Raw genomic sequence first — 71289 nt, forward strand, 5'->3', positions numbered from 1 at the left:
TGAGTTGGGAGGGACCCACAAAGATCATCGAGTTCAGCTCTGGCCCTGCAAAGAACCAACCCCAAGAGTCACACCCCATACCTGGGGGTATTGTTCAAACACTTCTTGAACTCTGTCAGGCTTGTGTGCTCTGTTGTGGTTAAGAGGGCTGTTATAGCAGCTGTACATGGTAAACCAGAAAGATATTTTCCTCTTACAAGGGGCTGTATGAGGCTGAGCATCCAAATGCTGAACAACATGAACATGCTGCTCATTTGGCACAGTACTGAGATATCCCACAAAGCTGGAGGGGACATGATCAGCTATAGAGTGGTTTTTTCCCTTCCCTTCCCTTCCCTTCCCTTCCCTTCCCTTCCCTTCCCTTCCCTTCCCTTCCCTTCCCTTCCCTTCCCTTCCCTTCCCTTCCCTTCCCTTCCCTTCCCTTCCCTTCCCTTCCCTTCCCTTCCCTTCCCTTCCCTTCCCTTCCCTTCCCTTCCCTTCCCTTCCCTTCCCTTCCCTTCCCTTCCCTTCCCTTCCCTTCCCTTCCCTTCCCTTCCCTTCCCTTCCCTTCCCTGTGGTGGAGAAGCTGATCTGATGAGCAGCAGCAGATCTTGCTGTCAAATAAAATTCATTTAAAAGTTTTTTTGCTATGTTCTGAGTGCAAGCACTGGCCAATTCCATGGTTTCAGAAAGAATTTATAGCATTTATGCCACTTTCAGTGTTCTCCAGGTGCCCTAAATGCTCATTTTAATAAGAAACAGCCCTGACACTCATTTTGGTTGGCAACTATTAACAGCTTATAAAGTAGCCCGAGGGCTTTAGTCAAGGCTGAGGTTTGTGCTGCAAAGCTGTGGGAAGCAGAGGAGTGTGGCTGCCTGCTGAATCACCTCTCCTCAGCACCTACCTCCTTCCTCTTTAAAAGTCTCAAAAAAACTTAATTACTTAATACCATGGGTTCTCCTTTCCTTTTTCCATTCAAACTCCAGATATTGAATAACCCCTTGGGCCAGCAAGTGTGCTTGCACTTTGCATCTGCTGTCTGTTTAATATTCACCCCAGCGCCGTGATGGGCAGGTGGAAGGTCCAAGATGCACGGCAGGAGCATCCTGCCTTAAAGCACCTGGAAACTTTGGCATCAGGTGAGCAGCTGAGGAGAGAAAAAAACATCACAGAGCTGCAGCTCCCAGGCAACTGTGAGAGAGGCTCCATATGCTCCAGTGCCCACTGAAAAAGCCATTTGGCAATGAGTCAAAATTATTCCTCCCCCTCCTCAAAGGCAGCTCTCCACTCAAACTGTGAAAATACGTGACCACGGGCTCTGCTTTTTCCCTCTAAAGTCTGCCTGACAGCAGCACAGGCAGCTTGTGGGGCAGGATATCAGGCTGTTAGCAGATCTAGAAGGTGATCACATTAATTTTCACCATGGTCTATGTGACACGGGCTCTTTGTGGTTGGAAACAGCCCTGTTTGGTGCAGCTGTGCCATGCCAGGGAGATGGTGCAGAGGCAGCACCCTCACCAATGTGTGAAGGGTTTCCTGATAGCCAGAGCTCCAGAGTAGCACCACTGGGGAGCAGTGAAAAGGTGGGACATGTGATAGAACTTAGAAAGCTGAGCTGACTGGGCATGGTTTAAGCTTTGGGACTGCCCAGTCAAGACTGCCCACTTCACTTGTCTTGTGAAGAACCAGGAGATCCAAACATTGAATCAGGCAAGAAGAAGCAGATTTGGGGAATTTGGCATCTTGAGCCCAGAGATAAGGAGGTTTTCTCCACCTTTGAAAGGCTGCCCTCCTCTGTACCAACTGAGGCTGGTGAGACCTATGCTTAACCACGATTTGGGGATGGAAAGGCACGAGGAAGAAGCACTGACCTAAGGCTGCAGCACTGAACTGATGAAAAATGGAATGTTTCAGTCCAACACTTGCACAGACTAAGGACCTGGTGAGCAGCAGGCCTCTGCAGCTACCAGCAGGAAGGGACTGAATTGGGCAGAGTGGATATCTCAGCCACGTGGACTTTGTGTCCTCTCCCAGGAGGGCAGTCAGGGCTGGGGAACTTCTTTTTCCTGCAATTAGCACTGCAGTGGAAGGTTTCTTTACCCCTCTCTTCCTGCAGAGATGACCAGATCCATGGTAGTGGCTGCCTGGCCAGGTTTGGTCTCACCAGAAGCAGGGCAGGTTTCAAGATATTACCAAAAGGGCAAAAGACTGAGAATTTAGATCATAAACTAATAATAGAAACACTTAATATAGCTCAAGACAATGTATCTCTGGCTTTCAGTTGCATGCAAGCACAATTGTGGATGCAATCAACTGCTGCCCTAATCATAAAAGAAGGGGTGAAGGTATCTTTCTGACTGAAGTCTGGAAGGCTATTTGTGATAACGCTAAAGATTCTGGAACAAAACTCCAATCCTAGAAGCAGGATTAGGAACTGTTTTGTTGGGAATAGCTCCAACAGAAAACCAAGGAGAGGGAATAGCTCGTTTTATCTTTCCCCATCCTCATTCCTGTCAGAGAGCATGGGTGGGGCAGTGTCAGCTCCGAGGATGACCCTGAAGCTGCACCCAGCCCTGTTTGGTCCCATCCACCAGCAGCACTGGGGCTTCAGCATCACCAAAGCTGCTGTTCCCACTGCTGAAATGGAGAGAGAACAACAACAGTGCACTGGGGGATCTGGGGAAAGGGCCCATCTGCCTTGCTTTTGAGGATGATTACAGACAGTATTTGACTTGGCTAGCATGGGAAATGACACAGGATGGCAATGCTCAGGCTGACTGCCTGGCAGTGGCAAGGAGGAGGGAGGAGCAAAACAGATGAGGAACTGAAACTGCAGCCTCTCCTCTGGACAGAACCCATGCATGGGCAAGAAATAAGCCTGCTTGTTCCTGAAATGCCGAAAAGTGCCACTTTTATTTATATTCAGCTCCTGATGTGCCCCATCACAGCCTTGTCTCTCCTCCTGCAGCCAGGGCCCCATCCCACTGCTCCTGGACACGTGCCTTTCCCTCACACCAGGCTGAAATGCTCCCAACCAGTTTTCATCCTCACTTCTCAGTAGAAGTGACTTTATTGTCTGTGTTTACACCTTTCCCAGTCCATAAGTCATTAGCAAGTATTGGACAGTTTGAACCTCACATTGTTTTCTTCAGTTTTTAATGGAGGCATTGAATGTTGTCAGGTCAGATTCATTACTGAGTGAATACTTTATATCACCATCAGCAATGAACCATGAGCTGCAATCAAAAACATCAATGTGATTTATTTTAATTATATTTATTTCTTGTAATTTTTTATTCACTGAGTCCTTTATCAACTCTTCCACTTTTTTTGCCAAGGATCAATTTCAAGCTGTAAATCAGTAACAGCATTTGTCTTAGAAATAATTGGCTCTTCAAATTTGCCTTTTTAAAATACTGGCACAGCTCCAGCTCTCTTCCAGCCTTCTGCAACTTCCTCAGCACCTCGATGTAACTAAAAATAATGAGGATTTAAAGATCTCTTTGGCCATGTCTCAGATTTGATGAAATGCTGGAAATGTTATCATTTTCATGCCAGGCTGTTTTGCAGTGGGGATGCTAATTTTGTCCTGGATGTTTCACCCCACTGTTCTTACATGGATCATTCATGGTGCCTGTACCATGTTCACCACGACTTTGCTGGAGTACCAGTGATGGTAAAATAAGGTGTCCAAGAGTAAAACACAATGAACAAAGCAGCTCAAACCACTGCCTTGCAAAAATCACTTTGACACTTTGTCAGTTGCACCTCACCACTGAGATCACTGGAATGAATAGTCATTAATTACCTTTGTCAGGTGAAATTTCTTTAATTACCTGCAAATTTACTTTCAGGAAACTCCCACTTTCAGCTGCTGCTGACAGTCCAAAGGACACAACTCCTAGCAGTAATTTTTATCAAAAGCCCTGGAAAATTACCAGGGGATGAAGTCATGTGTGGCTCACCTCTGGCTGTGTTGGGTGCACATCCAGGAGTCACCTGCCTGCAGTGAAAACACAGCCCAACAGCTGGGGTGGAGGAGGAAGGTAGTTAGCCAACCTGTCAAGTAATCCACAGGCATTCTTCAATGACCTTTTCTTTCTTCTCTAAAAAGTAATAGAAACCCAGAGCAGACTGCCTAGAGAGCTGCTGCCCCTTGAGCCCTGACACCACGTGCTCAGCATTGTGAGGAGACGCTCAGCAGCAGCTGGAATTCAGCACAGGCTGCCCTCGCTGCCGGGCTCCTGTACAGATGTTCATTGGATTGCCAGGGCATTGAGAGGCAACTAAATTAATTGTAAGTGGGAGCAGGTTAGTTAAATCTATTCTGGAAGTATTATATAGCAATTAAATTGCGTACAAAACTCAATAATAATGGGTAATAACGTTCTTCCTAGGAATTAAATAGAAGCTCAAATTATAACACCGCTCGGCATTCAAACCAGAGTGTTCCACCCTCCTGGTACATGATAAACATTTAGTAATTAATTCTCCCAAAGCCTCGGTGAGGCAGATCTCTTCACACCACTGATTCTGTGTATAAATGAGAACAAGAAGGTACAAGATGCCTGCTTTGAAGCTGTGGTTGCCTATGTCTTCAAACATGATTTGCATCTCTGGGAGCCCACTCAGCATCTGTGTTTGAATAATGAGAGGTTTGTGAAAAGCCTTGGAGCCTGGCTCAGATGTCCAGGTCTCTCTGTGCCACTTCCCTGTGCTGAGATCATTGTGGCATGTTTCAGTATGATTCTGTAGTGCAACCTCCTGAATAATGATATTTTCCCTGCCTGGTCATATTGCATTGCAGGAATGATCTTCAGAAGAAAAGCCCACAGTGTTAGGTCCCAAGTATGATCTGCAGGAATTGGCCAATACAAAAGCTGCTCATTCTGTCAAGATTTAAAAGAACAAATCTCACAACCAACTGGAAGATTTTTTTTTTGCAGAAAATGATTGTATGAGAGGTGGCCTGTCAAATAAATGTGAGTGTAATTTACACCAGAGTGGTGGAATACTCATGCCTACAGGCAAATTAGAATTATCTAGTGTCCCTTTAAAATTATCTCCTCTCTCCCTGTTACTGTTTAAGGCACAGCATGAATAAACAGAGGGTGTAATAGAAGGGAGCTTCACCCCAGCACCAAACTGCAACAAAAGTAGGGAATTTCCCACTGATTTCAGTTTAACTTTTGTCTGCTTGCAGTGGACATTAATTTGAGTTTGCAGCTGATTCCACAAGCCTGCACAACGACCTCACACAACAGATACAAGAGAATCTGCAGTACTTATCAAAGAGCAAATAAAAAATGGCATGGACAAGCTGGGACTGACTTGGGGTTGTGCAGACGTGGTGTTAGGTGTGAAAATGGGGAATGAAGGTCTAACTTCTCTGGTACTCCATGCTTTAAAGTGTTACTTTGGGGGCCTAAGAAATAGTTTCCTAGTTTCAGGCACCACCAAGCTTAGCTGAAATTCTGGCTTGAACAAGGAAGCATTTTTTCCAAGTCATTTTTGGCTGAACAACTCTTGGCACAACAAAAGCAGCAATTCCCAAATGGAACAACTCAGCATCAGTGATGGACTGTCCAGAGAAAGCAGCATATCCTTCATATACTCAGTAAAAAAAAGCAGCTCAAGAGTTTATTACAACTTTTGATACATCAGAGATGTCACCAATAATATTTTAAAATATGTAACAAAGAAAGAAAATGCTCTTTACTAGTTGTAAAAATTGGCCCATGGTTAAGGGGGCAGGTCAGAGCCTCTTTCACAGGAGTTAGAAAATTACTCCCATCCCACCCATCTTCTCCTTGAATTAATTAACATTAAAACTATGCTTTTATGAGACAAGACATGCAACATAAAAATCTGATTCACTTGAAATCACTGAAAAATTGTCCATTGCCTTCAATGAGGGCAGGGTTTTACCCAATATTTCTAACAGACTTTTATAAGATGGTGTTAAGGAAGATCTCAAGGGTTATCCTATAAAAGGCAGGGTCAACCATGTCCATGTCAGTGCTGATGGATGTTTGTCTAACTGGTCCTGAAAGGGCTGCAACACTTTAATAGCACCTTGACCTCTGCTTCCATTTGCACCTGTCCAGAGACACCAAAAGAAACAGGGCTTTTACTGCCAACTCCACCAGGATTTTTGATTGGTGTAAAGGATCAGTGACAATTTTAACATCTGATGTCTGACGATCTACTACAGATAGAAATTAATACTACCCAGTCCCAGGGAGCTTTTCCATCATTTATTGACATCTTTCCCTTCTATCTCTTCATGAGATATCTGACATGAAATCAGGTCGTTCTGATTTCCATCTTGCATTTTTTTCCACCATTTTAGTTGTGGTCTGATTTCAGTGGTTGTCCCAGAACTAACTTAAAACGAATGCTTTCTGTTATCTGCAGACCTCTCAGTCTTTCAGCAGTGCAGTATAAAGTGTGTAACTCTAATTCTAGGAGGGAAATGCCAACTACTGTAATTAAGTTGGCAATATGGAAAGGCAGAGAGGCAACGGAGCAGTAACAATGCAGGATGCAATGCAGTATGGAGCCTTAGAGGGGCAGGAAGAGAAGGACAGGTGGTAAAAAAAGGAAATATTCAAGTCTGGTCCTTGCAGAACAGAAGCTCAATGGTTTGATTATGCTCCCAGAAAGAAATATCACCTGTCATTTAATGTCCTTTGCCTGCATCCCAATGCTCATGGAAACAAAGTGGAGTTTTTGCTTCAGTTTCAAGTTCTGGATTGCACTCAAATAGTAAAACACAGCTCCTCATTAAAAGGCAACTCTAAATGCACACCTTGCACCCCCTGAAACTACAGGAAATATGCCCACAGGTGCTCAAAATACATCTATGTTTTAAAATGGGAAACAACAGGCACGAAGATTAACATTTACAGCTGGTATTTCTGAACATAAAGGTCTGAGGCAGATGCTCACACATCGCAGTCGGGGAATGAGAGGTGAATTTCCCATGCATTCTCTCTCATTTCGGGGTGCACCATGCATTAAGCTTTCACAATAAGTTTTCTTTTTAAAATAACAAAACTGCTACATAGAATCCCATAGCAAACAGATACAATTTGCTGTTCCCAAAGTAGGTGAGAAAAATCTTGGTACTTGCAGTCTGCACTTTACCATTATCAAGGGTTTTAATCCCCAAAAAACAAACACTTTGCAGTCTTTACCAGTGAAAGACAAGACAATCCATGTTTTCAGCCAAGCCATAAAAAATGTACTCTCATCTGTAATCACGAAACCTTCTGATGTTATAGGGTCCCAGCCTTGCACATGGGACAAATTTGGTTAATGCTGGGAGATACCAGCAGTGGCCAAACCAAAGTTTCTTTGCCAGTGGACTCCTCTGCACCTTTGGTGCCACCAAAGAGAACATCACTGGGGAGGCAGGAGGAACACAGCAGGGCACTGGAGAGAGGATGCCAGGCTGCTGGTAGGAGAAGCCCTTACATGCTACTTGCAGGAAAAATAGCAGCTAAGAGGCTGGGATGGAGAGGCTGCCTAGGGACTGGGACTGTTTCTGGGACATACCACCCATGGCAACGCATTTTGAGCATCACCTCAGCATCTGTGGCTTTGAACTTCCTCAGGAATTTGATCAGAATCACTGACACTTGAAATCAGCTTCCTGGAGCAGCAGGAAAGCTTTTGCTGCTCACTGCTGCCTAAAGAATAGGTTCCTGAAGGCATTGTTGTAGTTTTTGTTGAAAGCAGTGTAGATGAGAGGATTAAAAAAGGAATTTGAATAGCCCAGCCATAGAAAAATGCTCTTCCAAATGGGTGGGATGTCACACGAGCAGAGTGGGTTGATGAGCTCTGTGATGAAGAAGGGGATCCAGCAGAGCACGAAGACCCCGATCAGGATGCCCACCATGAGGGCAGCTTTCTTTTCCTTCTGCTCTCTCCACGAGTCTCCGTCCGTCTGGAACGTAACAGTGGCGTGACGGACAGTGAAGACCATCTGTGGCTGCTGGGCAGCTTCCTTTGCCTGCCAAACACAAACACAAGTTGCACCATATGTACCCCAGCCAGGTGATCCCACACAGCAGGTACAGAGCCCCACAACGACCAGGGGAAACACAGGCCATCCACCTCACACCCTAACTGAGGGCAGGGTGGCTGTATAACCTCTTCTGGGGTCTGTTTTAAGTGAGATTAGAAATTAGAGAGAGTACTGAGGGTACATGAGGTTGCTCTCACAGCAGCACAATCAGATTACTTCCCCGCTTACAGTCTGATCAGCAGAACAGGCACACACCCACATGCCGTGCACAGAAGTCTGCTTACTTTCTCTAAACCCACTGAGTTGAGGAGTTCTTGGTAGGAGAGGGAAGAAAATTAGCACACATTTGCTTCCTCCCTGCAAGAAATCTTTACAGTGCAGAGTCACCGTACCCGGGATGAACTGACACGATGCAGTCATGATTAGGAAAGATTTCCAAGGACATTCTGCACATGTGTTTTCTGTCTGAGTAAATTCACAGTGTCCCCAAAGCCACAGCTGGTTGCCAGGGTATCGTCCCCAGCAGACACAGCAGCCCATCCATCCACTGTCCCCTTGCCTCCCCTGGGGAGGGACGGTGACACCTTTTTCATGCCAGCGAGCACTGATTCAGCATTCCATGGGGGGACATCTGTGAGTCACCGCTCGCCCACGTGGAGCTCAGACTCGCGGTATGTCCCAAAGTTGCTTTAGCTACACCTTGAGCGCTCTCACCTGGGGGCTCGGAAGGAGCCAGCGGGGCTGGGTTTGCAGTCAGCCTTCCCTTGGAAGCCACCAGGATCCACAGGGCTTTGGTGGATCACTGCTCACTTGCACACTTTTGGTTTAAAGTTTCCCCCACTTCTACAAAGGCTTGCCTGCTGCCAGCGCTTGACCCGAGCAAACCCGACAACCGAGCTGACCTACCTCCAGCGCTTCTGGTGTAATGGGGGTGATGGAGTTGCTCTTGCGAGACCCGATTCGAAACCTGGCAGCCTTGTAGATCTTCCAGTACACAAAGAGCACCACACACAGGGGCAAGTAGAAGGCCCCAAAGGTGGAGAAGATGGTGTAGGAAGGCTCCCGGCTGACTTGGCACTCTTCACTGTCCTCTGAATAAGTCTCTCCCCAGCCAAAGAGCAGTGGGGCCAGAGAGATGAAGGCAGAGAGTGCCCAGGTGAGAGCGATCATGATGTTGGAGATGCGGCGCCGGGCGCGCAGCGTGTACTCCAGGTGGCGGGTGATGGACCAGTAGCGGTCCAGGGCGATGGCCGTGACGTTCCAGATGCTGGCCGTGCAGCACAGCACGTCGAAGGAGATCCACACCTGGCACAGTGACCGGCCCAGCCGCCACCGCCGCCCCGACAGCTCATGCACCAGGCTGAGGGGCATGACGAGGGCTGCCACCATCACGTCAGAGGCGGCCATGGAGGCCACCAGGTTGTGCGGCACCCGGTGGAAACTGCGCACCCGGAGGATGGTGGCCAGGACCAGCCCGTTCCAGAGGAACGTGGCCACCACCAGCATGGCCAACAGGGTGAGGACCAACACGCTGAAGACAGAGAGATGGGCCTGGCCGCCCTCGGGGCCGGCGGAGGACCCGCTCCTATTGCCGCTGTCCGGCGTCGTATCGGCGAAGCAGCTGAGGTTGAGCGGGCGCTCCATGCCGGGGTTGCGGGGCTCCGGGCTGCTCCGGGCTCTGCGGGCGCGGCGGCGGCGGGAGGCGCTGCGCTGCCCGCGCCAGGAACGGGGGAAGCGCCGCCCTACCGCGGGCGCGGGGGGTCCCCGGCCGCCCCGAGCGTCGCCGGGCGCGGGGGCTCCCGGCTGGCGGCCGCCGGGGGCTTCATCCCCGGCGGGAAGAGCCCTGCGTCAGCCGCGGCTGACGGCAGCCCCCGGCCCGCCCCGGCGGCGAGAGGCGGCGGCTCCGCGGGCGCGGGGGATGCGCGGCTGGAGCGGCGGCTGCGGGGCGGCGCGGAGCGGCCGGAGCGGGGCGGCGCTGGCGGAGCGGCCGGAGCGGGGCGGAGGAGCGGCGGCCCCTGCGGAGGAGCCGCGCCGCGGGCTGGCGGGGCCGGGGCGGGCAGGTGAGTCCCCGCCGTGCGCGGGTGCGGGAGCGGCCGCGGAGGGAGAGGTGCTGCTTAGTCATGTCCGTGCGCGGGTCGGAACCGGCGCCGGGCCGAGCGGGAGGGCAGAGCCGGCGGCCCCTGCCCCAGCCGGCTGTCCCTGCCCGCTGCGTGCCGCCCCTGCCCCTCCCCGGCCCGCTGCCCGCTGTCCTTGCCCTGCCCGCTGCCCGCACCGTGCAGGAATCAGCCCCGGCTTTGTCTCGGGATGCCTTCGCCCCCTCGGGGCGTATTCGGTGCCAGCCGCAGAAAGTTAGCATCCCTGTGAAATCCTCCCTGGGCTCCTCTAAAAATGTGTTGGTGAGGCGCCACGGGAATTTCCTTGCTCCCAGACAGGCTGCAGTCTACAGCCAGGAAACCTGTTAGTAACCGTGGTTATTCTGTGTAGGGGCAATGTGGCAGGGGATTATTTCTTTGAGAACTTCTGCTCTGGCATTTCCTAACTTGTTGGCAATTGTCGGGCCTTTTATTAGAAATAATCATTCACTTAACTGCTCTTATTAACTGTCTATTTAATAACATTAGCCATTAATGAAATGCTTCAGCATTTCCCCTGGTTTTTAGCACACTAATTGGGATGAGCAGGGGGATTCTGGGCTTCATAGCAGAAGTCAGAATCTAACCCCATCGAGCAGGATTCGCTGTGCCCCAGCTCATGCCAGGGATGCCAGCCAGCTCCAGCCCACAAGCCATGGATGGCATCCAGGCAGGGCTGAGCTGGTGCTGGCACCCTGCTTCTCCAGACAGTCCTGGGACAACAGATCCAAAGGGTTTTTGGGTCAGACATGAGGTGAGAAGCCAGCAGGCGCTAACGTGGGGCTCACAGTTTGCATCTCTCGGGGGAGAAGGAAGGAAGGAGGGGAGGGCATCTATGTTAAGATCATGCAACAATGACATTTGCTGGTGAACTGCAGTTTGAGAGAGTTGGGGAGAAGACACAAACAGAGGTGTTCAGGGAGTACCCCATGCTTTCCATGCTGATGGTATACAGAGAGTAAAGCCAAACTGGAGGTGCTTCCTCCTGCCTCTCCTGAATCTCTGTGGAATTTTTAATGAAAACAGCAAGTAACAAGAACAAAGGGTAATGAACAAGATGTTTTCCATCGCTGCTGCTTGTTCCTCCGTGCTACCAAGGGAAATGCAAAGCAGCGTACCCAAAGCAGGTCCAGGACCTTGTTCTGGTGGGATGGGATCTTCCCTGTATGAATTCATTCAGTGCTGTGCTGCTCATTCTCAGAACCAGGCATCCTACTGTAGTACTGGAACAAATGTAGCCTTAGAGACTATATCATCCTTTTGGAAATAAACTGCCATCTTTTGGGGGGAGAAATTATTATTTTATCTTTTATGCATAAGTATACTGACAATTTTGGAATGAGTAGGTTTTTTACTTACAACTCAAAGGATAAATGGGGTTTGCAGCCTTTCATAAAGCCTCTTGATTTAAAATTCCTGGTTTGTAAGGTGCAAAACATCCTTGACTGTCATTATATTGATCAAAACACTTAGCAGCTCCAAGGTTGAGAGCTTTTGGTTGCGTGGGCTCTTCCTAGAAAAACCTATGACCCAGAATTAGTAGAATCACAACCACAAGTTATAAAATATTTGCTCCTGAAAATAGATTATTATTTTTTGTTTCAGGAACAAATAGAAAAAAAAATACATTTAAAGGGAAATGAAAATAAAATGTATTAAATCTAAAAAAGGAAAACTAGATTATGCTCTCATGAAACAATCATTAATACTTTCATTATCTTACTCGACTTTAAAAAATATATATTGGCAGATGCTGGAGCTGAATGGGTCAGTTGAGAAGTAAAGGGAAATAAAGAATGTAGACAAATATAAATATTCATGTAAATACGTGTATATATGTGTGTATATATATATTTATGTAAATGGAAATGCAAGGGTCTGCACCTGGGATAGAACAGACCTATACAAGAGTAGAGGTTGGAGATTTACTGGCCAGACAGCCTTATTGAGAGGAGGACCTGATAAATCTTTGGACACATCCTGGAGCACGAGCATCCTGGCCTATATGAGAAAGACTGTGTCCATTAGGTTTGGGGTTATAACTTTTTCCCTCTAGCCAACAAACCTTTGAATTTTATTCCAGTTTGAGGTTCCTCACAGGGGGAATTCAGTCAAAGGTAATCAAGGTGATGAGCAGACTCGCGTGTGATGCGTAAAGACAGGAAGAACTGAGTTTGTCACGCCTGAAAAGAGAAGTTTAAAGAGAAAATCTTACTGCTGTGTCCAGTTACCTCAGGGATGGGCGTAGAAAGGGTAAAAGCAATCTCTCCTTAGAGGTGTACAGCAATTGGATGGGATGAGTGAGAATCACAGTGTAAGGTGCTGGCTTGGGGGTGTTGGTGATGAGGAGCTCACCATGAGCTGCCAACGTGCACTGGCAGCCCAGAACCCCACCTGTGTCCTGGGCTGCACCACAGGCAGCGTGCCCAGCAGCTGGAGGGAGGGAATCCTGTCCCTCTGCTCCAGCTGTGTGGGACCCTCCCAAATTCAGTGCTGCATCCAGCTCTGGGTCCCCCAACATAAGAAGGACATGGAGCTGTTGGAGGAGTCCAGAGATCATCATGAAGATGATCCAGGCACTGGAGCACCTCTGCTATGAAGAGAGGCTGAGAGAGTTAGAGTTGTTCAGCCTAGAGAAGAGAAAGCTCTGGGGAGACCATATAGCACCTTGCAGTACCTAAAGGGACAGACAATAGAGCTGGAGACAGACTTTTTAAAAGGGCATGGAATGATAGAACAAGAGGTAAGAGAACTAGGATGGTGGAGGGTAGGTTTAGATTAGATCAGACTAGCATTAAATTGTAAGAAATTCTTTCGTGTGAGGGTGGTAAGACATTGGAACAGGTTGCTCAGAGAAGTTGTGGATGCCTCATCCCTGAAAGTGTTCAAGGATGGGTTGGATAGGGCTCTGGTCTAGTGAGAAGTGTCCCTGCCCATGGTAGAGTGGTTGGAACTAGATGAAGTCTCAGGTTCCTTTCTGCCTAAACCATTCTATGATTCTACATTCCAATTAGAAATGAAGAAATAAATATTCACCTTGAGAGTGGTCTGAAATCAGTTAAAGTGGCTGTGAAATCTCTATCCTTAGTGATGTCCAATATTCAGCTGGACATCACTGTGAATGACCTGGTCTGACTTTGAAGGTATCCCCTCTTCAGTGGGGATCTCCAGAGATCCCTTCCAACCTGCACCATTCCACAATTTTGATTCTGCATTTTTTAGATGCGTTGGCTGAATTCACTGCACTGGATTCTGGAGGTGACTAAATATTGTTATTTTTCAGGACAAAATGCTGTTTACTTTACACAGATTAGTAAGATCATGAATTTTCTCACAACTGTTGATATTTAGCAAGCAGAAGGCTGAGCTCTTTAGTGAGTGGATAATACTTGAGGAATGATCACATCTGTGAAAGTCTCTGAGGAAAAGATCCATGTTACAAGGTCAGGATTATCTCACATCTTTGCTGATAGAGCCAGAGGAATTAAAAGTGACAGGACTTCCCTGGGTTTAGCAGCATCCCCTCCAATAAAGACATTAAATAATGCTTGCTATTAAATGCCATTTACTGGAGGTACCTACCAATTCTAGATATGTATCTGATGGTTGGAGGTTAGGAGGGAATTCACAATGTCATCAGTGCCACTGCCTAAATGCACATCCAAGCATTATCTACTCCTGGGAAAAGGGTGAATGTATTTATGTTGCTAATCTCTATGGAGATTTTTTGAACTTTTGCCCTTATAACTGGCAGAAAAGGGAGAGGAGAAGGCTCAGGAGGAGTTTTTGCTGGGCATGCTCAATGAATCAATGAGAATTTCAGTCTCCAGGGTAGGTGGAGCTGCTAGGTTATACAAGGACTAAAGGAACACATACTGTCACTGTGTATACACACCACTACTGAAAGCTGTGCTCAGTTGGCAGCCAGACTGCTCAGTAAGTTTGCATCCTGTCACAGCAATTTCTAAACCTCAGGTGCTCATCACTTGAATTTCATTTAACTTTCAACCAGCCTCACTCCAGCTTCACAACACATCCAACCATGCTTTTTGAACACACTTGCAGACCACCCATCCTCTCCAATTGCAAAGTGGTCAAACATGACCACAGTGAAAATGCACAGACTGTGAGGTTGTTCTCATACCCTCAGAGCCCGTCCTCAGTTCTGATGTCACTCTAGTCTTCTGAAACCAAGGCCATAGAATCAGAGAATGGTTTGGGTTGGAAGGGACATTAAAGATCATCTAGTTCCAACCAAGGCAACCAAGATTCAAAGCATCAAAGCTCAGGCTACAGGCTTGGATCCTGATGCTTCACAGCTTGGATCCTGATGCTTCATAGCTCCTGTAAGCATTTCCACAGTCAGTCAGCTGGCTGCTCTGGGTAGCTCTCTCTCAGGTTTCTGGTTAATAATCACATATTCACTGGAGCTTGGAGTTGGGGTTTTCTCACATGCCAGCCAAGGGCCACAGTCAGAGTCAGCCTTTCTCTCCCAGTAACGTGTAATTACCTACTTCAAAGTGGAACAACTCTCTGACTGAGAAGCAGAGATTAATCCTGTTGTGTGTTACGAGGAGACTCAGTAGGATTGTGGGAGTACCTTGGAGCAAGAAGAAGAGGGACCTGAGTGCCCCACACCCCCACAGTGTCCCACTGAGCGACCTTTTAACCAAATTGGGTTCTCTTGGTTTGGATGCTTATGAAGAACTTTGAAAATACTTCCTGTCTTAGGAAAGAAATTTAAACAAGTTGAAATCCTGTTGCCTTTTATTTGTATGACGAGAAAACAATTCCTTAGGCAAGTTTAACCCAGTTTAGGGCATGCAAGCTTTCCTTTAGGAAGGCACCAACTGAATGACTGTCACCCCATGAAGCCACTTGCTCCCCTCCCAAATGGGGAGGAGAACTGGAAAAAAAAAAAGTGGACCTCATGGATTGAAATAAGAACAGTTTAATAATTGAAATAATAATAATGACACTACTGCTGGTACAAATTTAAAAAAAAAAAAAAAGAAAAAAGAGGAAGAGGGGAGTGAAACCCAAGAGACATACAGGATGCTCAACACAATTGCTCAACACCTGCTGATGGATGCCCAGCCCATCCCTGAGCAGCAATCAGTGCCCTCAGGCAAGTCCCTCCAGTTTATATACTGGGCACAATGTTCTGTGGTGGGGAATATCCCTCTGGCCAGTTGGGGCCAGCTGTCCTGGCTGTGCTCCTTCCCAGCTCCTTGTGCACTTGTTTAATGGCAGAGCACGGGAAGCTGAAAAGTCCTTGACTTAGGGTAAGCACTGCTTAGCAACAACTAAAACATCTGTGTTACCAACATTATTCTCATCCTAAATTCAAAACACAGCCCTGTACCAGCTACTAAAAAGAAAATTACTGTGTCGAGTCAAAACCAGGACAACGATTTCACTGACATAACTAAGGTGTTGTTTAATTCTGCAACAGGAACAAAGAACAAGAACAAAAACTATTCAACAGAGCAGCCTCTTGCCTTGCCTAGAGCATTGTCCTCTCTTATGTAAAGTCAGTGGTGTCTCAGTGCTTGTGTGTTTTGAATGTGGCCGTAATTCCTTTGGCCTAAAAGCAGGATGGACTCTGGTACCTTGCACTGCTGTGTATGTCTCAGTAAATGTACTGCCAGGAGTGCTTAGCTGTCTTCTGCCCAACATCAATCAACTCCTGCTGGAATTAAACCTTTTGTTCTTGCATAGTGAAAAACATGTTCATGGTCAGAGGGCCAGCTGGAACGTAACTTAATAAAGTCTGAGGGCAACTCCCGCATCATTCACTGCCGCAGTTAAAGTTCCATTCTGGGTAAAGAAATTAAATGTAAATAATTTTATCTCTTCTTTCATACCTTAAGGGGCAACATTAATCATCTGTGTAATTTTAGGAGAGTCAGCAGAGTTATGCTAGGCATCATATTGGCTTTTAGTCAAAGGTGCTCTGCAGTGAGCAGTTGTGACAGTAATGCAATAACTTGGAGCCTCCCTCGGGGGTCCTGCCCTCATACAGCATCTGCAGTTTTCATTTATTACTCTGGTGGTACCAAATACTTCACAGATACATACACCACACCTGTGATCTCTGTTACCCATGGTCAGTCCCTGAGAAGTAAATCTCTCTGTTGACTCTGGTGGACTTGGTGTCTACAGGTGGCTTACAAATCACAACAGAAAAATATCCATATTTCTGATTTAAAAAAAAAAAGGTTTCAAAATATGAAAATATATTATGCTTCTGGGAGTACAGGGTATCCTGCAGTTCTGTGAATCATCTAGAATAGCAGGGCCATAGAAAAATAAGAAACTGTGTGTGGGAAGACTAGGTAAATCTAACTTAATATATGAGCTTTGGCAATCAAAGCTGTCAATGCAAGCTGTCAGGACTCTGCCAGGGAAACAGATGGCACGATGACAGCAAATGGATGGGTCTCTAAAACTCAATTACCATTTCAGTTCAGACCCTTTTTCTGTATGCCAAGTTGTGGAAGAGGTTTGTTTATCTTGAGCTGTATGCATGGTGACAGATAATTTCCATAGGTGTGAAGCTATAGGGAAGGCTGATATAGTGTGAGGCTGAACATGAGTTTTGCTGTTGTGTGGTGTTTTCCAGGTTACCTTTCTGCTGCCTTGCAGGGGGCAGATTTCTGAGCCTTTATTTACATAAATCCATCCGTAGTCTGGAAATGTTCATTCGAGGTAAAAGGCAAAACATTTTAGGATCCATTTACCAGATTAAGAACAGAAATCACTCTCAACTGTTTTCTAAGCCAGAAGTTCTTCCACTTTTTTTCATATACCTGCTTTCATCCCCGTTACATTCCCTTTGACTCCTTGTCAGTGTTTTTCCATGCCCACTGGGCAACCCACTTATATTGGCTGGAATACCTTATTTCCAAACCTCTGCTCACCTTAACATTCAGGACTAGTTTTGTTATAGTAACTAGTTGGTAATAGGTGCAAAAATTAAACCATTTATGCCATCCTCAAGGGAAGTCTTTTCTCTTCTTCCACTCCAACAGCCTGATTTCCTTACAGGCCTTTGGTTGCTGCCTTCTTCCCTGGAGATCCCTGAACAGCCACATCCCTACCTGCCAGAGGAAGTGCTGGCACAGTTGTACACTTTTCTCAGCTAGGGTACCCACTGAGTGTCTCAGATTCATATTCACATTATGCTTCCTTCCAGCTCTGGAATATTCCCTCTATTTATTCAGTGTGGCTGGATGTTTCCCTGCCGCAGCCTGCCCAAGTCATGCAGGTCAGCAGAATGGGTCTTAATTTAAGTAAGGTAAATTCCCAGTATTTCCAAGCCATACAACATGGCATGTCATTATAGAAAAATTGAAAGCTGTGGAATTTTGCTTATTTATATTTCATACCTGTGTTGCTGTGTGAGTGAGAGGTTCATACAAATGAGAAACTATTTACAAGTTAGAAAAAGTTAAATGGTCAGTTGTGACCACACACTTTCTGTCTGCAGCTAAAATGAGTCTGCTCCCATGTCTTTACAGATATCTCCTGCAGGCTGATAAAGGGCTTGCCCCTGGATCATGGGCATGAGAACAAACTTTTCCAGCTATTTGAACAAAGACAGCCATTTTAATGGTCCCCAAACATAATTTCTTTTGTAGAATTTGACAGTATCATGTTAGAAATATCTTGTTTTGGTCCCTTCTATGACAGCAAGTACCTGATCAAGCAGTCTACTTACTACTGCTATAAAATTTGCTGAACCCATGGGATGGAAGTGCTTGTATAAATGTGTCTGAATATCTCTCTGTTTTTCACAAGGTTTTTTATTAGCAGCATCATTATTTTTAACAACTAATATTCACTGCTATAACAACAAAATGTTGCCAGACCTTTCTAAATTGTCTAGCACTGCATTTTATTAAAAAGAGCAGGTTTTTTTCTGGCTGCTGATCTGTGAGTTAAGGTTGGTAGATTGTAGCTCAGAGGTGGTGGCCCAGTGCTGTGTGAGCTGCAGCATCTCCCTGTGTTTCATGCTTAGCTCCCGCTTTGGAGACATGATCTGTGACACTGGGAACACACTCACGCAAGAGATGGTGATAGGAAAACCTATCCAGCAAGAGGGGCTGAGGCCAGCATCTCTGAGTCACCCTGGGGTCCAGATGTGTGCCCACCCCTGCCTTGTCACACGGTGAAGCCACCAGGCTTGGGGGGAGCTGCTGGCATCTGTCACCAGTGAGTTTCTCCTTTCCATTCAGAGCCATCCCCTCCCTTTCCTCAGCTGCCTCCAGCTAGATGCAATGGATGATGAAATTCTTGTCCCTGCAGAGGCTGACCTGAGGCAAGAGACCTGCTTGGACTTGGTCAGCTGGTGGCTCCTGTAAGCTCATCTTTTGCAGTTAATTTTTCCACTTCTTCTCTGGTTATTTTCTGCTTTCAGATTTTGACAGAAGTTTTTTCCTGATTTTATCAAGATTTTGGTGTAAATTTAGTAAAAAGTCTTCCATGTTCACACTACTGAATTATTCAAGGTCTGATATGCGCATACTTAATGGGGTGTCTTCATTAAAGTCATCTGCAGAGAAGGTGGCTTATGCAGTTAAATTCTGAATCTCATTTTGGAAATAAAGAAATCACTGGTTAAAAGGACTTCTCATTTGACCTGATACAACTTCAGAACTTTCTGGGCAGACTCTCAGTGTCCTTCCTCCTCTCCACATTTCAGCATGTTGATTGTATGCTTCTGTCTCTCTGTTCTCCTCTGTTTTCCTGAGCACTAGAGTAGTTAATATAGGCAGCTTTTACTACATCCCCACTAGCAACTGACTTGGCTAGGGTTATAAATGCAACTGCATAACCACAACCAAAAATTCAATAGAATAAAACCCCAAACCCTACTAACATTTTCACATTTTAAAGCCTTCCATCCATCATTCACACATATGACATCTCCTGTCCCTTGCTTTGACTCCTGGCAGTATTCTCAGTCTTGCAGAGCTGCCCACACAGACATGTGCTTCCTGTCCCTCCAGTTTTGGCATCACTCCAGCCAGTCTGGCTGTGGGTGCTCAGTCCTTCTCCTGCCACCATCCCTTCTGCAGTACAGCCACGTCTTGATGGGAGGCTGCAAGTGCAGTCCTGGGCTTGACGCGTTGTGAGGAAGTTGCACAAGGACAAATGATCTCTCCACAGTGCCTGTTCTTCATTTCAAGGACATTTTCTGTTTTTATGACAGCTGTGACTGTAAGGAACCATAAATCCTGATGTCTTGTCCCAGGTAGTCCCTCCTGCCCAGTGAGAGGCCTGCCCCATTAAAGATCACATTATAGGCTCAGATTAATGACAAGTGTTACAAAATAGCACCACAGTCATGGAGAACCACAGCAGGTTCCTAAGGGTGCATCTTGCAAACAATTACCAATAAACAAGCAGCTGGACTGTTCTGCACAGGTGAGTTTGCTGTTCAGGCTGAGGCTGTGCAAACAGAGTTAGCCATCCGTATGCCTAGCATTTATTATAAAAATTTATGGTAGCTGCTTTCTGTGAATGTCAGTGAAAGAGGGGAGGAAATAGATTTTCTGAAGCAATCTATGGCTCTAGATGAATCTCTCCCATTCATTTCAAGAAGAGTTATTACTCTGAAATGTAATAAGAATTTTGTCTATATTAAACTGAGATGTCTAAAATGTAGATATCTAAATCCTATGGATTGCTAAGTAAATCTCAGAAAGACATCCCTATCTGAAACAAGCTTTAGTTTTTTAATCTGAATAATAATACTCCTCTACTATCTTTTATATCCTTTATAATTTCAAGTCAAGAGAGACATGCTTTTGCTCTACAAAAGCAAGACCATTCTCCAAGGTATTTTCAGTAAGCAATCAAGGCAGCCCTTTATGAGAAATTACCCTCCACAAATTTAGATAAATAGTAAATTATGACATATATCCTTCTGTTCTTGTTGGCTTAAAATGCAAAGGGGGTCAGACCCACCTCTCTGCATGTCTCCCTTTCTTTGCACTGAGCCAGAGCAGGGATCTGCACACAGAACCAGAGAGGGTATGTAACCTTCTGATATTTACCAAGTGGATTATTTATGACTGCGTGAGTTGGCTCCCTGCACGCAGGAGAATCACGTGGTAGCTGGCCCCTTCTGGGGAGAGCAGATCTTCTCGTGCCCTGTGTTGGACCTAACTATTTGCATTGATTAGCTCCCACTTTGATGCTGTTATCATTTCATCATTATGAGCACTGTGTGAATCATAAATTAGGAACATGTACTATAAAGCACAGGATGTGCAGGGCACTACAGTTTGATGGTGGGCATGTCACGCTTTGGAATGTGGATCCTTTTTTAGCTGGACTTATTTCAGGAACCCATCCTCATTCATGACTGTTTCATTTCAAGTATGTGCTTTAATCCCGTCCAAATGAGCAGGGTTTGAGGATATGCTTAAAGCCAAGAATGGGATTTTGAAGTACCCCTGACTCAGAGGCAAAGCATGGGAAAATTGTCACAAAAGTTTACAGCAAAAATATTAGCCTGTAGAGAAACTATAGGGGAGTCCCCTCCCATTTAGGAAAAAAGTGTAGAAACGTATCCAGTTCTCTGAATGTAGACAACACTAAGGAAAATACTATACTACACATTTAAAATGAATTAAATCAATTGACAGTTATCCAGCCACAGAGAAAAATAATGTAATTGTAACTGAGCAGCAAAATGGTTCTGCCTAATAGTTAAACATCAGCGAGCTTCACTGTGTCTAATAAAATGCAGATCTCATTATCTGTTTGTTATGTGCATCAAGAGATAACTGTTCAGGTTGAAAAGTATAAAATTTTGATTTAATTCAGTGACATTTTGGATACAAGAGGGTCAGGTTGGTCTTATAAAAAATAACAGCTCGGGGCATATGGAAAGGAGTGTAATTGCAGATAAGGCTCTAGCAAGATGAGTGGAAAATGTAATAAGAGTTCAAGGATACATTAAACAAATGCACCCTGGCCCTCACACAGTGATCAGCTACGTGTGCCATAAGGCAAGCAGCAAATGTAATTGACTCCCTGAAGGAAGATCATTACAGCTGTGGTGCTTGCTGCCTCACGCCACGATTTCTTCTTCCATTTGCAACACTGAGAATTCAGATGTGGGAAGTCCTGGGATCCTGAGGCTGCTCTAAATTATGAAGGGAACGGAGCCAGCTCTAAATAAACCCAGAGACCTTTTCAGTGGCTCCTTCAAAGATTAAGCAGGTATCTGTGAGTATCTGCCACAGTGTCAAAGATTAAAAATGACCAACATTGACATGAATGTGGCAGAAACCTCAGTGATGAAGGAGGAGGATGGTCCTTTGAGGAGGAGGATGACCCTTTAAGCAAAGAGAAGTAACAAGTTGGGCTGTAATAGGCCAAAATAAAAAGAAATCACTTCTTTGTAGCCTGGTCTCTTCTTGAAGGGGTTCAATGTGATGGTACTTAAGTAACAAAGGTCTCATTTCATAATGTTTCCTGCATGGCATACTCAATCTGTAATTAATTGAGGTGGCTCCGAGGTCCTGTTAAGATTGATCAGTTAAGAGCAGCAGTGGATTCATCTTTGGATGTCTTCAGATTAGTACTCAATATTACCTTAGCTCAGAGAAGGAGTATTTGGGGTGAAATTTAAGGGCAAATGATAAGAAAAACTGACTGGAAGACCCGCTGGTTTCTTCTGGCCTCAAGGCTGTTATAAGAATGCTGTCAGAACACATTTTTCAAGAATGTCAATGTAAGTTCTTCATTTCATTTGAAAATATGTGAGAAATAGAAATCAGGTTTGTTCTGCAGAAAGTGGGAGTTCAATCCAGCAGCAATAACTAGTTGTCTGCATAGTGCAGTCACATCCATGTCTAAACACTGAGAGCTTCCCAAAGCTGCAGCCACAAACGTGTGACAAACACATTCAGCTTCTCTGTACCACATCACAGGCAGATAACTCTGTCTACCCGTGTCTGCATTTAAGAATGTGCAGGCACCTGTTTTTCAGCCACCCTGAAAATGCTGCTCTAAGCTTCAGCATTTGGGAAGGACTTAAAGCAGAAACGTGCTCCCAGGCTGGAGCTGCTTTTAGGGACAATGGAATCATCAATTCTGCTCCCAGGGCTCCACGAGGAAGGTTAATTTAAGTGGCCTTCAGGCCTTACACTCGGTAAACTGGAGGAATTGTGAGGATGATGCAGTTGCTGTGAAAACATGTCAGCAATGAAATATTTGTCAGTGGGTTTTAGCATTAAGACCCCACGGCTACATCTGAATTTCCCTGGTGGCACAGGTGGGCTTGTGTGGCTGCTGCCCCCATCTCTGCTCCAGAACAGGAACCCTGAGTCACCTCCTGCTCTGAGCCAGCACTGGTTAACTGAATCAGGAGAACCTGTGGAAAACCAGCCACTTTTAATGAGTGTTCCCAGAAAGATCAGCACAGTCACCCCCGAGACACTGGAGCTTCTGTGTGAGCGCAGTGATGCATCCTCAGGCAAGTGTCTTCTGTCCATTCCTTTTTCTGCATGAGTAAAGGAAATATTTAGCTATCTCGACATCACAAAGAAAGAGAGTGATGTGATGTCAATGCGTGTGTCAATGTTTTATCAGCACAAATTTAGGGTTTTCACTCTACTCAAAAGCACAAAGCCATCAATGAATACTGGAGATCATCTCAGAGCAGTACCCAGGATCACTCTTCATGCTGTTCTGTAATATGCTCTGCAATGCTGCCAACTTTAGTTGTCTTTTTCTGCATTTATGCATCAATAGTGTAAAAAAAATTCAAGTATTAGTGTTGTTTGAATAACATAAAAAGGATTTGGCACAAATAATGCCAAATTTGCTCATTTCTAGAAAAACTCATTTTGGTTGCTTCGTGTTTCATTAGCTTTTTTTCAAGCCTGCATGAATGAAAGCCCAGGCTCAAAGGGAAATTTGCATTCTCTATTGTTTTGCTGATACTAATTTACCCCAAAGGAAAGCCTGTAAATGATGTAAATCTTGACAAGCTACAAAGAAGGGCCACAGGGATAATTACCCACCATATTTCACATTTTTTCTCAAACTCAGAAAATACACAGAAATTGGTAGGTACCTTAGTTGGAACAGAAGCAAGGATTTCTCTTGAGGTGCAAAGAATGGAGTCCATAAATTACAGTATCATATTTATTTGTGGCAAATCATTTGTTCTTTCCCAGAGCATTGGGAAGACTTGCATTCCTCTTTCCTGGTGCAATACAATCAGGTCCAAAACTCATTAAGAAAGTGTTATAACGTTTTATATATGTATATATATAAGTAAGTATGTATGTATATGTAATTTATATAGAGGTGGTTATTGGCAGTGTGATAGAAAGAATTTATTTGTAAAGTTGAATGAGCCTTTCACATTCCTTAGCAGGTAACACAAAGGAGCATATCCCCTATTTCACCACGGTGCCTCACTTCTGTCAAAAAATATCCTTACATTAAGATGTGCTAATCAGAACATTTCCCCCCTTGCTCCTTTATGCACAGTTAGAGTAAAGGTAGAATTTGCTACTTGGCACTTGCAAAAAAAAAAAAAATTGCAACTATTACATTGAAAAAGAAAACTGTCAAGCAAATGACAAGGGATTCTCAGTGCCGTTCTGGAATTAGAAGAGAATGGAAAATGAAACTACCAGTTCCAAGGGAGCCTTTTAGGATTCAGTGTTGCTGTACATATAATAAGAAAGTTTTTAATTATAAATCATATTTGCCATTGCAAGCAGTCCCAGTGAAGGAAAGAGGAAAAATGCATAGACAGCTCAAGCCAAAACAGAGCCCTCTGTGTACCTGTTTTGCACATTTTAATTCAGATTAAAAAGCAGATCTTATCCAACATTAAGAAATGGGAATGGAGATAACGCAGGCAGCATGCCTTTTGGGATTTTCAACAACTTTCCAGGCACACTGAAACTAACACCAGCTTCTGTAAAACACTGAGTACTTTGTGAATATATATTTTGTTGGAAAAGTAACATCTAGAGAGCCAGCTGCTACCAAACAAGTATGTATTATTAACAAAGGACTCAGAAAGCCTTCTGCTCACTGGAGTAAAACAAATATACAATTTAATCTAAGCTCTGAATTTAATTAACTACAAGATAAAAAAATAAAGCTGTTGTTTTTTCACAAGCAATTATGCCTAAATATGACATTGTAGGTGCATATGAATTTTTGATATAATCATTTGTGCACACAAATAAGGCATTTATGTAAGCAAAGACTAATTGTCTGCACAAACCTTGTCAGCTTGGTGGGCTTTCACCTCGTGCAAGCAACAAAATACAAAATTTAGATCGCAGTTGTCACAATAGGACACGAAATGAGTGACACGAACTGTGTCCAGTTCCAGGACAAAAGAAGAATGTTTATTTTCTGACTCAATATATATATAAGTATTTTCACCAAGACCATGGACTGGAGGATGAGGTTACCACCTCTCCAACTCCATTGGTCAAACCAGAAGTTCATCAAATTGTTCCCTCCTCAAGAGAAGAATGAAAAACATACTTGTATTAATATATATAATATATATAATATATATGATACATAATACATAATATTTTATCTATAATATATATTAAATAATACATAATAAATAATATATAATAATAAAAATAAAAATAAAATATAATAAATTAATATATATTATATATTATATATTATATATTATATATTATATGTCATATGTTATACATGTTATATATTATAACACATATATTATATATTATAACACATATATATTTTATATATATTATAACACTCATGTGAGAAATAATTCAGAAACAATGAAAACATCAGAAAGCTGAAAAAATCAGGGCGACACAGTTCTTCTGGAAACATGCTCATGAAGTTCTGTGTACAGAGCTCTCGTAGTTCAGAGATCAGAGGAGTGTTTCCAGCACAGGTAATGCACTGCTCACATCTCTGTGGACTCTGGTGATGACACACACGTGTACATGGCCACTGTCACATCAGCTCAGAGCTTTTCATCAACAGGGACAGCACCCATGGCCTCACCCTGCTCTCCCCCTGGGGACACTTTGGGGACCCTGTGTGGTGCCTTGGTTGGGTTCCACTTGCCTCTCTGCCCCGTGCTGCTCTGGCTTGTGAGGACAGACTTTTGATGGTCCTGGGAGGGGCTGGGAGCAGCTTGCAGAGCATTGCTTGGGCTCCCCCTCCTTCCATTGTCACTCAGCTCGTGCAGACAAACTTTAGCTCATACCCTGACAAATCCATATCGAGGAAAAATACAGCCAAGCACTTTACAGCTGAGCAGTGAGACCAGGCCACTCATTTGACTTAGTTTTGTGTGCTGACCTGTGAGCAGAAGGCAGAATTTATTTCTGGCAAATTCAGGGGGTATTTTTCTTGTTCAATAACATATTTTCCTTGTTCAAAAAGGTGCCTTTTCCATCTAGTTTTCTGCTCTTATGGTCTGGAAACAAGATCATAGACATGATGTGAAACTGGAACTATTCAATTTTGTTAGAAATAGTCTAATTACTAGAATTCAAATAATTTCTGGACAGGTGACTCATGAAATACATAAAGAAGTAAAAAAAAAGTTCATTAATTTAATTCCACTGCTTATTTAGAAGCTACTTAAAGAGAAAAAATTTTGAGTCATGGGAGTAGCCTTTTCTTCTGGGAGTGGTCATTTTGAAGACAAAAATATTCTGAATAAAGAAAGTAATTTCTGTGTGAGAAGATTAGTAGCACTGCTGATAACACAACACCCTCTCTGTGCAATCCACTACTGAGAGCTACAAAATTTCTTATTGGGGCCATTAGAACTCACAGGTGTTTGAACTGCCACCAGGCAGGTTTTCTGCAGAGTTGTTGCTGTGAATGTTTCATGGCACATAACAGAAACACCCCTGCTTTGGCTGTGCTGCACAGCTGGGCACTGCCTGGCATCCTGATCTGGGTAAGATTTTCCAAGTGCTGCTGCTTTCACCAAGCACAGCTCTGGGGCTCTGTCCAGGAGCTGCTTCCAGGGCTTATTCATCTGGGGGAGTGAGGGTGGGAGGGTTTCATCCTTCCCATTTCCATCAAAAGCTCTGTGGTTAAAGAGCATCGAGAGGGTTTAGGCATCCAGTGCCTCAGCAAAGTTACTTTTACTGCATTCAGGAAGAGGAGTACAGACCCAAAAGCCCATCCCAGGTCAGGGCAAAAACAACTTTCTCTTCGCTACCCAGGACCAAATTTGTAAAACTGTTTTCTTCTGGTAAACTTAAAATGGTTAATTCTTAACCTTCCTTTTTTTTTCACATTTCATTACACTTCCATACTGTGGATGGAACAACACTTTATTCTTGGATTTTTATCACAATTAGTTAAAAACAATGATTTAACCTTACGGATAATTACAATTACCCTTATGAATGGGTATTTTTTATTTGTGGAAAATTGATTTTTGCAGTGAAATTCAATGATTTGACACAGTAAGCTGGCATTCTGTTTCTAGAGGATTTTAAAATTGTTGTGATTTAAAATAGCAAATTCATCTCATATTCTTCTGATTTGACTAGCTGAACAAATGGGAGATCCAAGACTGTCCCACCCAACGCTGCAATAGCTGCAACTCCAGCTGAAAGGTTGGGAAGGGGCGATTTTATGAAAAATGTGTGCAGGTTGTTTGCATTATTTTTTTTGCCAGTATTAGCCTAATGCCTGTTTTGAAATATTTCTAATCGTAGAGTTGTACAAAGAACCAAAAATTCAAAAAGAATTTTGGAAATTCTTGGAGACTCTGGAAAATTCAAAGGATAGGAAGGCTGGAGGAACTCATTAGAGTAAACGAGAAAATAGGCAGAGAAGGGAAATCAAGAGGACAAACCCTTGGAGGACAAAACTTTGGTTTTCTTTGTGTGGAATGGGAATATGTGATAGTGTGAGGACTTAGATATAAGGAAAGTGCTTCTGTGGGAAAGGACAATTTAGGGAAAGATGATTCTAAGTAATGAATGACATCAGGAAGAGGAAAGAACCCAGAGAAGAATGTGGAATAGAAACCTGAGAAATAGCTATATTTATCAAAGAAAAGAAGTGAAAATTACCAGTGCTGGAAGATGCAGATGATTACAGAAGCAATGAAATCCAACAGGAAAAGAAGCTCAGGAAGCACTGGTGTTAATGAAATCTGGTTGATCAAGAGGAGTATGAAAATTATTTCACTGCAGGTGAAGAAAGATTTTGGTCAAAGTAGTTCAGTTTAGTGTGAAATAGTCAAAATGGATCAAAGATGGAGTTGGAAAGAGTGGAATTATGGAACTAAGAAAGCAAAGGCTGGACATGGCAGCCTGGAGAGTGGCTATAAAGGAAAGCAGAGCTCAGAGAAGTCCTTTCAAAGACAGGAAACACACGGCACAGAAGAAAATTACCCTAAACAAGGATTATTAGAAAAGATAGAAAGTGAGATGAGAATATGAATTGTTGAAAGAAAGGGATAAAATGATTTAAAAGCAGATGGTTATTTTTATCTTTTTTCCTGCCCCACAACAAAAAAGTGTACCATATAAAAGTTAAGGCTGTTTTAGTTTGATTTTCACTTTAAAAAGTCAATTTCCTCGGGAGGAGGGTGGGAAAACCAGTAAAACCTTCAACCAAATGTTCTTTCTGGAGTGGAAAAAGGACAAGTGATAAGTTGTGTATTTCTTACATAGCTGGAGTAGAAAGAGGACGATGTCATGTGGAGATCCAGGAGACCTGGGTGAAGCCTTTACCCACTAAAATTTTATCCAGTAGAATAAATGGCTTCTAAATTGATTTATAGTTTCTACCATAGTTTCAAGAATAACATAGGTAAAAACCACAGCGTTTCCTCCTAGGAAAGTGAGACAGGCCTTGCAGGAAGGAGGGAAACAGTAGGTGCTCTTTATTTTTATTTGGTAAGTCTTGCAATGCCATCTCTTAACATTGCTTCAAGTATGGGAGGGAAACATTGTCCACATCAAAGTATTATGAGGGGATCCAAAACTCCTTTGGAAAGCAGAGTGCTTATTATATAGATACAATTATAATATCTAATATTTGTAGTTTAAACATCCCTGTCAATGCAGCAATGTTTAAAATATGGAACAAGAAGGCGGCTCTGAAAGCGCTCGTTTCTTTCTGTTGGCTATAACTTATATAAAGTGATTACTTCTGTTTTGTGTTATCTAAAATAGTTGGGTAAGTTACATCCCCCTCTAGGTGTGAACGGTTCACTATCAATGTAGATGCATACTTTGTAGTTGCTGAGGGAAAATGCCCTATTTCGGCGGGACTCCATGACTTTACAGGTATTTTCACATCTTCACGGTTGGATGCTATGATTTCGGGAGTACTCGGTGTGTTCACTGACGAGCCGGGTGCGGCAATACACACCACAACTCTTGGCTGGCGCTGGCGGCTGAACCTGCCCGCCGCCATCGCCCGCGTCCCCTCACGGCGGGGCCGAGGGGCGGGGCCTGACGGGGGCGGGGCCTGACGAGGGCGGGGCCTGGGGGAGCCGAGGGGCGCGGCCAGGGGCGGTGCCCTTCCCTCCCCTTCCCTCCCCCCGCCAATGGGCGGGGCCGGGTATCCCCGCTGCCCGCCTCTGTCGTTCGGGGCGAGTCCATTGCATCCCGCGCGGGGGGAGCTCTAGACCCGGATGCTGTATGCCGAACCGGTTCGGGGAAAGAGGGAGGAGAGGGAGTAGCGCCTGTACATCAGAAGCGGGCGCGGCCCTGCAGGAGCCGTGGTGGCTGATCGGGCGGGGGGAGCCGCTTTGTGGGGGCGGCTCTCCCCTCCCCCGTTCACCCCCCCTACGTCCCGGCGGGGGATGGTGTGTCCCGCAGCGCGCGCCTTGCTCGCGCGGTTCGGCGGCTCTGCGGGGGGAGGGGGACGGGAGAGACCCGGGCCCCGGCGGGTTTTCCACAGTGAGCGCGGGGGAATAGCGGGCAGAGGGGGAGCCCCCGCTGCCGCCGTCCGGGACCATGTTGGCGGACGACGAGGAGGAGCTGAAAGTCCCAGAGGAGATGTTCAAAGACGTCAAGTTCTTCGTGGTGGGAGACATCGACCCCAAGGTACCGGGTCATCCCTTCAGATCATTCCCGCTTTCCCCCTCGTCTCCCCCCACTCCCGGCGTGGGGGGGCACTGTGGAATCGTCCGGCTACCACGCGCGGGCTCGGGGCTCGCGCCGCCTCACGGGGAAAGGGCGGGAGTGGGGGGGAGCGCGCGCCTGAGGGACCGTGAGGGATGGCTGGTGGGGAGGGGAGGCGGCCGGTCCACATCCCGGCCGCCATCCCGGCCCCGATCCCGGCCGTGCCCGCGGGAAGCGCCGCCGCCGCCATGGGAGCCGCGGCCCCGCCGCGCAGGCCCCGCCGGAGCCGCCTGAGCGGAGGAGGAGCGGGCGGAGGGACTTCCTGTGCCGGGCCGGGCCGGGCGGGCAGCGGGGGCAGCGGCCGCCGCTCCTCCGACTCGAGCGCTCCGCAGGCCCGGCCCCTCCCTGTGCCTGGTTCCGTGCGGACTCACAGGGACAGGCCGTGGGGAAGGTTCGTCACGGGGAGCCGGATTGGCTCTTCCCTCCCACACAGACCTTCCCGCCTTGGCGCGGCCCCGGCCCCTGGTACCGCCCCGGGGCCGCCCGGTGTGCTGCTGGTGTCGTTTAGGCCAGGGGCCGCCCGGCCCTCTCGCCGTGCCCTGGGGCAGCGCCCTGGGTAATGCAGGTGGCCCTGCAGTGAATAACACCCGTGGTGGGCAAAGGTGGTTGAAACAAAGTTTCTATGGCGTGTCCAATTAGACAGGTGTTTAAAGTGCACCGTACCGAGCTTTAGGACAGCAGCTTCTGCAAGCTGGTTACTGTATGCTGCACACTGAACTTAAAGTCTTTGCCTGTCTGGTATCTGCTGCAGTAAAATCTTAGTTCAGCGTTGGGTTCCCTTAGCCTCCTGTCCTGGCACTCACTGAGCTTCGAATGCCTGTAAGTGACCTGGAGACACAGGCACTGGCCTGTTCAGATGGTTTTCATTCCTACTGTGGTAGAAGAAATACAATCTAGGAAGAATACAGTTAATGATCAGGATGAAAACTTCTTTAGACAGGTCTCAAGATAGCAAATTTAGTTCTTAGGCATTAGATCCTTAGACATAAAATTTTTAATAGTGGCTTAGCGCTCAAATAACAAATTCCTGTGCTTACCAAAAAACCCTACAGCAGCAGTGTTAGTGTTATGTGTATGAGGATGAGTGCAAAAATCCTGTAGCACTCTTGTGCATCATTTGTCATAGAAGTAGTGTCCTGAAAGGCCTGCTCGTAGTTATGTGTTGGCATGGGAGGACAATGAGCAGATTTCCCATACAGCAAGTAGACAAGCCTTCTGTTAAACTGGCATTTCTTTCATAAAATGTTGAATTTTATTCTTCTTTGCAGTCAGAGTCATTGTCATGGGGCCCCAAATTCGGTGCATTGAATTTTCCTCTGCCTGGCTTGGGAGGCAGAGCTGGGTCAGAGTGAGGGGCTGGGCTGGGCTCAGCTGAGCTCGGGGCCAGCTCCTGGGAGAACCCTCTGTACTGGCTTAAGCCCAGCTGGCAGCTAAGCACGACACAGCTGCTCTCTCACCCCCACCCCTTTGCAGTGTTGTGGGGAGGAGATTCAAAAATTAAACTTGTAGGTTGAGATAGAAAAATTTTAATAAAACCAGGTAAAACATTTAAAAACCAGGTAAGGTATAATGGTAATAGTAAATAATAACGGTAAGAAAAAGGGAAAGAAAGAAAACCCCAAGCAAGTGATGCGCAATACAATCGCTCACTGTCCACTGACTGATCCCAGACTTCATTTCTGACCCCAGATCAGTCCTTCTCACAGGTAACTCCTCCAGTTTATATGCTGGGCATGACATGCTTTGGTGTGGAATATCCCTTTGGCCAGTTTGGGTCACCTGTCCAGGCTGTGCTCCCTCCCAGCCTTTTTTGTACCTTCTCACTAACAGAGCATAAGACACGAAAAAATAGTCCTTGACTTAGGATAAACATGACTTAGCAAAACCCAAAATATCAGTGTGTTATCAACATTATTCCCCTTTGGAATCCAAACCACGGAACCGTAGCAGCTCCTGAGAATAAATTAACTTTTATCTTTGCTGAGACCAGGACACCCTCCTGTGGGTGTCCTCTGTGGTAGCCTGGGACACCTGAGTAGAGCAGCATTTATCAGGTGTGTTTTGAGCCAAGACAGAATGCAGGAATTGTAAATCAAACTCCAAGAGTTCTTAGAGTGAAATTTGCCCCATTACTGATACAAAAATTACAGAGATATTTGGTGCTTTTTACCACTTCATACACAAGTGGATGCCAGCTTGATTTTGCAAAGAATTTCCTCCTTCACCTTCTGGAGAGAAGTGCACTTTGATCAGTTTAAATTTCTAAATGGTTTCACAGAAAACCAGTTACCGTAATAAATATTAAAACAGGCCTAAGCAAAAGTGAGTACACTAATCAAAACAAATCCAAGAGTAAAGGGAAAAAAATTATTCAGGTGAATAACTGCATACCCACTGCCTATTAAAGCACGTGCAGCATAAATTGGAAGGGAAACAAAAGTCTGGAATTGTGCCGAGGTGCTCTTTGGCAAAGGAAGGAGAATTAGGCTGGCTCTCAACTTCAGATCCACTCCATTCCATTGGGTGCATTTTTCTCCTCACACCTCCTGAGGGTGATGAATAGATGTCAGCTGCTCTTTTTCTTTTAATAAATGCTCTTCCTGCTTTTCTCAAACATAAAATTCCAAACTATCATGTTTTGGAAACACCAATTAAAATCAGTATTTCCTTCAGAAAGAGATAAAAAGTAATGCAATGCAGCACAAGGTCTTTGAATAGGGTATTTGGGGTTTGGTTATTTTGTTTAATTTATTTTTTTATGCCCATTGTCTTACATTTTAATTTTGAACTCTTCCTTATGTTTCTTCTAACACAGATTTTAGTGGGGGAGAACAAGATAAAAATGTTATTCCACCCCCCAAAAAATTTCATTTAATGGGTATAAACCAATACCTAAAATGCTTGATTTTTACAGTATTCATATCAAGGCTTTTCAGCATTCTGTTTTCTAGTTACAGGTATATGGTTGATATCAGTGTGAGTTCTTTAATTGTGCTAATACAGCTTTTCAGTCCAGGCACTACTTAATCTGAAGAATTTGTGTACTCTGAGAGAAGTTTTGAAGTTGATGTGAGCTAAATTAGGAAGAGTCTTTTTCATGACATATAAAATAATCAAATGCATTATTATGTGTCATGTTTATAGTGTTTAAACTACTACATGAAACCAGTGTAACTTTTTGTATAAGCAGATGCTTTGCACAAGTTCTGTAATGCAGCATTGTTTTGATATATAAAAAAATCATACTTTTAGCACATTATTTATAGCTTCTTTCTGATGCTGTCATATTTGGGTTCTGTTTTCGTGACGTTCACTCCTTTTTTTAGCTTTCCCCTAAATGAGCAGTTGAATGGGATTGTAACTCAGGGGGAGCTGTGTGAGACAGGCAGCTCATGTGCTGAGACTGTTCTGAAATACCTTCTGTTTTCAAAAGTGCTTTATTTGGCTTTAGCTTCTCCCTTTGGAATGACAGCATCCTGTGTTTCTTTACGCTTAACTGGATTTCATGCAGGAAGGTGTATTGTGATTTAGGGATTGGTGTGCAAAATGGAAACGTTCTCTCCTGTTTCTGGCAGAGGTGACAACAACAGCAAGCTCATGATCAATTTTCTTGGTAATTTTAGAATAATTCTTTCGGTAGTATTCATCCATTGCAGAAAAAAAAGAGTTAACTTTTGTTTTCTTAAATGGAGTTTTAAAGTCAGAAACTTCAGTCAAGAAGTGCCAAAATTACTTCCTCAGTGAATTGTGATTTTTCTATCCCTGTTTTTCTGCTTGGCAGAAACGCTTCATAAAATAGCTTGATGCTGTGTTTTGAGAGAGTCTCTTTTTCAGTGCTTTTTTGTCCTGGTGAGTGTACAGGGTAGGGACTAATTGCTTAAGGACCAATTAATGAATTAATATTTTGTTTGATGAATGCATTGCCTTTCTCTCTGCTGTTCACTGTTGTGGGCAGAGCATCCTGTTTGAAGGGAATGTCCCCAGCAGGTTTGCAGGGACAGGCATCTGTCCTGGGCAGGTTTTGGAAGATGAACATCACACTAGTTTTGTTCTAGATCATTATTTCTGAATAATAAAATGGAAATGAAACAATGATCTGAAATGGCATTTTTAACTTTTGAACTCTTTTAGACCATAATCTTTTAAAACATTTTTCTCTCCTCCCCACTACCTTTTCTGTTACCTTCTCGGTTTGAGTGAAAGTCCCAGTTTTTGGGGACTGGACTCATCACACAGATCTCTCCAGCAGAGCTGAGGGAATGCTGAACTCCTGAAGCAGCAGCTGCTGTTTGGGCCTTGCAAAACTGAGAGTGAGATGTGCTTTGGTATTTGGGAGGAGTTTTGCATTCTCAGGACAGAGCAGTGGAGTGAGGCACTTCAGTTCCAGCTCCTGGAGGTATTAATTTAGGGAGCAGGAGTCCTGCTTGGGGTTTTTTTCTGTATTTTGTGAAATCACTTGGTCCTTAGAATTCAACCTTTTATTTTAAAGCATATTCAAACTTCCAGAAGCTACTTCCAGAGTAACCCTGTGCAAAAACCCAAACATTTAGAAGACCTTCCTTTTCCTGCCTGATGGAAAATGATTTTAATATTTTTTGAGGAATATGTATTCTGGAAAAACATTTACATTTCCCCAATTCCTACCCCATCATCAATTATTTTGAAAGGTAGCTCTTCAGATGCAATCATGAAAACACAGAAGAGCTGTAAACCTTTGGCAGTCAGTTTTAAAATGTTTGGCAACTTCATGGAAAGTTCTGGCCACCTACAGGAGGACAGCCGAGAGAGAAAGGTCATATTCATTCATCCATCCAGTGTTAGTGTCCTCTTGCAGTAATGTTTTTCTCAAATAAAAGTTGCTAAAAATTATTGACTTCTCCCTGTTCTCTTTTGGGTTTAGGTTATCCAACTTCTGAAAGCTGGGAAAGCAAAGGAAGTTTCTTACAATGCACTGGCCTCACATATTATTTCAGAAGATGGGGACAATCCGGAAGTTGGAGAATCTCGAGAAGTTTTTGATCTCCCTGTAGTAAAGGTGAGTGATTGATCCATGGTATTGTCAAAGTACTGACATAAATCCTTCATTGTTAGAACAAAATACTCATCTTTGGATGATGACCATATCAAACATGTCTTTAGAAATCTTACATTATTGTTACACAAACTTCTGTTCTAACTCGCAGACTTCTGTTACAATTCTGTTTTCTCCTTGCTCTTGTTGCTCGGGATCTATCAGTGGTTTGGGTAATTTTTAGTGTTCTGCTTTGGGGTTTTTTTTCAGATTTTTCTTTCAGTCATCTGTGAGATGATGTCCTGTTAGTTCTACTCTAGAAATACTTCTGAAGAAAAGGTTCTTACAAGCTTCTGGCAGTGGAAAACCTGAATTTAGAATAAGTAGTAGATTGCTGAAGGTTTTGTTAAAACATATATAACTGGCAAAGTGCAAAATGATTTTGTTGGTTCTGCATGTATACTATGCTAATTACAGACTATATATAGGAAATTGTTGAAAATTAAGTGTTTTTTTCTTCTTTTTTTTGGTGTTTTGTTTTTTTTAGTCTTTTCTTTCTTGCTTACACTGGAATTACTAGTATTTTGTTAATACCTTCCAATAACGAGTTTTGTTAGTGAAAAATTATGAGCTTCATCTTTGAATATGTGAACCTGTCACTCTGGAAGTCATGAGAGAGTTTGGAAGAAATAACACTAGAATTTCCCTGCTGATACCTTGGGGTACAGATTTTGGGTTATATTTTTTGTATAGGTACAGGTGGCAGTAGAGAATTTTGATAGGTTTTGTCATGAGAGTTTACCTGACAATGTAGAACTGAAGTAACTCTAAAAAATGCAAGGTGCTTGGCTAGGGACCCTTATTGTTATAGTGGATCTGCTGGTTAATTTTTACTTCCCTTTTCTGAAGTAATTTCTGGTGTAATTTTAACTATAGCCAAGGAAACTGCTGCCATTTCCATGAGAAGGAAAGACATCAGTGTTGTAGAGAGCACTTCCTGCTTTCTAATGCCACTCACTTAAATAATTTAATTTGCTTAATCACTGCCAACTCATTTGCCAGATGAGAGCAAATCTTTCACTAATGTCACTTGGCTTGACCTGAAAACATCACAGTATGATCTGTAATCAGAAGATCAGACTAAGTATTAAAGGGACTGGAAGTCAGAGGCAAAGATAGCTGGTTACAGTGAAAAAGGAAGATAAAAACTTAAGGGAGGAAAATAGTTGTTTTTTTGGTTGTGGTTGTTTTTTTGTTTTGTTTTGTTTTGGTTTTTTGTGAGGACTGAGGAGTTGGAAGTTAAGTGGTTTAAGCTAATTTTTTGTATTATGCCTTATAAGGGAAGGAGAATAACAAGAACTGGGACACCATAAACATAGTTGCTACAATATGTTCTTTTGTTTGTCTTTTGAGGAAGGTAATTCAGCACTGAATGTGATGTCACTGTTTGCCCATTCTTCCTTACCTGCTGCACTGGGACCAGTGTCCTACATCTCCTCCATTCCCTGCCACCTCCCTGAGTCCCCTTGAGCCCTTCTGTCCCAGAACACTGCTGGGCAGGGGCTGTCACTGCTCACAGCCAGCATGGTTCTCTCTAGAAATCTCATTCTGTTTAAGGCCATGGCTCTCCACTCCTTGGTGCTGAGGGTAGGGTGGGATTACCTGAATTATTTTTTCTTGCAAGCGAGAACTGCAAAAAAGGAGAGGATGAATAAATACTGTGAATGGCTTGAGAGAAAGGGGGTTGCTGGACAACCTTTGAGCTGTCTTTATGTGAACTCTTGCAAATAAATGAAAAGTCTTTTTTGCATTGCAGACTAAGTGCAATATCTGTGAAACACTTAGACTTCCAAAGCTGGGAAACATATGTTAAAACTAGCTGTAGCATAAACTAGCAAGATAATTCATATTTTGTGCATGTAGAGCAAGGATTTTAATGTCTAGTGGTTTTGTTTTTTTTCAGCCTTCCTGGGTGACCTTGTCTGTTCGCTGTGGAGCTCTTCTGCCGTATCCTTTTAAGTTCAAAATACTGTAGAAAACATGGTAAAATGGATGCCATTGAAGGATTCAAGACTGTTTCAAATTGGTACTGCCTAAACTTCTAAAATGATCTCCTGTGTTTTGCCTGCCAAGGTTGCAGTGTGCTTGGAGCTTCTTTGCCTTCAGTTTTCCTGTCCCTTTGCCTGTTTTGTGCTTCATAGGCACTTGGAGAACAACTGTTATCAAATGGAAAACAAGAGCTGGTAACTGCAGGAGTCCAGGTGTTCACATTAGGAATTCAGGCCTTAATGTGCTTCAGAGATTCAGAATTCCTGTTTTATACCAAATAGTTTACAGTGTGTGCCTTTGCAACTTGTTGTGTTTCTGTGCTGGGGTCTAGGCTAGTGATCCTGGTCATTTGTATCTGGACATAATAAATGTGTTTGTTGTGTTTTCATCATCAGGATGAGTGTTTAGTTGCTTATGTTACACATCCCTAAACCTTCTCCCTGTCCATGAGAAGTGTTCACAAAAAAAGGAAAAAAAGCTTGGAATTAGCTACATTTTCAGGCTTAAGTAACCTAGCATTTCATTATTGATGGCATTTCATGTGAAGAAGTTACACTATTAAAAAAATTGTCTTCCATCTGCAACCAGAGTTTTTTAAAGGCTAGTCTTGAGAGCTGATGTTATTGGTTATCCAGAAGAGAAATAAACAGATGAAACAACAGAATGATGTAGTCCATAACTAAATTGTAGCTATAAATGTGGGAATGTAGCTCTCAATGGCTATTGCTCAGGAAGTCTTTATTGTGGGAACACTGGAATGGCCAAACTAAAAGTCTCAGTAGTGTCTTGTTCTTCAGTTGCATGGAAGAACTTTTGTACACCTGTCAGCAATAAATGTGCCCTTGGATCTTTGACTTTCTAGTACTTCACGTTCTTAGATCATGGTGAGTTTAGGTTTTACTCTGAGCCTTATTGTGCTCAGTAAAATGGGTTGTTAAGCCTTTCATTCATTTTATCCTGTTTCAGTCTCTTTATGACTTTCTAGTGCAGTGACATCTGGCCTTTCATTAGGGATTTAGGTGCTGCCATAATGAAAAAAAATACAGTCGTTAATAGGAACAGCTTTGTTTTTCCAGCTGATTACTTTTGGACCCAGTTGAGGCAGAAGTTTGAGATTCTGCATTTTTGTCTCTAGTTTATGTTTTAATTTGGTAATGCTCAAAGTGGTCATGCAATTTCTGAAGAACCAAGTCCTAGAAACATTGTGTCAGTTAGACACATGGATCTAAAAAGAGCCTTAAGGATTTTATGCTGCCTCACCAATTCTGGTGTGTATTTGATGGGCATTTGCTCGTCAGTTGCTAAAGGTAAAGTTTAATACAGAAAGATTTAATACAGTGCAAAAGCACAGTAATTTGGGGTGTTTCTTAGGGGAAGTTGTCACAGAGGAAACTTAAGACAGCAGAATGTTGTCCTGTGTCCTGCTCATGACTAGTCTGTAGTGGAAAGGAAACAGCAGAAAAATGAAGCTGGAAGCAGAGTTGCTGAAGAAGGAAAAAGAGTTTAATGTGCAAAACCCTTGGCTATAATGCCATAAAGAGGGCTGGCAATTTCTTTTGCAGCAAAAGCAAAAATGAGGGAGGGTGTATTTTTCAATGGTCTTGTATAGATAAAAGAGAGTCAGAGCACTTCTGAGCTTTTGTTGATGGCAGCAAGCAAAGTGAGTTTTATCCCCTCTGTTTTGCGTTATTGTTATGCTGCTTGTAACTTTTTAAATAGAGTCTCTTTAACTCCTGTTCTTTAGAAAGTGCAAGCTCCTGGCAAACTGATGGACTTCTCAAAAGTTAAATAATGACTGTTCCTGCTTTATGTGCTAGCAGTAGGTACTCGGGCAGGGGGTAGACACATGTACACTTTTGAAAGATCCAGTACTGAATTTCTGCCTTGGATGAAATGGAGAACAATTGAGGATGTTCATCAGACTCGAACTTCTTGAGGTATTCTGGGTTATGGCAGTAATTTATTCTTACATTTTAAAGTGCTCTCGGCTTTGTCATCAGCTTGCTGTGTGCTGTCTCTTCTGGGCCTCAAAATATGAAGGTTGCTGGTGCATCTGTCAACATCGGGGGGAAAATAATTTTGTTTCATTTAAAAAAATCTCAGTGACACATGTGACACAATATGACACAGTGTCACTGCGTGTGACACAACGTACCTGTTTCTGTGGTCTTTTTTTTCTGACGAATGTGCATGGATCTTAAACACAAGATCGGATAAGAGTGTGGAAAAGGAGGGGAAGTTGCAGAAGTTCAGTGGTCTGTCTGTCTTTCCCAGGTCAGTTCTGGTTTAGAGTGTTACCAAAATTGATCATAATATTGCAGGTGTCCTGATTCTGTTTGTACATCAGGTTTTTTTCTTGATGCATAGACTTTAATTGCAAACAGACCATGTGCTTTCAAAGATGAAAGTTTTTGAATGGTCAGATACTTGGTGTTATCTGAGAAGTACTGCATGGACTGTTTCATTTCCTTCTAATGACCCTCAGGAAACTCATCTAATTATTTTGCATCCTTGACACCTGCTTTCCAGTGTAAATGGCTTTTCTCCAGAATCATGTCAGATCTTTTTTGGAGTCACTGCTTGTCTCTCTCAGGTAAGAAGTGAACCATATTTCAGTTTACTCCAGTGTCCACTATTTGTGGGATGTTTGCTTTTTTGAGGAGAGATACCAGTTTTTCTGTTGTACCATGACCTTTTTTTCTCTTTGTTTTCTCTGTGCAGGTTTAAAATTACTCTTTAGTGATTTTTATTGTTGTTTGTCTTTTGTCACCCTTTTTTTTCTAACTTGCTTTCTAATTTGGTATTTAAAAGTGATAGGTAGTACATTAGCCAGCCTTGTAAGTGCTGTGGATTACTAAAATTCTTCCAGCTGAGGACAGCTGGGTGCACAGAACTAAAAGGCTTTTCTGCCTTCCTTTTAGGTTTCGTCTGAAGACCGAAGTACGCTGTGGGCTTTGATTACTTTTTATGGAGGGAATTGCCAGCTGAGCCTCAATAAGAAGTGTACTCATTTGATTGTGCCTGAGCCAAAGGGGGTAAGAGTTTATTACGTGTACAATTCTTGTTGTAGCTCTCATTTGCTTTCAAGCAGTCAAAAATTTTCCATCTGCCTGAAGTTAGAATTCTTAAGACTGTTCATTAACAACTAAATTCACCAAAATTAGGCATTGCAGCTATTCGGTTTGTACTTATTTTCTGCATGGCTTTAAGCCTGATTAGTTCAAAAGATGTCCAATTTCACACTGGTGTTTGAATACCTGTTTAAATAAAGAATTTTATTCTTTATCTTGTTTGTCTTAGCCTAATTTTGGTATGTCACAGTCATTAGTGATTGTGATTTATAAATCCACAGATAACAGTGTCAGTGAAGATAAACAAAGGACAAAATTGAAATATTAAAGAATAAAACATGGACTGGCACTGGGAGAAGAGAAAGTGTGGCTATGAGAAATGAATGCTTTTCCTTCTTTAAAATATAGGAACCTTTGTAGGGCTGGGTTCTTTTTGGTGAATATGTCTGTGTGTTGATTTTGTTTTTTTCTTTTTTCTAAGTGCTCGATATTTCTTCTGTGGACTGTTTAGAAGGCTGTATTGAACACCATTCTAATTGTCCCTCTCTTCACAATAAAATATAATGCTTGGACAAAGCATTATTACCCAAAATTCTGTTAGTTAGAGGCAATGAAATACATTAAGAATCATACTTTAATAACTTACTTAAAAGCTTAAATAATAAGCTTTGTAGAACAAAGGATGTTGTCTTTAGCTTGCCAGTCAAGGAACTTAAAGTGGTATTAGCATTCCCTGTCTGTAGGGTGCAAATATTTTAATGCACAATATCATTGAATGGGAGCAATTTTATTGTTGGGATTATTACTTTTATGGGATTATTACTTTTTGCTTCCAGTCCTGCTGCTCTGATACACTGCAAGAAAAACTGCAGCAGTTTGTAACGAGAACAATTCTGTCACTAGGAAAACTTACAATTGCTCTGACTAGACACAGGATGATAAGACAAGAACGTTAATAATTCTCACCAGAGTGAAACAATAAAATCTTTTGTCAGCAAATAAACTTGATTTCATCTCCAATCTCTTTATTGTGTATGAATGACATTTTCATTGTAGGAAATAACTCTAGAGAATCACTAAATTAATTTCCTCTGAATCTGCTTGTTTTTAATTTATGTTGTTTGACATAAAAGAAGTTACCAGTTCAATAATTTCTAAATTTAGATCCTTAAATAAGTTTCAAATTTTCAAAAGAAAGTGTTCCTGCTGTACTGTTTTGATGTAAGGGGTTTCCATTAAAGAGGATATTCAAATAAAAAGGACACTCGTTCTCTGTCTATTTATTGTGAAAGGAAATGGTGAAGATTTAAGCTGTATTCCTGATGAAATTCTTTTTTTCAGTGAAAAACTTTAAATATTTGTCTCTACTTTATTATGAAATTCTGACTTTTTCCCCAAATGCTTTTTCATAGTGGGGCTGGGTTTCTTTGACTTTTTTTTTTTTATATATATATAGTGGATAAAACATAATCTGTATTTAGACTTGCCTTAACGTCCTCCTAAAATCACCTGCATTTTAATGTTGACCATGGTGTTTCTTGCTGCTGGGTTGGAATATTTTGGTGACTGGGTTAGTGAAGAATTTTGCAAGTGGAGACATTCATCTTTGGCAGTTGTGCCTTTTGAGTCCTTTATAGTGTAAATGTGGGGAATTTGGGTTTTTTTGTTTCAATCTCTTGGAATGTGTGGTTGTGCACACTGTAAACCCTGTTGGATCTGGGTGAGATCACTCCCTGGTATTGGACAGCCTCCTTGTAATCTCCCTCTCCATGCTCCAGCTCTCATCTCAAAAACTTAGTTGTGATTGTTTTGTCTTTAAATAATTTTTTTTCGTCCCCACAGGAAAAATATGAATGTGCTTATAAACGGGACAGCATTAAAATTGTGACCCCAGACTGGGTACTGGATTCTGTAGCTGATAAGAGTAAAAAAGAAGAGACTCCTTATCATCCTCGTTTAATTATATATGAGGAGGAAGAGGAGGAGGAGGAGGAAGAGGAGGAAGAAGCAGAAAATGAAGAACAAGATTCCCAAAATGAGGCTAGTACTGACGAAAAATTATCTAGCCCAGCATCCTCACGAGAAGGATCACCATTGGGTGATCAAGCTTTTTCACCAAAATCTACCACTGCTGATAAGGCAAAAGGGGAACTGATGTTCGATGATTCTTCCGATTCCTCTCCAGAAAAGCAAGAAAGGAATTTGAACTGGACACCAGCTGAAGTCCCACAGGCATCTGCAGCAAAGCGTAGGTTGCCTCAAGGGAAGGACTCCGGTTTGATTAATTTGTGTGCCAATGTCCCACCAGTGCCAGGTAACATTTTGCCTCCTGAAATGAGAGGCAACCTCATGGCTTCAGTGCAAGGTGCCCCAAGTTCTGACCGCCAGGAAATGATGGCCACGTGGAGTCCAGCCGTGCGGACGTTAAGGAATATTACTAATAGTGCTGATATTCAGCAGATTAATAGACCATCAAATGTAGCACATGTAAGTGTTGGATTTTTAATTTATAAGCTATCGGACTTTTCCTTAGGAGCTGTAGTGTCCAAGAACTTCAGTTTCCTTTTGCTGTTCTTAAAATACCCAAATATTTCCCCTTATTACTTAAAGTTATGGCCAAATACGTAATTTCCCCGGAATAAGTAACTTAATTTCTAGCGGGTTCACAGAATGCATTTGGAAAAAATATTTGGAAGAGTAAAGTTGTGTATAACTCCAGCATGGTTTGGATTTTTAGTAAGGACTTCTTGTTAAGAGAGGGGAAAGCATTAATTTAGAATTATTTTGCTAGTTCAGGAAACCTGGTTTCCTGTCCTTCTAGCTTCTCAGTCGGTGCAAGGAATTATTTGTGCCATAAACACATGGAATTGTGAAATGGATTGTTTCCACAGTAGGTTCAGTTCTGTACTCCATTGTTCTGCTGGGCATCATTAGGTTCTTATATAATATACATACGATGGAGAAGACTTAATTAACACTTCCTTATGCCACTTGTGTAGTTGAAATAATGGCAGCTCTTGTGTTGAATGTATTTCTACAAGAAAATAAAAAGCACGTGAGCATGCTGCACTTGCAGCAATGAAATTCTTAAGATGTCTGTGGGAAGGGAGCATAAGTAAAGTAGGTACTGGTAAATGTTAGACATATCTTTTACTGTAATAATTGCATTGGTGCCTTTCTTCAGATATTCATCTGATGGTAAAACTTAAAAAGGTGCCTGAGTAGTATAAAGGCTTCCAGCCAATACTTAAACACAGAATGTGGAGTCACTCAGAAATGTTGATTCTGTGCTGTCTATATGACATCTGAATACAAAATGGAAATACAGGCTTTATTTTAAATCTGAGTCTTAGATTCCTCTTCTCAGTGCCTTGAATTGTTTAAGTGCTGAGACTTGTGGGCACGGCCTGAGCAGAACTGCCAACCATTTGCTCAGCTGGCCAGCATGGGTAAGTTGGCCATGTCATCTTCTGCAGCCAGACTGTGCTGTCAAGTACACGAGTGGTGTCCCTGTGGAAGTATTTCTCTGTCACTACAGGGCACTGGTGGCTGTGTGCTTTGGCTGGTCTCTGTTCACCCAGAGCCTGCTGGAGGAGGGCTGGACTGGTGTGTGAGGGCTGTACCAGGTCCCCTCTCAGGCTGCCGGGCCAGCTCCAGCACAGGTAGAAAGGCCTTGCATCTTAGAATTGTGAATCTGCTTCCTAGAGGGAGGAATATCACTTCTACCTTTTCCCCCTCTAACTTCTCTTTCACTTTGGGCACCAAATGATGAGTGCAAGCTTTAGTGAACGTTCTTGGAAAGTTAGAGTTTAATTTGAACCTCAGATTTCTGCCAAGTAGCAAGATCTGTCATCATCAGGTGTTTGCAGATACGTAGTTACTTTCTGAATATAGCCATAGAATGCTTTTGAAAGTTTTATCCCTTTATTTTGAAATACATGTCTTGAAGCTTCTGTAATTTTGGCTTTTGGTACTTGCTATGGAGAGTAGCTCCTCACACCGAGCCACAGAAATATTTTTTTTGTGTGTTATTTTTAGTTATTGCATGTTTCTACTGTGGTGCTGCCGAGACATGAGTGATGGGTGATGCACTGATAACCATGGCCTCACGTGTGTGCAATACCAACCACAGCAGTGTTATTTACACAACACCTAAGGTGTTTTGATGTGCATTGTGAAAACACTTGAGCCACCTCTGATGGAGAGCTGATGGATGTGTGGTTGAGAGGGAACAGTAATTGGCTTGGTGCTCTAGTGATGGGCTTTGATTCCTCTCGCACACGCACGTCACTGGAGGTGACACTGTGTGTGTTGAAGTAGTGAGGGTGGAGGAAACAAGCTTTGCAGGAGTCATCAAAGCTGATTGCATATCTAAAAGAGTTTATGAAAAGCAAGTCTAGAATTTCCTATTGCTCTTTCTCATTTCTAGTAGGTACTTTATAGTAAAATATTTTAATAAATATGTAGAACTCATCCTAATCTCGTAGAACTTTGCCTAATTTTCCCTTTTCTGATGCTTAAAATTTGCTTCCTAACTTGTGTCTGCTTAGTGTGAAATGATTTTTCTCTTAACAGTGAGTTATACATTTAAAAATAAAATTAATTCTAGATTACTTCAGCACTCTCTATAAATCTAAAATCTAGTATTCTTAAGTAGGGAGGTTAGGTTGTTTGGGGTTTTTTCCCAAGAAACCCTTAGTGCTCAGCAGATCGATGTTTTTCTTTGGTTTTTTGTATTGAGATTAAAAAACAAGCTATATATTCGTGAATTGGTTCAAAAGAGAACAAGATTCTCATGTTTCAAACAGCACTAATTAATGAAGACATCATTAGCAATTTTTAAGTGAAAACAAGTCTATGGAACTAAGCTCTGAATTTAATGGGCCAATGGGATTTTAAAATTAATATTGCAGTTGATCAATGTAATTATTAATGTAGTGCTACTAGTCATAATGCTGTTGGAAAACTATTAATAATACAGGGATGGGTTTTAATCTTAAATTTAACTAAAAAATGCATTGCCAATTATTAGGAGTCACATGCAGCTCCATGCTTCTCTGTGTAAATCCTGTCTTTTGATTTTGCTGTTAGGCAGTCAAAGATTTTTGTTTAGCTCACAAGGTATTTAGGTGCAGGGTTCTTTTCTTTTAGGAATTGTATTTTCCCAGTAGTTCTTTAAATATTTTTAAAACCAAATGACAACCAAAAGGTCTCAAAAATAATCTTTGTTTTCTAGATATTACAATCACTTTCAGCACCTACAAAAAGTTTAGAGCAACAAGTAAATCATAGCCAACAGGGACATCCAAATGTGGTGCTGTTTAGTCAAGTGAAACTAACACCAGAGACACATTTATTGCAGCAGTCACATCAAGCACAGCAGCAACAGCACCATCCTCTCTTACACCTTCAACCTCAGCAACTTATGCAGCTCCAGCAGCAGCAGCAGCAGCAGCAACCCCAGATCTCCCAGCAGCCTTTCCAACAGCAGCAGCCTCACCAGTTTCCCCAGCAGCAGCAGCAGCAGCAGCAAGTCCATCAGCAGCACCAGTTCTCCCAGCAGCAGCTCCAGTTCCCGCAGCAGCCGCTCCACGCGCAGCAGCAGCTGCACCGCCCGCAGCAGCCGCTCCAGTTCCAGCAGCAGCATGTGCTGCAACAGCAGCTGCAGCAGCTCCAGCAGCAGCAGCAACAGCTGCAGCAGCTGCAGCAGCAGAACCTGCAACAGCTGCAACAGCAACAGCTGCAACATCAGCAGCAGCAACTGCAGCAGCAGCACTTACAGCGACTGCACCAGCAGCATCAGCAACAGCAAATGCAGAATCAGGCAGCGCAGCACTTAACTCAGACACCTCAAGCACTACAGCTTCCAGTTGCAGCCCAGCAGCCACACCACCAGCAGCAACAGCAGCAACTGCAGCAGCAGCCACTTTTTGGGCACGATCCAGCAGTGGAGAGTTAGTAATTATTGCCTTCTGATCCTGAAAAAAAGTAGCTAATGACATGAAGTGGGGTGGAATATCAGAAAGTAATGCTGTGTTTACAGGATAGGACTGTAAGAAATGCCACTCATGGCTCAGAACTGGTTTTACTGATTTTTAGGCAAACACTTAAATAATAGCTAATAATGATCCAGCAATCTGAAAAGCATGAGAATGCTGAGAACATTCTCTTTTCAAATATACACTTGATACCACAAGCACACAACCTATACTTTCAGAACAGTAAATGCATAGCACAATTGTTTTAATTTTAATTTTTTTTTTCTTTGGAAGGGGGGAGAGGGAAGCTTTCAAACAGTATAAGAACTGGAAGGACAGCTACAATTTTGGAAATAGTAGTAAATTATTGAAGATTCAGTATCAGAAATTGTCACACCTTGCTTTGAATTCTAGTGGAACTGAAAGCTTTTTGATTGTTTTGGCTGTTCATAGCTTGTCTTTGTAAAAGAGGAAATTGTCTTATGTTTTCCTTTTGGTGAGCCTTCCTTTTGCCCCTTTAGCTCCATTTCATCCAGGAAAAAAAAAACTACCTTTAACAAAATCACACTGGGCTGAGCTGTGCCTTAAAGGCTTTCAGCTTTGAAGTTTTGGGTCGTAGTTTTTCCAAGGAAGTACACTTAGGAAGTTTATAACCGGGTAACAGGAAGAGGTCAGTGTAGCAAATGTGTTCTGAGATGAGCTCTTCAGCCTTTTAAGTATTCAATTGTTTGTTCTTTGTGTGCCAAACTATTTCAGTTCCAGAAGAGTATTTCCTACTGGGCTGTGTCTTTGCAATTGCTGATTACCCAGAGCAGATGTCTGACAAGCAGCTGTTAGCGACCTGGAAACGGGTAAGACTCTGCAAGATTTTTAAAAAACTATAGCATAATGTCATAGTCCCTAAATTTTAAAGGGAAACATTGGAAGTACTTCAGCACTGTTCACTTTTCTTTAGGCGTCCTTTTGTGTAATTCTTCTGTTACAATCTAAAAAAAATTATTCAACTGCTGCTGACCAGAAAAAGTAATAGAAATACTTTAGGTGTGCAGCCTGGTTGAATTAAGTTTTCAGTCAGAACGTGAGCTAAATAAGTTGCAGCCTTAACTGTTTCCCAGTTATTTATGCTTTTAATCAGGCAACTGTAGTACAGCAAATGTAATATAGCATCGCTGTCTATCTTTAATTTGATTGTATAAAAAAATTATTTTTTGCATATAATTTTGGCATTTAGTAGCCTGTGAGGTATCCACCTGAGTGAATAAGATGGAAGAATAGAGTGTTTCTATTTTTTTGCCAACTTCTATTTTTCAGAAAAATCTGATTGTATCCTTTCCTAAATAAGAGGACTTTGATGTTCTTCAGAAACTTCTGATGGATTTTATAGTTGAATTTTCCCTACAATTTTGCATAATCAAGTAAGCTGTTGACATTTTTAACAGCACTTGTGTTTATTGCTGAGATAGAATTGAATAGTTCATGAAAAATTGTTTAATAGTTATACTGCAAAAAATAAAAAACATGAGAAGGGGTTTTTTGTTTATATATCTTTATTTTGGGTTTTTTTCCATTTCTTCTAAGAAAATAGACTTTTTGTTCAGTGAAAAGCTGCATATTTAATTTTGTTTTTTGTTTTCAAAATTGTTCTAAAGCCAGATAACAAACCTAGTTTTGGGGGGTAACTCTTCAGTGAAGTGGTGGCAGTGTCCTAAAGGGTGGACTTTCATTTCAGACTTTTTGTTTCTTTATGTAATGTAAAAATTGTTATATCCTAGAAGTTCTGGGTTTGCTCTCTTACCAGATCATCCAAGCACATGGGGGGACAGTGGACCCTACCCTCACGAGCAGATGCACTCACCTCCTCTGTGAGAGCCAAGTCAGTAACATGTATGCTCAGGTAAGGCAGCTGGGAGCCTGCACTGCTGCATGCTTTCATTTTATCACTGGGAAGGCAGGGCTCTGCACTGGGTGCTTCAAGCTTAGAGAGAAAATACAAAATTACGTGGTTTTTTATGATTTGTGGGTTTTGGGAGGACAAACTTTCATAGTGCATGTAGTAGACTTGTTCCAGAGAGTGCTAAGGAAGATGCTATGAGAAAGAGAAGTCTAAAAAGTAGAGAAAAACAATTAAAGGTTTGATTTGTAGAAAAAGTGTAAAGTAAAAAACATGTATTTGGGGTTTTAAAGGTGTTTGTGACTGTATTCCTAGGCTTTAAGAGAAAGGAAGAGATGTATTACAGCACACTGGCTGAATGCAATCTTGAAGAAGAAGAAGATGGTCCCACCTCATCGAGCCCTTCATTTTCCAGTGGCATTTCCACCAGGAGGAAAGCCATGCTCTCAACATGTAAGAAGGACAAGCTTACTTTGAAAGAATGCTTGCTTCATTGCTTGCTTCATTCCACGAGCACTTTTAAAACAGAACTAGAAAGAGCTTATTCAGAGCAAAATAAAGGTTTCTTTTGCCTTGAAAGAAAAGCTTCTGCTTATCTTCAGGTGCTGTGTTGATGTGGTGCTGCTGCCAGGTGTTTCTCAGTGCTTTGCAAGTGTTCCTGAGGTCAGAGTGGTGAGGAGTGTGAGGAGTAACACTTGCCTTTGTGAGTTACTCTCTGACACTGAGGGGCAAAGATTGCCTGATTTACACATAGCAAGGTAGCAGCGATCCAGGCTATGGCAGCAGAGCAACAGCACATCTAATAGCATGTGCTTCTTTACCATAACCCAGGATTTTGAGAGGATTTCTGAGGGTTTTTCGTAGTCAGTGCTTAGCAAATACCTAAAAAGGAAGCCTATGCTGCTGATCAGAGGATAGTTCCATTCATTGCCTGTGCAGTGAGGAGCTGTGGAAGTGGAGTTTTGTGGAATTGAAAAACCAGTTTATTCAGAGGCATCTTGGAATGTACTATGCTGTATAAACCAAGATGCCAAAGTGTGTCTTGGCCTTGGATTTCTTTGTGCTGGATGCAGACATATGGGATATGGCCTTGCTAATAGCCTGTCCTGACCAACATAAAAAGAAATACAGATTTGGGAAAACCAGAGCATAACAACACGCATGTGTACTCCGTGGTTAGTAGTACATGTAATGTGCAGTGTAATAAACACAGTTTTAAACAAAAGCACTGTTGGCTTTCCCTAAAGAAAAGGTGAGAATGGCAAAACCAAAAACCTATCAGGATTACAGATAATAATGGAAGATGTGGAACTACAGTTCACCACCTATGATCAGCTGGCAGTTTATTTGGCTTCATGGCAGAGTAGGGCACAGTTTTCAGATTTTTAGAGTAGAGCATGTAAGTGTAAGCATTTTTTTGTGTGTGCCTCTATGTAAATAGCAGCAGAAGGAAGATGGCAGACCTGTGACAAGCAAATTAGCTCTGAGCTCTTTCATAATAATGCTGTGGTCTCTGTAAATAAGAAAAGCTGACCAGAAGAATGAAAATGATTCTTCCTGAGTCAGGGCTACTGCTAGAAACCTGAAATTTTTATGTATAAACAAATCACTTTTAAATTGTACTGTTTGTATCCTACAAGCCACGCTTTAATTAAGTGCTTATACACCATGCTGTGCATTTCATTGTAGTGTAAGAAGTTAGTCATGGAAAAATATTTTTCTTGGGAGTGTTTTGTAAGTGCCATCAATGTTCAGTTATTTATAACTGTGTTTTTCTGTCTGCAGATAATCTCTGTGACAGGATTTGTTGATAGTGACAGAGATGACCTCAAGCTCATGGCCTACCTAGCAGGTGCCAAATACACGGGCTACCTGTGTCGCAGCAATACAGTTCTCATCTGTAAAGAGTAAGTGCTGCACTCCCCAGTCCTTGCTTTCTCAGCAGCCTCTTGCCTCTCTGAACGTGAGGTGCTACCTATGGCTCATGAGAGTGTAAATTGTAATCAGTTCTGCAATTTGACAACAATAAACTTAGTGATGTTGTTTCTTGAACTAAGTTACAGCACATGTTAAGTGATAAATTTGGCCTTCTGAACATAGGCAAAACAAAATAATTTCTAACTTTCCTATTTTATAATATTCTTAAGTGATGCTGCCTCTTAGATCATCCATAAATAAAATATCCTTTTTCTTAATAGTTGTTCTAAAATGTTGGGGAAGGGAAAATTTAAATCCGGGTCTAAAGGTTCCATTTACAGCAGAAATTCTCCCGTGACTGGCTTGTTCTGACATGTAGAAAACCCCCATTTTTTGGAATATCTCCTCTGTCACAGTTAAAGCAAACAATAGAGAAATACTGATATTTAGGTTTATTATTAGAAATTGCTATTCTTTTTCAATACAAATGTTTTTTCTGTTCCCTGCCCACCAAGGGCCAGCGGGCTGAAGTACGAGAAGGCCAAGGAGTGGCGGATCCCGTGCGTGAACGCGCAGTGGCTCTGTGACATCCTGCTGGGGAACTTCGAGGCGCTGCGGCAGATCCAGCACAGCCGCTACACCCTCTTCAACCTGCAGGACCCGCTCTCCCCCAGCCAGCACCTGGTGCTCAACCTGCTGGGTAAGAGCCACAATCCCCTGCTCTGCAGTGTTTTCATGTGCTTGTTGCACCAGTGGGAGCACGTTTCCTCTGGTGTAAATAACTTGGCAGTGGTGTCATTTTTGTTCTGTTCTTCATTCCCTAGATGCTTGGAGAGTCCCATTGAAGGTGTCACCAGAGCTTCTAATGGTATGTTGAATTATTGTATAGATACAGCTGTTTTGATAAGATCACTCCTTGCCTGTGCTGGAGCTCCTGGTTCTACTTCTTGCTAATGTTCTGTGTTATTTTGAGGAATCTGAGAAATAATCTTTTGTAGAATTAAGGAATTTTAGTGGGGTATACAGAATGAAATTGCTGTTGACACACCCTGGGCTAGATATTTCACTCTTCAGCTTCTACATCAGACTTTAGGAAGGGCTTAGTACTTTTAAATCAGTACCTAACACACAAAATGAGACCACATAAGGGTTTTTAAGACAGAACACCCAAAATCAGTAAGAATTTTGTTAGAGTATTGACTGAATTTTAAGTATGATACATAGTGTAAGTTGAGGGTGGAACTACTTCATATCATCTCTCTGATATATAGTAAGAACTAAAACCATGGCCATATATACCATGTATTTTAGAATTTGAAAATATACCATGCATTAAAAAGTGTAGTTGATAACCCTGAAATAGCAGCAGGAATGAACAATGAAAAATTGTACCTTCAAAAACATTCAAGAGAAGTAAATTTTTGTCATGAAGGGTATTCTGTGAACCATGCAAAACTTAAAGTTTTCTGTGTATTCAGAATAAGCTGCAGTTTCCATGTCAGCTCTTACACCTACCTCATGGTATTGTATTGTAAATTTTCTTCCCATTTCAGATTTATACATGTGAACTTTTCACAGTATATCTTGATGTAGGTAAATTTGTACTACAGGTGACTCTCAGATAACATTTTACATTGCACAAAATCATTTTGCCACACCTCTTGAGTTTGGATCACTTTTATCTCAGTCACTTTGTAAACTCTTCAGAAAAATGGTGCTTAATAACTCTCAAAATGTAATCTGTAGCAGTGTTTTAAACAGGGATTCAGGACACTGCCACTTGTCTATCTTTCAGCTGTAGAAATAGGCACTATGGTTTTCCTGACCATAAGTTTGAAACTTTCTTCTTATAGACCCCTCTGGATTTGTTTCATGGGCCTGTGGGAAACTCGCATTTGGAAAACTAAATGCTTTTAAAAATTTGTGATCTTCATATTTTCCCGAAGAAGGAAAATATTCTGCTGTTACAAAATAAAAAAATCCTTAAGAAGATTCAGTATGCTGTATTAGTGTTTAAAATAGCTTTTAACTAACTCAGTTTTGGTTTTGTTACCACCACCCTTTGCACACTGCAGTTGAGCTCATCTTAAAACTTGGGTACATTCTTTGTGTGGGTCAGTCACACCAGGTTTTTGTCCATGTTTTGTCTTGTATAGCAAATGGAGACCTCAGGGGTTGGATAGGTAATTTAATACCTCCCCTTCTGTAATTATGTGGGGACCCTTCTTGCCTGTGTGAAGTGGGAATTTTGTGACTTAGACTGAAAGGGGCTTCTGGAAACAATCTAGTCCAGCTGCCCTCTGGGTGCCACTCAGGAATATGGATTGGTAATAGAAAATGCTGGGCATGTGGAAGTGTCAAGGAAGACAAGGTACTTCACTGCCTTCTCAGCAGGCATTTCTATTTGTCCTGGGGTTTGGGGTCCTCTTCTGAGGACAGCTGTCTTGTCAGATGTGTTAATGCCATGTACCTCTTGCATTTTCATAGTTGAAATGTCTGTCAAAGTGTGAATGTGTGCACTTTTCTTCCCTGCTGCTCATACTGTGGGCTGTCTAAGCATAAAAATGCCTGGTCTGAGAGCAGGGAACAAGCCCCTGTGGTTTGTTCCTCCCACAGGAACATTGTCACAGCAGGACTGGGACAATGCTGCCTGTCTTTCTCGTCATATGCCTCTAGCATTCTTCATTAAATTTCAGGTACTGATTTGAAGGTTAAAAAGAAATAGATGTCACACACTCCTGAACGTGGAAGCTGTGGTTTCAAGTCACTCAGACCAAGGAGAGCCTAAAAGCTGCATTTAATCACCCCTGGGCATGTGCTCTAGAGGCTGATCTGGTACTGGGGAGGTGACACTTCCTGTCAGCTTCTGTTTGTGTAGTTACGAAACTTGAGTTTAAAACTGTATTTTCTGGGATATTAACATTCCATGAAATTCAGCACCAGGAAGAATATTGTAGTCTTCATGTGCTTAACAAATGGACAGGCTTTTCAGTGTCTTTCACATTTTATTAATTGTCTTTTCCATTGATAATTAGCAGTGTTATTAAAAGGAAAAAAAGCCCCACAATACTTTATTTGGTGTGCACTTTCAGGGATACATAAGTGTGGAGAAGCTTTGGCTGATGCTGAGCTTTGCTGTTGGGTTCATTGTGTAAGTGGTAGGCACTCCACGTATTCAGCAGCATGTAATTTCCACTCAGGATTAATTCAGATTAATTTCCACTCAGGATTAATTCAAAACTTCTGTTGGTTTCCCTGCTTAATTCAGAGCTAAACATGTAACTGGTGTGATTGCAGGGTGTGAGGTTGCCTTTGAAACCAAAGCAAAACGAAGCCAGTCTTCAGCCGTCTTCCAAAAGAGCAAGGTAAGAACAGTGAGCAGTCACTGCCCATAGTCCTAAATTGACTGTTCCTCACAAGTGTCAGCTGCCCACCAGGCTGCACCTTCTGTGCCCTGCTCTGTGAAATAACTGCCAGTGGGTTTGGAATGTAGCCAGTTACTCAGTTGGGAGGATTAAAACAATAACTAACAGAGTGAAGTAGTAAGAGAGTTGAGAGAGCGTAGAAAGAGCAGAATATGTCGTCTTCTCTGTGTGGTGATTTTTTTCTTCAGAAGAGGTTGTGCCTAATTCTCATTCATCTGAATTATTCCACTGGTGAAACTTGCAAAAGTGTGTATGTCTAATTTCAAAATTCCAGTTCTACAGCCTTGGGCGCAAACATCACATTCTGCTGTGTTTCCTGTATTCTGTAGGATTGAAGACCTGCCACCACCTACTAAAAAACTCACCCCTGAGCTGACACCAATGGTGCTCTTCACAGGATTTGAACCTATGCAAGTGCAACAGTACATTAAGGTGACTTTCAGGCTTATCTCTGTAAACTACATTGAAACATCTGACAACCTCTTTATGGATGTTGAATTTTTGCTAAGACTTCATTAGCATATATCTAGTGGATACCAGTACTTAGTGACCACTACTTACTGGTCCTGAGGTTAGATAGGTTTATGTAAAACGATTTTTATTTGGTAGCTGTTCTCCTGTAGCTAACTTGTTTACACTGCTGTGCTACTTGCTTTTTCTGAGAAACTGCTTTAAAAAGCAAGAAAGCCCTTTCCACATTTGGTTTTAAAACAGCAAATTTCATGACCAAATTTAGGTAAAAAAATAGTGATGGTTGTACTGGGTAAGACCCAGGATTCTTCTATTGGGGTTGCTGTCTGTAGTGCCAGATGCTTCAAAGACAGCTGATGACAAAGCTAATGGCACGTGAGATAAGTTCCTATGGAGGTTTTCCTCTGTTCCCAAATAAAGCTGTACTAAAATTTAACTGTAAATAATTTACAACATTCAGATAATGAGAAGTAAATGAGACCTAGTTCGAGTCCACTATATTCCTTAGAAATATGCACTTTGATGTCCTCAAAAATATAAAATATTTTCTTTATTACACCAATACTTGTTTTTAAAGAGTTCAGCTTCAGAGGGTTTTTTTTTCCCTTGCAGTGTGTGTATTTGAAGCTTCATATTGAATATTTTGGGACATAAAATGTTTTTCAGCGCACTTCATAAAGTTTCAGTATGAGCTTCTCATTTTCTGTAATGTTGGTACCAGGTTAATTATACAGAAAATCTGTTTTGGTAACAGCTGTGGGTCACAAATTTAAAAAATCAACTTCAGCCTCAAAGCTTGTGAAGTTGAATGGAAACCTGGCAGCACTGGTGCTGTCAAAACTGTGCAGAGTTGGGATACCTAACTGGGGCTGGATACTGCTCATCTTCTTGAGATGGAGGGGTAATCTTTGTACCCGTGTGGCCAAAGGGTCCCTTCCATCAGAGTGGAGGTCTGGCAAGGTCTGCACTCACTGGTAGGGGTGCTTGAAGTGAGCACAGAAAGCAGCCTTTGCTTTCAGAGGGGTACAATGTACTGTTCACAGGGTGTTTATTACCAGGAAGGAAGTACATAGTGGAGAGGTTCAGTGCCATTGAATAACACTTTAATGGGTTATCTTTATGCAAACCATCTGAGCATGGTAAAGAAGAGCTAAAAACTCTGTCCCTGTTTGTCCTGTGTGCACAAGGCTGCCAGAGACCTCTTAGTCCTTCTAACATAACCCTTAAGCTTTCTTGCTTTGGGACTCCCAAAAAGCAATAAATTCATGCAATAAAAACCCTAGTCTGCTAAATATTTATGCTTATAGGTATTGCTGTGGGTTTTATTTATTTGTCAGAAATCCAGCGTGCATAGTTACTAAGGCTGTCCAAATATTTTTTCATTCTTTAAATTTTTATGAAGGGAGTGTTCTCTATCTCTAACACCTGTGGTAATCTGATGTGCCTCACCAGCTCATTTATTGTGTTACTTATTCCTTCAGGTAATTACTGGATTAATTGGTAAGATAGCAGCTGTGAGGAGCTAGTTTGAGTTTGGTGGCTTATACCAAGGAAAAGGGTACAGTTGCTCAGTATCATCAAAAATGCATGTGGAATGTGTTTTTCATGAGATGCTTTTTCTCTTTAAAGAAAAGCCTAGCAAAATAAAGTTTGCTGTAGCTACAGTGTGTACTACACCATCCCTAGAAAAGAACAAAATTATTATATACTCTTATTATTGCTTACTTAAAATTTAATATCCTGTTTCACTGAAAAATATTTTAATTTGTATCTTACAGTTAGTTGCTTGCTTAAGAAAAGCACAACCCAAAATCAAAAAGCTGCAGAAGCAGGAAATAGTTTTCAATCTTGCCAGGTGGTATTTTTGTCTGGAAATACCTGGCTTTTCAGTGGCTGTAAATTCTGTCAAAATTAATCAGCTTGAGTAAAGGAATCACTGAAACACAGAAATCTACACTTACTATTTCATTAGGAGCTTAGTTTTATTTGATGTGATAGTACAGTAGTAAGTTTCTTTATTCCTCCATTTTTTAAACAACACTTAACATTCTGATTTGTGTTTTTTACAACTTTCAGAAACTCTATATCCTTGGAGGTGAAGTAGCAGACTCTGCCCAGAAATGCACCCACCTAATTGCCAGTAAAGTGACCCGAACTGTCAAATTCCTGACAGCAATTTCTGTAGTCAAGCACATAGTAACTCCAGAGTGGTTAGAAGAGTGTTTCAAATGCCAGAAATTCGTTGGTAAGTTGAATTAGTATCAATTCCTATAGTAAAATGAAGGTTCGGTGACAAACATATTTAAATACACTTTGTTGTTTTGTCTTCTGACTTCAGCGTTTCTTACCAGTTTTCTAAGGAGCTCAGCTTTTGAAAGCAGAAATTTTAATTCTGCAGCAAGTCTGATTGTCGTTCACACCTCTTGAAGAATAATTTGCAAAGTTTTAAAATAATTACATTAGCAGCTAGTTTGTATTCCACTTGTGTTAGAAGGTTGTTTTAGTATGGTTAAGCAAAGCTGTCACAAGAATTATGTTGGGTTTTTTTTCAAGTTCTCTTTCAGCAGAACATTTTGTTTCATTTAGTTTTCATTATTTTTGAACCGTTTCTTCCTCTTAAATGAAAGAAAAACACACTTTAAAAGTTTACTTTCGGGTGATTAAATGATTGGATATTGTTAAGTATTGTATTTCTTTCTTGTGTAGCCATTTTGTAGATTTTTACCTGTGGCTGCATTATTTTTTAGTTCACCCTACCTGAAAGGTTGATTATTTGATTTATGATTGGTTTATGCTTTTTATATAATTGGTTTGTAAGAAGAAAATGTATAGGATCACTGGCTAACCACCATAAAGACTTGAATCTCTGGATAATTAACTAATAAACCAGCAAACATTTTTATAAATCTCAAGAAGGCAATTTGCTTACTTCAGCATCAGTGAACTGTGAAACTGGTTAATTTGAAAACTCTTGGAAGAGGAAGAAAGTTGAGGGTTTTAGTATGACTGTTGTGATCTAGTACATGAAGTACTTTACTTATTTACTGAAATTAGGTTGATTTGTAGCTCATGGGATGGTTGCAGTTTTGTGATGGAAAATATGGCAATTATTTACAAAAATTGTCTTGATTGTTTCTTTTGTCTTTTGCAAGAGTATTAACACTGTCTCTTGCAGGCTGTCAGAATTATCCTTGGAAAGACCAATTTGTTCTCTGTATAATTTTTTTGTTTTGGTTTTTCAACTTAGGGGTTTTGGATGAAATTTGATTTAGAAATGTGTTTGACACAGCTTTTGTGGAAAGATAAAGACTGAAATACCATCCTCAATAACAAAATCAAAAATTGGGTGAATAACAGGACGAATGAAACAGATGGAAAGTTCTTTCTGTTAACACTATGTGAGGCCTTGAAGACAGTTTCTGGGCTCCTATAGGTGGTCGCTGTAATTTGAATTTAAACTTAATCCTTTTGCTTGATCATTCTCCTTTACAGAGAATCAAAAAATAAAAATTTGCAAATTAGAAAAAAGGCATTTGATAGGCCAGTGATTGTTGTTAGGTATGCAAGTGTAAAACATAGTTTAATTCTCCAAGTATTTGATAGTCACCTTTGTAAGAAGCCTAATGAAGATATTTTAATCATGTTGAATTCTAGTAGGTGTGTGCCATCCAGAGCCACTCTGCCACCAAGGTGTTGTGCTCAGGTTGCATCCTGGGCCATGGGGATGTTTGTATTTTGTGTGCCACTTCATCAGTCTGTCTTTTTCAGATGAGCAGAACTTTGTGCTCAGAGATGCTGAAGCTGAGGTGCTTTTCTGCTTTAGTTTAGAAGAGTCTCTAAAGAGAGCACAAGTAGCTCCACTGTTCAAGGTATGCAATTTACCACAGCATTTAAATACTTGGGAGTTTTTCAACCTAATTTTTTCACCATTGGGACCACAGGTTTTATAGCTGAAAACAGTAGAGCAGGCTGGCATACAACCTGAAACATTTGTTGTAAATTTTCATTTTGATTTAATGCCTGTTTTCTGCCTATGTTAACCAGACAGTCTCAGGATATTTGTTCCCTTCCAAAATTAAGAACATTGCTCTGTTACTTGTAAAAAGCCACTTATGGAAGAAGTGTTTTGTTTTCTTTGTTTTCTCTTTTTTTTTTTTACACCAGCCATATAGTCAGAGCACTTGCCCATAAAAAATGGGAGTCTGAGAGTGAGTTTGCCCTTCAGCCTCAGGGAGCTGAAGTGTGAATCTCCTTTGCACCGGGCTGTTTGCTAGGATGGTGCAAGATGTTTTCATGCCTCTGGTTAAAATTACATTACAATGCACAGAGGTATCTGGAGATCTGAGTTGCTAAAGATTCTTCAGCCTAACTGAATTACAGACTGTTTATGGAGGTTTTCTTTTTTTTGACCTGTAATTCATAAGAATCTATGTCTTCTGTTATGTCTAAGTGCTACATTTTGCTCTCAGTTTTGCAGATTAAATAGCAAGGTGTTTTCTGGTTTTTTATTCGTAGCTGATAAACAGAGATAATCTACTTTGTGATCTGATCACCTATCTCAGTCAAATAGCAGAATAATTTTTGTTAGGGGGTAATAAATAAAAGGTAAAAGTTCTTTTTTAACACTTGAGATGTCCCTGTGCCCAAAGAAGCAAGGAGCATTGTACTTATGTGTCTTATCAAGCTGCAGTTGTTACTTTACACGTGTGGAAATAGGCACCCCTGAACTGTTCAAATTTATCAAAATTGTGCATTTGCCCCTCCAGGGGAAACATCAGCAGTAATTAGAGACAACTCGACAACTCAACAACTGATGAATCTGGGTCCATAAGCTCAAACACAGCTTACAAAGCCTGCTCTGTTTGATAAGAGAAGTGTCACATGACATGAAAACTTTGTGTGTTGCAGAAATCAGTTAAGATAATAATGCTTTTTCTTGGTCTTCCTTTTGTCTTTTTAGGGAAAATATTTTTACATTACACCTGGAATTTGTCCCAGTCTTTCCACCATGAAAGCTATTGTGGAGTGTGCAGGAGGAAAAGTACTATCCAAACAACCTTCTTTTCGAAAACTCATGGAGCATAAGCAGAACAAAGTGTGTTGAGTGCTGCTTTCTAAAATTTATTTATAATACCTTGCCTTGTTCTTCTGAGCTTACCGTCACTTTCTTTCCTTTAGAGTTTGCCAGAGATAATCTTGATTTCCTGTGAAAATGACCTTCATTTATGTCGAGAATATTTTGCACGAGGCATAGGTATGTATGAGCTTTTGTTGTGATTGAACACTATAACTGTTACTCTGATATTTTTTTTCTATTTCCCACTTATTATTATACAAATACAGAGATCTTTTGAAGATTTCAGATAGTAATAGAGGAATACATGGACTATCCTGCAAACCATGGAGAAGTCCAAGCCAGCTGTTTGCTGGATATATCTAAAAGTTACTTTTTAGGCAGATCACCGTAAATTTTTGGATTTAGCAACAACTGAAGCATCAGTGTGTTACCAACATTGTTCTCATTCTAAATTCAAAGCACAGCCCTGTATCAGCTACTAAGAAGAAAATTAACTGAAACCAGGCCACCATCTCATATTCATCAAGTGAGTTAGGGGTTTTCACTTTAGTTATTTTTATTTTCGTGTAGAACCCCAGGAAGTGCTGTGTTTAATAACAGTGTCAGGTGCAGTGTCAGGTGTGAGAGCTGTTGGCAGGGCTCTGGTAGTGGTGGCCACAAAGGTCCAGAACAGCCCCTCCTGACACCTGCAGAATGAGGCAGAATTTCTGTGTGGGGTGTGAACTGTATGAATTTTGGTATTTCCAGATGTCCACAATGCTGAATTTGTCCTGACTGGAGTGCTTACTCAAACACTGGATTATGAATCATATCCTTTTTGTGTAAAGACATTCTGCTGCTTAGGGGAGTATGGTTAACTAAAAGTTTTTTCTTAATTAGGAACTAATTAATTGTAATTTTTTAGGATATGTAATGTTTAGTTGGTAGGAGGGTAGGTTTAACACCCAAGAAAGTAGCTTAAATTCAACATGGAATTACTTTTTGATGGGAAATACTTCAAGGGAGGAGGAAGGGAGGGTGGTCACAAAGGAGTAGTAAATATTAGTAAATAGTAGAATAAATTAATAAATTATAGAATATTAAGCAGTGGGAAAAGAACTTGCCACTAAGGGAAATATTTGGCACAAGTTACTTTCAGATGAGGAAAACAGCTTTTGACTGAAGATTATAGACCCAGTTTGATAAATGGAGGGACCAGTGAGGCTTCTGTGTCTTTATGCATGTTTTTTATAGAACTTGTATTTTGCTGTCATTTCTTACAGTTGTTCTTTCTTAACAAGCTTACATATAAATTTACTTGATGGATAGTAAAATGCCTTACTGCTCCGGAATCCTTGGAGCATTAGATCTAGCTGTTCAGCCATTGTACAAAGCAACTAGAACTTCCTGTGGATGCTGTTTTCCAGCTGTTTTCCTAGGGATGATGAGCAGTTTAAAGCAGGAAAGCAAAAATAAACTGCATCTTTTTTAGGATGTGTAATTTTATTATGCTGAAACATAATTTACTATGTTTTGTATTATACTACCATTTTAAAAGAGCCCACTTTAGGTATCATGGTGAGCCCATTTTTAGGCATTTTAAAATAAATTATGGTACTTCAGCCAAAAGTGTAATTTGGATGTAAAAATAAAAGGGCTTGCTATCTATTAAATTATGGATGTTGAAGATGAAAATGTTTTGTACTTTATTTTTATTTCTTATACTCTATTTTCTTTTATATTGATATTTTGCCCACATTTGAAATAAATGTACTTTTAAATGTTTTACTCTATATTTTAGTGGTCGTTCATTTTTTTGAATACTGTGCAACAATGGCACTCTGGTAAGAGTAAATTACTCAAATCTTTTTCCAAGCAATGTGAAATTATTTTAAGCTTATTTTACCAGGTATGTTTTAATATATGAATCCCAGTGCTTTAAAGGGAAATTGTTGTAAATGTATATATGTGTTTTTACTGAAGCAGAGAAGCAGCTTGAAGGAGAAACTATAACCCTGCATATTCCACTGTTGTGATAACTTCTGTTTGTATAGTGAGTTTTACTAAATAAATATTTAAAAAACAATCTTCAGTTGTATTTCCTAGAACACACACAGTTCTAATGATCTGATTTGACCATTTTATCAGTTTAGATTCCAATAGATGAAAAGTGATCCTAAAAGCATTTCTTTTCTTTCTGATCAGCAAGACACTTCAGCTCTGGTGCTGTACAGAGAAGTGAGTATCTGCACTCCCCCATCAGGGAAATTACTGATTTCAAATCTCTTTTGTGCTGTGGCTTGAAGTGTAAATGCAGCTGGTGCTTGGATTTACTGATTCTGTTGCCTTTCTCCCACTGCCTCAGTTGAACCAAGTGCTTAAGTGAATGACAAATTGCTGCTGTAAGAGCACAGTAAATGTCAAAATGAGTGAGGTCCCACAGAGGTCACTGTGTGCCTGTGGCCTTTTATTGCTGCCTCTGGTTCCTCAGCTGGGTCCTGACCTGCTCCTGGTTTGGCTTTTCTTTTCAGAGCAGTAGAGGGCTGCATGAGGATCACAGGAATGATAACATTTCTACCAGTGTGACTTTTGGTAAGGTGGCAAGTGGGATAAATGAGAATGTTGCACTTTGGTCACCATGGTTTTAAGTGAATGAAAGGCTAAAAAGGTGTGGTAAGGACGGGAGGAAATGGTATTTTTTCACAAATGCCATTATTTATGTCAGGGTTCTGTGTTTATTCTGTGTGTGATGTTCAGCTCTCTGAAATGCAGCTTCCTTTACATTGTGAGACACACGAAGGAAAAGTCTCTAATGTGGAGACCTAAGGTTGGAAATGGATATGATTTTATGCTTTAACTTTTAAAAACATTAAAAGAAGGAGGGATTGCAGTGGGAGTTAATTGTTGGTTGATGAGTTGTGGTACAAATTGCCTAAATTGTTCAAACGTGGACCTGGCAAGGCTGGTCTCCCTGTGACTGGAGGGAGAGAACATCTCTGAAGCCTGACTTAAAGAGCCCTGCAGAGACACATCTCTCAACAGTTCAACAAAGTACTTTAGTTATGTAAACCTTTCAGAACACAGAAAATAAATAAAGTTAATCACACCCTAGAGAACGTTTTCATACATTGCATGAATACTATTTTTTACTGGAGAAATAAATGCACCTTTTTTTCCCTCTTAAGCATGTAATACTGAAATGATCTGTGTTAATCTCTTTGAATGAAGAGATTTTCTTCATTGTACTCATTACCAAGTGGCAGGAAGACTTTTGAGTGCCTTTTACTTTCAAACAGTTATCAGCTGTTGCAGCTTTTGATTGCTTGGCAGTTTTGTGGTACACAGAACTTAACTTGAATGCATATTTTATACCTGTTATGCATTCAGCAAAGTCTTCTGCCTGCCCTCCCAACGATGTGTTGTCCTACCAGGTGTAAAAGCTGCTTTCAGAGAGACACACACGTGTCAGGAGTCAGCTCAGCTGTGCACAGAATCAGGCTCGAGGCACAGGACATTGCCCCACATTGCTGCAGCAGCTTGGTGCAAGAGGAGAGCCTCGCTGAGGGGCAGGCACAGGGAAAACAGCTTTGGGTGTGTTGGCAGTTTCAGTGTCAGCAGCACAGACTGCTCCACTCCATAACGCATTTATGCACATTAGGAGTTCCCAACCTTTTGTAGGATTGGCTTCCTCCATGTTTTCCACAATGAAGCAATGTTGAGGGTGTCTAATACCTTTGCCAAAAATTGTTAAGAGTTAAGACATGTGAGCGCAATAGCATCTGCAAGGTGAATTTCCTTACAAAAACTATCCAAAATGCTGTCACATACTGCATAGAGAAGCTTGAAGAAAACCAAATGTGATCATGGAACAAATGAACCCCATGGGAAACATGAGTGGTAATGCATCTGTTTCATCATCAGTGAGGACAGTGTGTTTATTTAGCCAACATACAAGTATGACTGATTTGATTAACCTTTCAATTAGAGTGAAAAACACAACCTGCCAAGAAATAGTCTTTCAGGAACCACGGGAGCTGTCCAGAGCCAACTGGCTTGCACAGATGTTACTGTGTGTGTGATTAGTGATAGAGAAAGGATCTGATGGAGTATTCTGGTACAGCATTGCTGTTATGAACATGCTTTTGCCCTAGTGGAAGGTTGTAATACTTTTGTCCATTGGATCCTGTCCTCAGTATCAGGAAAAAAAAAAGTACCTTTTCATGTTGCCTCAAAAGATCCATAATACAAACTAGAAAACTTGTGTTTTGTAGAAAACCTGTTCAGATAAAGTAGTTATTTAAAGGTAAATGTAGTACATGTCTAATAACAAAGTCATTCCATCAGTTAGGGATACCTTGGAAGTCAAGCACACACCGTCTCCACTTGTTACTGTGCAGCTTTCTTTGCTTTGTGAGTCATCAAGTAGAATTGTGGAACAGATTTCCAGAAATACATCTGGAACGAAGACCTCTGGATGTTTAAGTGCTCAGTATCTCAAAGGATGGGGATTCCACCACCTCTGGGCATTTTGTTTCTGTATTTTGCTACCCTCAGGAAAATAAATAAATCATCTTTGTATTTAGTCAGAAAATCCATTGTTCCACAAGTGGCTGGTGATGCTCGTTTCATCCCCACACACCTCCCAGCAGAGTCTGGCTCTCCTTGTGAAGCTCAAAAAGCTCCTCCCAAGGGAGAGGCATGGTTGAGAAGCTTCCTCAGTGGGATAGAGGAGCTTTCCCTGGAGGACTGAGCCCTCGGGAGATGAGCTCCTCAAAGGGAATTTTAACCTGCATAGTGTGTATGCAGACAAGTGTGAAGAGTGAGGGAAAATACTCCCACCTGCACCAAGAGGGTGAATTTTCTATCTTTGAGCAGTGTTAGAAAGAGAGCAGATTGGGTCTGCCAGGGAGGAAGCATCATCAACACGGAGCACTCCAGGTCAGACAGCTTTGAGTGGTTTGTCCTTGTTGCAAGCTACACCAAAAAGAAAGAGTATTTTAAGCTCAAGAGACCAAATTTTATTAGAATGTCAGCCAAAGTACTTTGAAATGAGGCAGCTCTACCAAAGAGATAGAACAGAAGTTTCCCTCCCTGCTTTTTGTGTCTTTAAATTCCATTTAAGTTGGAGTGTTGTGGGCAATTACACAGCCCTTTCTGGTGACAGGAATTTTCTCAATACAGATACTGCAAATATCTTATTATGCAAATAGACATCCTCACCATTTTCACGGTTTTTGGGATTTGATACTTGATAAACTCATGGCTTTTTATTGACAATAACTATGTCATACAGTCCTTTCCTGACTTTGTGAGGGAAGATAGAGAAATGTCTTTGTCAGAAAAGAAATAAGTATTTGAATTGTATTTGTGAAGGCTGGATTAACCCCCAGGGCCCAAAAGAATGGAGCCCACCAGGCTTTCAGAGGCCAAGCTGGAGCAGAGGGAAGGAAGAGGAGCTCAGTGATAAGAGCAGGCAAAGTCAGTCATCCTTCCCCAGAGGAGCCCTCTGAAAAAAATCTGTACTTCAAAGCAGCTCAGAATTTTCTATGTTCTGTTAAAGCAATGAAATATTTTCAAAGGAGAAAGGGAGAGAAGAGTGTGATTTTTCACCTGACCACTGTGGCTTCCAGCCCTGCTTGGAGAGAGGCAGACTGGAGCCACCAGGCCAGCCCGGAGAAATCTGAATTGCAGATGAGTCAAGAGGGGTTAAAAAGTTACCGAGCTCTGCCTGGGCTGGGAGCTGCGAGGCCGTGACAGATGTGACATAAACCAGTTTTGTTCTGTCTGCAGTGACGTTCTGCTGCTCACTGGGAAAGTGCAACCAGAGCCCTTGGGTGGTGACTCACCAGCATTCAAACCTGCATGATGCTGTGGCTGCACAGATCTCCAGACAGGTGCAGGTTTGTGGAGAGACTCTGCAGATGTAACTGAAATGCACTGGAAGAAAAAGGGAGGGATCAAAACACAGGCACATCCTTCCTCTTCAGCATCCTTCAGCTGAGGGGCTGCACAGTTAGAGCTCACATCACCTGAGGGGAGAACTCAGGAGCTGTGGTCTGAATGCGGCATGCAGGCAAGAGGTCTGCAGTGAAAACTCCTCAAAAAGAGTGCAAGCCTGTTTGTTTATTTCTTTCATTTTCGTACATTTGTGGGTCTGGTTGTGGATTGGCTTCTGGGGTTACCATCTCTTTACCCCACTGGCCAGACTAGCTGTCAACTAACATTATTTTCAGGATAGAAATATGTAAACAAAGGACAGTGTATAAAAACAAGAAAGGTTGTTTATGTTCCAAAGTGTGAGAAAGTGAAAAACTGTTTCTAATATTGTACAGAAGCTAAAGAACTGACTCCATCTTATGAACAAGTAGAAGGCTTTAAAAAAACTCTGAAAAAACAGGGCAACAGTGGTCCTAGGTGTATTTAAGTCTCCTCTCCATCAATGTTTCAAACACAACAAACTCATACAATGCTACTTAGACAGAGTGAGACTCTCACCTCTCTGCCGAAACCAACACCTTGCTTCTCATGCAGTGTGTTGGTCAGTCCAGTGCCTCCTACTCTCACATTTCACACTGCTTTTGTCCCTTGCTCCTTTTCCCTCTGCCTAGGGAAGGCTGCAGGAGCAATGAATTTAACTTTCCAGACTCTCTAGCTGCTACTGGGCTCTAAACTTCTTTACCTGGCCTCCCCAATGCCACCACCTTTCTGACAGAGCATCCAGCACAGTATAAAAGCTATCCTGCATATTAGAAGTGCTACTTAGGGCATTAAAAGCAATATATTTTGTGTCCTTGGCCTCTGAACCATCTGTAACCCCTCCAGGCTGCTGTCTGCAGCATGAGCAGCAGCTCTCATTTCCATCTGTGCTCTTCAACTTGGCTGTTCCTCACGAGAACATGGGGTCACAGCAAGGCCCTGGAGTGCAAATCAAGCAGTTTGCTCACGAGCAGATTCTGCAGAGTTTCTTTGCAATAAACATCTCAACATGTTGCTTTTATAGAGCCTTGTCCTCTCAGTCCACAGTGACTGATACAGCTTCATTTCCTCTCTTAGCATCACAAGAAGTTTTGTACTGTGAATTCCATTTCTACTTCCATGGAACAGACAATATAAGAAAGTCCAGTTGTTGAAGTATCTCTCTTCATCTTGGTAGAAGAAAATAATGTTTGTAAAATGCTTCACAAGGAGAGAGAATATATTCCTGGAAGAGATGACCAAAGTGGCCAAGCTCTGAGGAATGTGCGCACCTGGAGGAAAGGTTTTGTGATTGGAAACTCATCTGTTTTATCTGGTGACATCATCTGATTAAGTGACATCATCCCTGTCAGCACAGGGCGAGCTGGGGGCTGTGGGAAGCCCTGGGAGCATCAGTCACTGCCAGGGGACTGGAGCTGCTGGGCCCCTCCCTGCAGATCATTTTGGATGATGGACTATTTACAGAGCCATTTTAAACCCGATCTCACATGGATGTGAGACACGGGGGGTTTCTGAGAGCCAAGAAAGTTATAAGAGGTAAATGAAATGCTGAACTCAATGGCAAGGGAATGCAGGAGATGTGATGGGAGCTGAGCATCCCATGCAGGTGTGGTGTCACTTGCTTTGAAAGGTGCAGGGATAATAGCAAGCAAGAGTGGAAACTTCATGTTAATGCCTCTGAACAATGAAAGAAATTTTACTCTGCCCAAAAAATGGGTGAGTGTGTGTAATTTTGTAAGGATAGGAGCCTCTGGGAGCTGACAGATTAGTAAATTACTCCATTTAAATTGAAGTATATTGCAAGAAATTCGACTTTAATGAATCCAGTTTGGGGCTTTTTGACTAGGAAGGCAAAATGAATTATTAAAGTATCAAATAATAAACTGATATGAAACTAATTGAGAAAATGGAACAGAAACAAAGCCACTATAATCAAACATGCTCAGTGTGGGGAAACTGAAATGGGAATTCTCATTTCCAGTTTTGCAACAGCAGCATTTCTAACTGCTGAAACACTAAGTTGTGCAGTTTGTCCAAACTCTGAACAAACAAGGAGAGAACATTTGAAGTTTATCAAATTCCCTCTAGCACCACACTAGGCCTAAGTGCTAATTTACCACGCCCTCCTTGGAGCACCTCTTAACAACACGAGCACATCATGCAGCACTTAGGGGTGGTTCAGTCATTTATTTAGCTGATCTAACTGATGTTATTAATTGTTTAACCTTCAGTTACTCAGACCTCCAGAATTCATCACACTCCCTCCACACACAAGCTGCAAAAAGCCATGGAGCCCTTACTGAGCACAGGTGAAGTTTCTGTCCTAAGCAACCTCTAAGGGGTAAGAAAAAAGAGGGGCAGAAATGGAAGGAGAAGTATGTCCTTCAAAGGACTGTCAGGAAAATTACAGATTTGACAGCACCATCCCATAAAATTTTGAAGCTCAGCATGGGAAATATAAAGGCAGAAACAGCTCTCTTTTTTTACCTATAAAGATTTAAATTGATTTCTTCTCCTTTGAGAAATGACCATAGCAAACACCAGCTGGCACTGGGTTATATTTCATAGTGGAAAAAACATGAGTCCTGGGCTTCTCTGCTTTTCAAATTTGGAAATGACAAAGGAGGTTGAAGGAGCTGTTGCAGCCAGTGCCACTCTGCTTCACTTTTTTTCTGCAGAAGTCTGGTTTGGTTTGCTGTGGTGAGTACAGCTCCCTGTATTTTTAGGAAAACAATTGTATGCCTTTGTGTCCTATGGAGAGGATTTAATACATCAGCAGGTCTGAGTTGCTGTCTCTGGGTTTTGCCCTTTAGCTGCTGAATCAAGGAAGAAAGTCCAGGTAATGGATATTTTCCCTGAGGAATGAAAACACGTGTTTAATGTGAAGCATGGGAGTAACTGTACTGACCTCTTGTGATTATCACCAAATTTACACCCAGCCCTAAAGCACCAGAGCTGGGCTTACCCAGACCAGACACAGCCTGAAAACAGCCAACCCAGGCAGAGCCTCAGCCACCTGCTCCCAGCCTCCTGCACTGACTCCACTCACTAGCCCAATTAATTTTTACCCATCATGGCAGTTTTCTTCCAAAATGTGTGTTTTGTGGTTTGCCACCTTTGTTCCTTTTCCAAACACATTCCTGGGCTCTGAAAAGGACACCTCCACCACCTGCAGCTTCTGGGAGGGATGAAGTACCAGTCAACACACACAAGGCAGAGATTTCCATCATAACCATTACTTGCAGCTCCTCCTGCACAAACAGGCACTGAGGGACCCTTTTAAAAACAGGTGACAATAAGCAGAGGAAGAAAGTGTCACCAAGTGCATGTCACAAGCACACTAGAGTGTGGCTTTCTCAGCAAAATGGGCTGCAGTCTCAGGGTCCTGTGGCTTCTAACAGAGAAAACAGGACCATTTGTGCTTTGTGGTCCTGGCAAGGGCAAGGACCTTCTGGAATGAGGGTGGGAATTGCAGCACATCTGTTGTCCACACCCCACCTCTCGTCCCAGCTGTGCTCCTCGTGTTTGGCTTGGTGCTCCTCATGCACAAGTGGGAACAAACACCCTGTTAAAGGCAGCACTGAGCACAAGAGGGCTTTTCTTTAGGACAGCATGGAAAAAAGTGCTTGGAGGGACTGGATTGTGCCATGGAATTGCTCTGGCATGGCTGTAATGAGTCTGCTAATGCTGGTTTGCTTTGTTTGGTGATCTTCTTGGGTGCTGCAGCCTGGCAGAACCCTGTGTTCTTGCTGTTCACCTCCTGTATAATTTTTGGAGTGAATTGAAAGCTGGTAAGAAGCAAGCCCTTTATAGACAGGTCTGTAACAGTTTTACTATTTAAATATCCACCATCACAATAACTTTAAGTGTGTGATGGTTGCTCAACACAAGAGTCCCTGCTGTAAGAATATATTTATTTAGTACTGCTGAGCATTAAGAATTTATCTAATGCTGCATATTTAACTGTGGAGATATTTGTGTGCTGGGTATCCCAAACAGACATCCTTGTCTCTCATGTTTGATTTCACCTGCTATACAGCTTCTGAGCACAAACCCAAGACCTTAGTGATGGAGAAAGTCACAACAAAGTTCCTCTGGACCCTTTGTCCTCTCTGTTGGGCTGGCAGCATCACAGAGGAGGGGTTGTCTGTGCAAAGACCTCTGAAATTACATCTATCACTTGAGTAATGTGAGCACCAGCACTTGTTCTTGCCACCCCAGAGATCTTGGGGTCCAGCATGATGTGAGATTTAAGACATTTAAAACATACATTTTTTAATCTAATTTTGGAGGGCTTAAGCTTGAAGTTTTTCTCCTCAGCCACAGGTATAGAAACATGTTTTTATATAAGGAATGGAGAACTAAGGATTTTGTGAATCATGGAATGGTTTGAGTTGGAAGGGACCAGGTTGCTCCAAACCTCATCCAGCCTGATCTTGAACACTCCCAAGCATGGGTCACAGGAGTGCAGGTCTTGTGCAGGGAGCCCAGAGCTGGATTCAGCACTGCAGGTGGGATCTTAGGAGGGGAGAGCAGAGGGAGAATCCCCTCCCTCACCCTGCTGGCCATGCTGCTTGTGAGGCAGCCCAGGACATGTTGATTTTCTGGGCTGCCCATGCTCATTGCCAGGTCAAGTCCAAATTTTCATCCCCCCTGTCCCCAGGTCCCTCTTGGCAGAGCTGCTCTCAGTCCCCTCATTGCTCTGTGTTGGTTCTGGGGGTTTCCCTGCCTCAGGAGCAGGACCTTGCCCTTGGTGACTCCAGGGGCTGGAGCTGACAATGGCAGTGCCACCCAAAGCACAGTGAGCTGCAGAGCTGCCAGCTCTTGTGATCTACTCAGTGTTCCAGGGCAAAAGGAGGGCTTGGAGAGCTGCCCCTGAGCCCTGAGCTGTCACACAGGGCAGTGAGCTCTTTGTAACACACAGAGCACAGGATCATGATGGTAACTGAGTACTTAAAAAAAAATAAAATCCTGTTGTGCCCTGGGTATGGAATATCTAATCAAATCATGTTTATTGCTCGGCACTAGGCTGCTAATTTGCTTTGATTTAGAATTTATAAAGATAATTGTGGATGTGTGCATCTGCGTAGGTGGCAGTGAAAAGCCTTTCCTCTCCGTTTAATAAGCAGCACATTAATGTGGACTGCCTTCATTTGACTTCCCTCTTCCAATGCAGTTGATTTTAGTCCCTTTGTCAGAGGAGCAGATGCAGCCATGGAAGGCCACGTGCTCCCACCAGAGGTGTGGGAGCTGGGCAGCTGAGGAGCAGCCTCCTCTCTTGGGTCTGTGGGATTCCCCCTGCCCCAGAGGAACCCTCAGGGAAAAAGTAGGGACAGATGCTCAGATCTTACAGCTCTGATCTTAATGTTCTCAGTGGCACTTTGTGAAAGCCACTTGCACATATTTACCCCTGGTTTAGTGTTATTAAAGTGGAATGAGCTGAAAGTTGGAGTAGATGTTGTGTCAGCATAACACAGAAAATTATTCCTGTTTACCAGGACAGTTTTCTTTAGGCCTAATTCCTAACTTCTGATGGTCCAGGGGATGAAGCCCTGCTCCCATCTGCCTGTGCCCTGGTGCTGTTTGCTGCCCACCCTTTGCAGCCTGTCACACAATCAGACACTGCCCAGGCTGGGCTGTGGCTGCACACCTGAGGTGAAGCTCATCCACTCCTTTTTTGCTGTTTATTTCACTCAAGAATGACTCCATAGATCACCTTGCCTCAACCTCCATCCAGCTGAGACTCCCTCCCAGGAACCAGCACCTACCTGGCAAATACCTGTGGTTTTTGAGTCTAATTAGTCAGATCCATTTTAAAGTTGAGGGAGCAAAGATAATCTGAGATCTTGTGTCTGGTGTGGGGAGCCTTCACGCTAGGCTGGTCTGCCTGCCCCTCAGTACCCACATTTGTATAAAAACAGTAACTACAGATGTGAAAGTGGAACAAAGATGACAACTTGATGGCTGCTCTTGGCAGCTCCTTCTCCCCTACTCATGAATCAACCCCAAAAATCATGGCAAAGGGGCTGGAGCAGCACTGCTGGGGTGAGACTGCTGAAATAACCCAGAGTGGAGCTCAGGCAATTCTGCTTCTCTGTGTGCTGAGAGCAAAGCAGATATGGTAAAGGACAGCCTGGATGGTGCTGTGACCTTTGCCTGCCCTCTCCTTCCCCTGCCAACACGAATTTTCAATGGTCCATACAGGCACTGCTGCCATCTTCTCACATGTGCTTAATGTCATACAGAAACATGCATTAAAATTCAGAGATCTCCTTCCTTCTGATGTTTCTTGCAAAGAGAGAGGAATCAGTGTTTCTGGCCTTGAGGGATGGAAGCTTTCTCTGGAGATGGTTCTTGTCATCTTTTTTCCACTCATGGAAATGGTGATTAACTCCTGCAACTTTCCCAAAGTGGCTTAAAATGACAGGCTGTTTGAAATATTGTTCAAAACCCCCAAGGCCTTGGCCACTCCAGGAGAAATCTCATCATCCCAGTGTGACATCTCAAAGTCAACTTATCATGGGTAGAAACCAGGATGAGATCCAGCTCTTCTGCAGAAACAGCAGGAGGGTGCTGCCTGTCAGGGTCTGGGTTCAGCCTGTTTGCCCAGTGCCAGGCTCCTCTCAATCCCTGCTTCCAAGATTCATTTTGTGGCTTTAGGATTTCTAGATATTTTGGATTTCTGGATTTAGCAATGTGCGTTGAGGGGAGAAAGATTGTTCTCAGTTCAGCATTGGGTGTCACTGGTCCATTTTTAGCTATTCCCTCTCCCTGTAAATGACATTTTACCCAAGCTGGCCTGGTATCATTTCATATGGAAATGGTGTTGCCTGAGGGAATTCCTTGTGCCGGGTGGTTTCTTGTCCCAGGAGCAGCCTGGGGCCGGTGTGAAGGCAGGGCTGCAGCTGCCAACCCCAGGGATGCTGCTGCAATCCAGACAAGGATGCAGGGGCAGGCAGAGAGCCAGATGTGCATCTCTGGGCAGCCTCTGGAGTGTGAAGTTTTCCTTTATCTGCTTCTTTACCTGTCCAACAACAGGAAACAAAAGCACCACTTGGAGTGTCTGCCCTCCCCAGGTGACAGCTCTGAGCTCAGCCTGCTCTGGGCAGAAGTTCTGTCTGACACCTGTAAAAAGTGAGC

At 42.3% G+C, this 71289-nt stretch overlaps 2 protein-coding genes across 3 annotated transcripts; one reads left to right on the forward strand and one right to left on the reverse strand.

Annotated features, from left to right (window-relative positions):
* Window positions 1–5617: 5617 nt before the first annotated feature.
* Window positions 5618–9786, reverse strand: HTR5A (5-hydroxytryptamine receptor 5A). Its single transcript, XM_063421119.1, has 2 exons — window positions 8919–9786; window positions 5618–7997 (listed from the first exon to the last, which is right to left on the reverse strand). Exons 1-2 carry the CDS (start codon window positions 9654–9656, stop codon window positions 7665–7667), a joined length of 1071 nt encoding a protein of 356 aa, XP_063277189.1. The 5' UTR covers window positions 9657–9786; the 3' UTR covers window positions 5618–7664.
* A 19005-nt stretch (window positions 9787–28791) lies between these two features.
* On the forward strand, window positions 28792–60259 carry PAXIP1 (PAX interacting protein 1). Of its 2 annotated transcripts, none has more exons than XM_063415954.1 (21): window positions 28792–29226; window positions 34205–34339; window positions 36279–36322; window positions 38894–38957; window positions 39286–39399; window positions 41278–41922; window positions 44672–45389; window positions 46170–46264; window positions 47212–47307; window positions 47620–47757; window positions 49090–49211; window positions 49737–49921; window positions 50046–50089; window positions 52519–52586; window positions 52976–53078; window positions 55194–55362; window positions 56886–56986; window positions 58078–58212; window positions 58296–58371; window positions 58942–59001; window positions 59479–60259. In XM_063415954.1, the coding sequence occupies exons 1-21, from the start codon at window positions 29137–29139 to the stop codon at window positions 59493–59495; spliced, it is 3219 nt and encodes a 1072-aa protein (XP_063272024.1). In that variant the 5' UTR covers window positions 28792–29136; the 3' UTR covers window positions 59496–60259. The 2 variants fall into 2 exon arrangements, with proteins under 2 accessions (XP_063272024.1, XP_063272035.1); XM_063415965.1 differs by having other exon boundaries at window positions 28793–29226; window positions 44798–45389.
* Window positions 60260–71289: the final 11030 nt, after the last annotated feature.

This window comes from Prinia subflava, chromosome 1 (genome assembly GCF_021018805.1).
Source record: "Prinia subflava isolate CZ2003 ecotype Zambia chromosome 1, Cam_Psub_1.2, whole genome shotgun sequence".
NCBI lineage: Eukaryota > Metazoa > Chordata > Aves > Passeriformes > Cisticolidae > Prinia > Prinia subflava.

Excerpts from the sequence above, each read along its gene's own strand:
- HTR5A (XM_063421119.1), bottom strand. The coding sequence starts at position 9,656 with ATGGAGCGCCCGCTCAACCTCAGCTGCTTCGCCGATACGACGCCGGAC. Across the intron at positions 7,998-8,918 it reads TTACACCAGAAGCGCTGGAG|GCAAAGGAAGCTGCCCAGCA; the intron begins GTAGGTCAGCTC and ends TGTGTTTGGCAG.
- PAXIP1 (XM_063415954.1), top strand. The coding sequence starts at position 29,137 with ATGTTGGCGGACGACGAGGAGGAGCTGAAAGTCCCAGAGGAGATGTTC. Across the intron at positions 47,308-47,619 it reads TCAGTAACATGTATGCTCAG|GCTTTAAGAGAAAGGAAGAG; the intron begins GTAAGGCAGCTG and ends CTGTATTCCTAG. Across the intron at positions 53,079-55,193 it reads AAGTGCAACAGTACATTAAG|AAACTCTATATCCTTGGAGG; the intron begins GTGACTTTCAGG and ends TACAACTTTCAG.